The sequence below is a fragment of the Pyrgilauda ruficollis genome, unplaced genomic scaffold (assembly GCF_017590135.1).
Source record: "Pyrgilauda ruficollis isolate IOZ18807 unplaced genomic scaffold, ASM1759013v1 scaffold6, whole genome shotgun sequence".
NCBI lineage: Eukaryota > Metazoa > Chordata > Aves > Passeriformes > Passeridae > Pyrgilauda > Pyrgilauda ruficollis.
This window is the reverse complement of record NW_024527710.1, coordinates 7,518,012-7,590,100: the sequence shown is the minus strand read 5'-3', so window position 1 is coordinate 7,590,100 and position 72,089 is coordinate 7,518,012. Positions and strand designations below refer to the sequence as shown.

The following is a 72,089-nucleotide window of genomic DNA, read 5'->3' as shown; positions in this document are numbered from 1 at the left end:
GAGAAAGTTTATCCTCTGTGAGCATAGGAAAAAAAATATTCCCAGAATTATTTTATGTACCTGAAGGTATTGTCAGCTACACTCTAATTCTTAGAACCATGGAATGGTTTGGGTTGGAAGGGACCTTAAAGGTCACCTAGCTCCAGCTTCCCTGCCTTAGAAAGGGACACCTTCTGCTAGACCAGGTTGCTGAAAGCCCCATCCAACCTGTCCTTGACACTTCCAGGGATAGGGCATCCAGAGCTTCTCTGGGCAAACAATTCCAGTGCCTCATCACCCTCACAGTAATGAATTTCTTTCTAATCTCTAAACCTACTCTTTCAGTTTAAAGCCATCCCTCTTTGTTCCATCACTACAGGCCCTTGTGAAAAGTCCCTTTCCAGCTCTCTTATGTTCCCTTTATGAACTGGAAGCTGATGTTAAGGTCTCTTCAGTGCCTTCTTTTCTCCAGGCTGAACAACCCCAACTCTCTCAGCCTGTCTTCCTAGGGGAGGTGTTCCAGCCCTCTGAGCATCTCTGTGACTCCTCAGGACTCCCTCCAGCAGGTCCCTGTCCTTGTGCTGGGGTCCCAGAGCCGGTGCAGCGCTCCAGGTGGGGTCTCACGAGGGCAGGGCAGAGAGGTGGAATCTGCTCCCTCAGCCTGCTGCCCACGCTGCCTTTGATGCTGCCCCAGACACAGATGGCTTTTCAGGCTGCAGATGCACATTGGATCTGCACATTGGATGTGGAGCTTCTCAACAACCCCAAGTCCTTTTCCCAAGGGCTGCACCTCACCCACTGTCTGCCCCACCTGTGTTTGGGCTTGGCATTGCCCTGACCCAGATGCAGCGCCTTGCACTTGGCCTTGCTGAACTTCCTGAAGGTTGCACAGGCCCACCTCTCCAGCTTGTCAAGGTCCCTCTGGATGGCATCCCTTCCCTCCAGAGTGTCAGAATTAGAAATTGGTTCTGATATGCTGTAACGAATGGAGCTGCTCTGCTGCTGGTCATTAATCAGATCATTAATCCTCAAGAGACACACAGTAGGATTAGCTGTGATCCCATGCCAATAAACAAAATAAGGTGTCCTGTGGGTTGGGAAGGCTGTTGTAGATTAATAACTAGAGTCAGAGTTTTCCCCTGATGACTTTCTTATGCCTATTTGCTTTGGAAATTTCTTTCATCCTCTATGTTGTAAAAAAGTTTTATGAAATCCATGGATTGAATACCATCACAGTGCTAGAGTTAAGAATGCTATTATTTATTGTCAAATAACAGTTCAAAATGAGAATCAACATTCTTTTCATGGTTATCATACAATGAACCTGCTCTGTGTGAGGCTGAGTTCTCAGCTGAACCCCTCTTAGTTCTGTATCCTTGTGTTCTTGGTGACAGACTAAAAATGCTGAATTTAAAGGACTGTCCATTCAAATTAAATGTATTGTCCAACATAGACATGGAAAATTGAATAAGATCTTCTCTGTATTACCTGATCTATTCAGAATTACTCAATTTCCTTTTTTTTGTGTGCTTCCCAGTGAATTCAGATGCCTCCCAAAGAACCCAGGAACTTTTCTTTACTGCTTTCCTAATGGGAGCTGTCTGCCAATGGTGCTGGGCAGGCACAGCTTTGCTTAGTTTATGGGACCATGATCCATGGTCTATTAACCAGGCTTTTTTGGTTCTAGAAGAGGTGTGTTTACAAAAAACCAGCCCTACCATCTGGTACCATTGGCTGTAGGTCTGCTGTAGATCACTCACAGCGAACAAATATTTTTCTCATTTGTCAGTCAGCCTTTGTCCACACACAACTGACTTTTCTAATAACATTGTGTCCCTTATTGTACTGTTTTACTACTACTTATGGATTATTTAATTCTTTTAATGGCTCTGCAATGGTTCATTTGCTTTCTAAAATTATTCTTTAAAGTACTTGTGCAGATGGGGATAGACAAAGTTGATTCCTCCTGCAAGGAGCTGTTGATAGATTCAGAGATGCTGGCTGCTGAGCACTGCTGTAAATATTCACTATCTCAGCTCTGCAGGCTTAGCCTCTTTGTAGGGTGTTTGGGAATATCTGACAGTACAGACTATAAAAGCAGAGCAGTGGAGAGCTGCCTTCAGCTTCCAAATGAAAATGACTGATTATAAAACCCGTATTTTAATGGCATTGTCTCTCCCAGGAACATTTGAAAGCTAAGCCAGCAAAATCCCAAACAGATTTTATGGACCAGGCACGTCCGTGGGCTGTGCAGGCACGTGTCTCGCTGGTGGAGCGAGTACCAGTTCCCAGAGTCACAGTTCCACCTGCTCTGCCATGCCCTGAGCAGGGCTCCCACTGCCCCCAGCCCAGCAGAGACCTCACCTGCCAGGAGCTTTCCCCGGCAGCAGCTCTTCAGGAAAGGCGCAGTTGGCCTTGTTGTGAGCGTGGTGTGATAGCACAGCCTGGCTCCACAGCCACCACCTTTCCAGCAGCTCTGGTGCCCTCACAGTGCCCTCTGCTGCGGGCTGCGGGCTGGAATCACAGCAGAGCCCTCGGACTGCTCTGCATCAGCTGGGAAAGAAGGTACAGCTCAGCAAGCCAGACCCCAAAATGTGTCCATGTACAAAGAAATCCCTGGCACAGTAGAGGGGTTATGTGGAATTTAAATGTATTTAAGAATGTTTATTTTTTTTAAAAAGCAGAAAGATTTCTTGCATCTACTTGTCAGTATAGAATACTTACTAGATATATTGTGATTTTTTTTGTAATGCTGAATAGCTGAGGGTCTCAGAGATGGAGAACAGAGCCATGTAGGAAGTGCACTGGATATATGTATGTAATTTGTGTACACAGCACACTTTCTTACGCTCTTGAATGGTCTGGTAAGGAATAATAAAAAAAAGGGACCCTTAAGAAATTCAGATTAGAATTGGTTCAAATAAATTAGATTTTTCTTCAGCTGAAAGCACAAATATTGAGATAGATATGCATATATGAAAAGTTGATTGATTTCTTTCTTGACTCCTGTAACAATCAAGATCCTTCAATTGCAAAACACCTGGATCCAAACTTGCTTGGGACTCTGTCAGCACAGGCATATATGAGGACTTGAGGGGACATTTTGACACATTTCTTCAGCTTTTGGAGGCGTAAAGGTACTTGACTCCGAGGTCAATTTGCACAACTTGGCTTCAGGACTTTTTTCTATCTAGTTTGTTTCCCCGAGAAGATGGAGAACCTGATTTCCATTTTGTGAGAGGATCTGTGCACAGGAATCAATGACCCTGCTTAGGGCAGCAGCCACGTCTGACACACCTTGGGTATGGGGGGAGCTTGTTGTGAATGGATTTTGCTGCTGGGTTTTGTGTCTTGGCCAGGAGAGAGTCAAGGCAAGAGTTTGAGCCCCATTTCTGACCATATCAACAGGATTATTAAATCCCTTCTGCTTTTTCATTGCACTGGAAGGGTGGCAGAATGTAATACTTCTCCCACTTGTTCTTTTCCATTTCTGAGAGCATTTGTAGTAAGTGTTGAGCACACAAAATTATAGCTCTGTAGTGGGTGAGAAAGCTGCTTGCTGCAATCAAAGTGAAACAGACTCTTGACAGCAGACCTTGGTGCTTGCACAGAAGAGCAGAATAAATGAGAAATGTCAGGAATTATTCTGATGACATGCCCAAAGCTTTGGGTGAATCTTGCCAGACTTCAGACCAGATGTTTAACCCCCCCATCTTCTTATGACATTGTCACTTGTTGAGAAAGTGTCCCCACGTAAAGAAAATGCAGGGTTTTTCCATCTGGGACTGTGCTGAGACATTTCAGAGTGTTTGGTCTGTTCTTTGGAGGCATTATACTTGCATTTCCTTCCTCCTTGTAGGGAATAATTGCCCCTTTGCAAAAACATATGGCTGAACATCTCTGTACTACTACATGCTACACCCTCTAATGAAAGCCTCAGAATATTTTCATATCAATAGTAAGGAACAATGAGCATGGACATGTTCCTTAGTATTGAAATGTTAGCAAAGTTAGAAAAAATTAACACAGTCCAACCCATTAATGAGGCCTCATCAAATTAATTGCTGAAATCTGGTTAACACTTATTGATATTTTTGATTGTGCCACAGCTGGTTCATATTTTACACAAGGATATTGTTTAGCCATGGTTAGTGCAACTGATTAATGATCAATAGTTACTTTTGCAAAAGCAGACCATAATGTTATTTATTACGAATAACATACAGGCGAGCAAATCAGTATTGGCAGTGTATATCTGTACCTAGTGTTTTATATTGATTTACTTTTGGCTCTCTGGAACTCAAGAGTATTCATGTGTAAAATATGCTCTTGATATTTTAATTAATTAGTTTATCTAAACCAGTAATAGAAAGTGGACCCCATGGCTTTGGTGCTGTCTGGTTTATTATTATCCTGCTACCTTTTTGGCAAACAATGCACACATTTCATGCTGTAATAACTCCCCTTGGATTAACTAAAGGAGCAGAAGGAAGGGAAACGAGAAAGGATATAGAATGAGTGCTACGTTTGCAACTTGTGTTCACTTTTTTGTCCTCTGTGACAGTATAGGTTTGATGTAATATTTAAATACAAGCAAAGCAAAGTCATTGATACAATTTCTTTCTTGTGCCGTGATCTATTTAGGCTGAATTCTGTTGACAGCTGAGTAACACTGTTACCTGCCAGTATGATTACAGTAGTGTCCGCCTTCATTTTCAAATCCAATTTGCATTTAATAAAATGAAAGATGAAAGCAACCTGGCTGAAAGTGCATCATCAGCACCAGCTTGCTGAATAATGGATTTGAAAGACTGGAAAGAAGTCACCAAACTAGTTACAACGCTGGAGCAAATCTAGGTCAGAGAAACTTCAGCATGACTTATTGCAAGCCCACGACATAAATCATCCAGGAGAGGCCAGAGAAGACCAGCTTCTGAGCTTATTTATTGTAGGAAAGATTGGCATTAATGAGCTGGAGGAGCAGAACGCATCCATCTGGGCTCAAAACACCAGCACGTCCTTCAAGGGAGCGGTGACTCTCCAGAAAACACTACAGCCAGCGTGTCCAGAAAGACCCTGAGCTCCAAACCAGGGGGGAGTCTCCTGCTGGCTGCAGTGTCACCCCAAGGTACCCTCTGTCCCTCCTGTGCAGCCCTGGGAGCACACACCCAGCTGGAGGGGGCTGAGCCGCGCTGGGGCCGGGTGCTGCCGCTGCTGCTGCCTTCAGCTTGGCTTCTCTGGCTTCAGCTGGCTTCACCTACTCTGTCCTGGCTCTGATGGTGTTTCTGTGGTGCCTGTGAGGGTGGTGGGGCTACAGCTCACCGCCTGTGGCAGTGCTACAGATTGTGGTGAACCAAAAATCAGCCCTTTGCGAAAGTCAGCCCTTCCTCATAGTGTGGTTCTTCTTTCTGGGCACTGGTAGAAAAAAATGTTTCAGCTTTCGTTCATATGGGTTGAATTATTGCTGTTTGCTGCCTTTGAGCAGAGAGGAATGAAAGTTTGTGGGCTTGGGACTAGCCTTGATTAAGGCCTTTTTTCTCCTCTGGGGTATAAATATTTAGTGCTCAGCTGGACAGGGACATTTTCCAGTGCAGTTCTGTTTTCAGCATGATTTCCATTTTAGCTTCCATTTCTAAATCACAAAATTTTGCACTAATGATTCTGGATGCAAAACAATGGAACTAGTAGGATTGTGAGAGATTGGATATCATGACAACGTACATATGTTATTTTCTTTCCTTTATCTGCTTTACTTGTAAGGCCTGTTATCTAACTGTCATTTTCCTGGCTGGGTTTCCTGTTTTATGTTCTTGTCCCAGAGTATTTATTTCTCTTTTGTCTGCACCTAGTACTTGAAAGTGTCTTAATTTTGTTTTTTTCTTGACATGCTCCTGTGATGCTTTATTTCATAAAAAAGTACACCTGGCAGGGAAGCCTTGTTTAGCCCATCAGTTCTCAAGAATGTTTATAGAATAAAAAAACTTCCTGATGTTTCTGAAGGCGTAAATGTGTTCAGCCACACCTAACATTCACAATTGCAAGTTATTTTAGTGGGTTTTTTTTCAGGAAATGATAATTATACAACAGTAATTTCTTTCAAGTTATACTATCACATGTATTGCGAGGCATGGAGGAAACTCTTGCTTTCAAAAATTTATGCATCTTAAAAGGGCTATGACTTTGTTTGGTTATTATTGCTGGCACAGTCTCTATAGTGCTTGTCATTTTAATAAGATTTTAAAAGTTAAGCTGTATAAAACATGCTTCTGAAGCAAGGAAAGAGGACTTGAATATACCTAACCAGCGAAGATGGGCAGAAAACCTGCATAAATCTTACTGGGGGAGCTGATGAAACTGGAACCAGGATGTCAAAACTTTCAAGGGCCTGACAACTATCAGCAGGACCTGAAGTGAGGGGAAACTTTTGTTCAGTAGAGCTGATGAACAGCTCACTGATGTTAATAGGACACTTTTCAAGTAGTTTGAATTTTTGGACTTTGAATCAGGTCTAACATTCTCATTGAAAGTGTGATATTGCAATCCTTCTGTTGTCATAAGAATGACACCTTCTTCAGAGGAGATTATTTTCTTTTGGAAAGAGAGGGAACCATGAAGGAAATAATTGATAGTCTTAAATGCTGTACTTTGAAAATTCAGGTTCTCTTTATAATCCTCATAGAATGAGAAAAATTACTAGCAACTGCACAATACTTACAGCAGACCTGATAATGGAGTAATTATTTTACAGAAGAGCACATTCTTTATTGCAAAGATGAGCATTTAATTCTATCTATACACAGCTTTGCAATAAAGGTAATAATTTCCACCAGAACATGTATGATTAAATGAGCAACTCAGTATAGGGTTGTCAGTCTTGAATGTTCTGGTAGCAAGGAAAGAACAAGGACACCTTGTCTGTGATTATTGTTATTGGGGTGGGGGTGGACAGAAAGATCTTACAAACAGTGTCTCAACTCACCTTAGGTGTATCCTTTAGATCCACAAAAGGGAATGGGGGATGAGGGGAATAAAGAAGCTAAAATGACTGCCTGCTTGCTGCTGAACAAACCAGTCCCCAGGAAAAATGAAGTAGAAGCATAAGATGGGAGAAATGCATGATCTGTGCCTGAGGAGAATAATATGGAAGTACAGAGAAAAAAATTAGTAAAACTTAAAGTTTAGGAGAATAGCATTATCTAAAATTACAGTGCCTTGAAGGCAATAAAGATATTTTAATATCTTTATTCCCCCCATTTTTAATCTGTTGGATTTTTTTTTAATTTGTAAGAATTGGAAAAGTGATGTTCTAATTAATTTTTTTAAAATATGCAGGAAATTATATTGTTCTTTCAAATGACACATATGTGTGGATTAGTAACTTAAAAATGATTTTATTTTTTGCTTAAACTGATAATTGCATTAGTGGTTCATAATCTATTAATGAGAATGTAACTTTCATGTACTTTGGTTAAAAGACATGCTCCAAAGCAGAAAGAAAGCATTAGAGATGTGCAGTACAATCCTCAGTGTGCTTGCAAAATACATAAATGGAACCCTGTGGAAGTGAAAGCAAGTTTTTAGGAAGAAGCATTTGAAGTTCACAATTTACATCAATGATGTGTCTCTGGAGAGCTGTGGGTCACAGCAGCAGGAACTGCTGTGCCTACTCAAACTACAGACCTGGGAACATTTGGAAGGTGACCACTGCAGTGCTTCAGGGTAAGCAGCATTTTTGTGCCCAGCACTGCACCCATCATCACACTAGAGAAGGGAAAGGAAGCTCATTTTCTCATCCCTTAGATTTTACATTGTGTGGCACGAATTCTGATGAGCTTTTGCCTGTTTGTTGTGTAAGCAGTGGAACTATCTGCAAGGTTTTAGTTTTTGATGTCCTGTGGCACTGAATTCCTTGAATTCCACAGATTGCATTTGCATGAACTTTTGGCTTCTAACTTTCCTGTTATTTCTCACTCTGAAGTTTGGGAAGACAAAGGAGTGTGATCTCTGTTTTCTGAGCCCTGTTGCAGCAAGAGTTGTTCTATGGCAACAAAGCACCTGCAGAGGGCAAGAACAAGAATGTGTTTGTTGGTGAGCACACAGCTGTAGCAAAACACCACGAGCACTTTGAGTTTGCCCGTTTGTTGATCTGTTCTTGTCCGTGTGCTGTCCTCTTTGCTGGCAGAGATGGGGCCTGAATGGATGGGGCTCTCCATCCTCCTGAGGGTCTCTTGACTTTTGAGGTGTTTGCTGCTTATGCTTACCCAGCTACTTACTTGTGAGGTGCCAATGAACATGTGAAGGGACTCTGTTCTGTATATATTAAGAAGATGTTTCTTAGTATCAGGTGTTTTTATGTAAGGTTTTTTTGTACAACCTGAGAACATTTGTTGTGGTGCATTTTTTATTATAAAATGACTGTACAGATAATATTGATCTCTATTTAAAAGAACCCAAGCTATGCAATAGCACTGGGCTGGACTGGACTGTATGTAAATTCGTTATCTCCCAGCTATCAAACTGGTGAACCCGGGTAATGAATGCCTTTGTTCTTTCTTTGGAAGTGGTAACAGTGAAAGCCACCTCATTTTGGCATCCTGCTATTCATTCTGTTATTTTCTGCCCCTTAAAGCTGCTGGTGTTTTCATTTCTGTGTTGAAACTTGCAGACCACAGGGAAGTCCGGGATAGAGCCCAGCCCTCTCTGACTCACTCCTGCTCATAGAAATGTATAGATAAATGCTATAGAGCTGTGGATTTGAGGTTTAAGGAAATCTAAGGCTCCACAGTGGAAAAAGTACCCTGTAACAAAAATATTTACCCCAAATTTCTTCAGAGTCCAAAGCTGCAGGCCAGTTTGAGAGTGTTCACCCTTACATGTGTAAATTTTTTTTCAACACAGAGATGAAAGAAAGCAAGTGGCATCCAGTAGAACTTCACAATCCTCTTTTTAATGGGGACTGCAGGGTTTGTATGAGAGGAAATGCAAGGGAGTCTCAGCAAACCTGATACCTTTAAAAACAAAATGGGTGAGCTAAGTCTATACAGATGTTATATAGATGTGGAAAGGGTTGCATTTAAATTTCATACTGGTTAAATGCTGCTATAAATACACAAGAATGGGCTATGAACCCTTGAATTTTGTTAGTTCAGAATCTACTTACACGTTTTAGTGTGTATAAGTGCAAATTGGTGATTGGGTCCTTAACATTACTGCTAGACATTTTCAGCCATCTCAGCTTTTCTGCATCACATCCTCTGATCAGCTAAAATAGTAGTGAAAATCCCATCCTTTCTCCAGTGATAGTTTTAAGAAGTGATGGGACATAATGAAACTGACATCTCCCAGTTTGTGCAGAGTGGATGAAGACACTTCTTTTTTAGAAGCAAATATTGCATGAAGAAATACAATTTTCCAAAGAAATAGCCCTTATAAGGAACCTTTTTGAGAAACACACGACGAGGTCTATCACTGAATAGCTGGACCCGTTTATGAAATCATAGTTTGTTTGTGAGAGCCACAGTGATGAGTTTCAGACAGAGAGCAGGCACAAAACTCCGTGGGGAGCACTAGTGAGTGTGTAACCCCGGCCCTTTCTCTCCATCTGTAGGCTAGGGGACATACTTTCAAGTGACAGTAACACAAGAAATTAAAACATTCCCTTGACATCAGAGACAATAATTCAGTCTTTGTTTCCAGATGAAAGCACAGACGCTTGCTTGCCATTGCAACAGAAGTAATTTCAAAACAAGTGTTAGGGAGCGCTCCGTGGGCTATGATGAACTACAGGTTTATTGCCTTTTATATATTTTGTATCATTTTTATTCTGTCTGGATTTAGGGTACTCAGGGAACCCTGGAAAGATTCTTTTAAACTATCTGGGACTGAGAGGAGATAATGTTGAATGTATTTGGTACAAAGTATAAGCATCCTGCCACATGAAGACTTATTTTTTAGCATACAGGTAGATGTATTCAGAGAGACCTTTTGATAATACAGAATAAGAGATGTAAAAGCAGCCTGACCCACTAGTCAGGACTTAGCAATCTGGGTTATGCATACCTGGCCAAAAAAGAACAGTAACCTTGCCTGTGGGATGTTTTCTCATATGGCTGAACAGCAAAGATTTATTCTGGCAAGCTGTCAGTACGGAAAAGAGCAAAGGGCAAAACCAGGGTGTGATAGAAAAATAATTCAAACAAGAAAACCAACAACTGGTTTGAGTTGGGTCAACCCACATTCTAGTTTTTGACACCCATGCACAAAGAGGAAAAGGCAAGTTGGCTAGAAAAATGCACAGATAAAATTGATGTGCTCCCCAAGGGATGAGGTTTGCTAAAATTCCACAATTCAAGAGGTTTTTGTAAAACCTCTGACCATAAAAATGTCAGTACAACAGTCTGCTGTATGATCAGTCTTTACAGGAACTATTATTTAAAACATATCTATAAAATTTTATAAATAATGCAAAATATTAGTGAGGATATAGATATGATTTTACTCATTCAGGGCTGACTAGTCTAGCAGTTTCTGATGCTTTTTTAATGCTTAATAGATACAGAAAAAGTAATTGCAAAGATGAAAAAATCCTTGAGACTAGTTAAAGATTTGTCATGTGTTTCTTTTCCTTTATCATAAAAATGGAGATAAAACCAGTTTCTTTTACTCATTTGTCTTGTTTGTTCCAACTCTGGGCCTTGAATTTCAAGGAGCATGATTTCTTTTCAGGCATCTCTCTGACCTCAGTAGCCCTGACCTCAGGCTGGTGTTTCTAAGCACTGCAGCTAAAATGATAACAATATTAATGTTACCAGTAACAGGCATGGCATCTGATGTAAGAATAAACCTGTAAATATTTTTTTTTCACTTTCTTGTTCAAGAGAAAATAAGTATTTCTGAATTACTGGAATGTAATTTTATCTTTTCTTAATAAGAACAGTGTCCATGGTTACCTCACCGCTGCCGGTCAAGTCAAGTGTTCTTATCAAGGTCTTACTGTTAGCAGTCATACATAATAAAAGTGATGGTGTTTATAGATGTTTTATTAGTCAAAATTATATTCCAGCTGAAAGGTTTGTTAAAGATGAAATGGAATTTCATTTTACATTAAACAGGAAAGAGTGCAAAGCAAAAAAAATATCCTATTAGAGACAATGCACCGTATGCAAGTTTATAAATTTGACCCTCATTTTGGAAACAAGTCTCTAATCTTGCTGTGCAAGCAACACATGCTGCACAATAATAGCACAGCCATAACATCAAGTTTTAAAGCCTGCACATTCAGTGTGACAGACTTCCTTGGAAATGATCTAAATCTTGTGGAATGTGAGTCAAAGGCAGGTTAATGTTAAAAACCTCTGGTGACCCACTTTGAACGTTGCACTGGTCTATCTCCTGACATTTGTGTCTGACATGGACACAAATTGCATGGCAGAGAATCCTTGCAGCAGCTACTCTTGACTGTGGTTGGGAAAGTGGCTTCTCTTGGGAACTAACTGGAGTAGATCCATGTTCTCTTAGGAGGTCATGTAGTTGTCTTTGGTTCTTGAATTTTAGGTTCTTCCCCATTCCTGAGAAGTTTCAAGTGCCTCAAAGGCCAAATGCTTCTATGCCCAAACTGCTTCAGTTAGATGTGATATTCCAGCAGTTAGATGGGATATTGCACAGGGTGAGACTGGGGGCTAATTCTCTAAAGACACAAACAATGTGCTTCCAGTCAAGGCATGTAACACTTGGTTGTCCTGATACCCCAGAGGATCAGTAGGGCTCAAGGCTGGGACTCTTGGAAGAAAGTGCGCTCAGAGCTGCTTCAGAAGGCCAGGGGGAAATGTCCTTTTTCCCAGACAGGCATTTTGGGTGGGAGGCAGAAAGATTTGCACACCACAAGCTGCAGCCAGAGAGGAAGAATGAAGCAGTGGCTCTTGCATGGCTCTTCCCCGATCTTGTGGTGCTGACCTGGAAATGCAACTGTCCAGAAAATCTCATCCCTGTTGTAGAGGGGGTAAGATGTGTTAGAAAATACAAGGACAGATGAATTATAACATACTATTCCTTTTCTAATAATATTTACTCTAAAATCCTCGAGGATATTGGTTATTGAATAACCCTTTTGGTTATTTATTCCTGGATAGGAGATTCTCATTTTTGCTTTCTTTTTACTACAACTTAATTAACTATTTCTTGAAACAGCGGGTATGATGCCCCGATTAAATGGATGACTGCTGTAATCATAGAACACTTTTGAAATTGAAAAGAAAGGTTTCCTGTTCCAGGTGCAGGCAGCACCATGGATACCAAGGATGTGTACAGTCCCAAGGACTAATGCACGAGGGCAGTGAAGCTGCAGTGGTTACATTAGTGCTATTATGGCACACAAGTTCTCTCTGACCCAGGGAATGCAATCACTTGTACTTCAGTGAAAGAGAAGGAAGCATGTCTGCACTGTGCCATGGAGGGGCGATGCAGAGACATTCAAGCTGCTGCAGAACTGAAAATATAATTGCACTAGCACGTTGCAAATGAGGTCTGCCAAGAGGACTGGCATCATTATCTAACCTAGTGATTATGGAGCCTGGCCAAGAGTGATGTATTCCTGGTCCCAGTCTCAATGTCCTTGATTATTTCTGGCTTGTATTTGTTTTTTAATCCAGATGCCATCTGACATTGGATATTTGAACATCCCAGGGAGCAGAAGCTGAGTCCCAGGTCTCTTCTTCTCAAATCCAGGTTTGTTCTCCTTTGCAGGCTCTGCATTTTCCCCCAGGAAGTAGAAGCCATATTTTCAGCCCTCCTCAGCAGGGAAAAGCCTGGAATGCAGGTCTACCACTTCCTGAGCAAATACTTTATTCGGGTATTATGTAAAAGGCCATGTCTGTGAATAAAAACTTGGCATACATTAAGATTGCTCAAAGCATACCAAATAAATCAGGCTCTTCAGGAGGGACAGCTACTTTGTAAATCCCAAGCAGTCTTTATTGACAGAGAAGTGCTTAGATTGTCAGCTCAGCTTGGATTTTTCAGAAATCTAGTGCAAAATCCCTTTGTGTCTTCAGTTTTCATTACCCCCTGAGCTGTGAGGAGAAGTATTCGTGTTTGGCATTCAGGATGAGGTGCTTTGCCTGTCCTGTGCACCTACCTATAGCAGCTGCACCCAGAGCCCCTTTCCTGCAAAAGGATTTGTGGCCAAAGAGCAGCAATGCAGTGAGAGCGGGAGCAGTGCTGTTTGAGGGGACAGCACCCAGTAAATCAAAATTCAGAACAGGAGACTGGTGAATGTATGAAGAGGGAAAGCACAAACAGATCCCCAGTCAGCTTACGTGCTCAAAAGCTGCTTAAAAAAAAAAAAAAAGGAGGAAAAAAAGTTATAGATAGAACAAAGAGGTTAATTTAAAAAGAATTGTATAAGCTCAAATTTTAATTCAGTTTTGAAAGGAAACAGCTTTTTACTACACACTTGAGCAGTTAAAGTCTCACCCTTGTTAGTTCCCCAAAAAGTGGTGTTGATTGCTTACAAACTGAGCACTCAGAGCAACTGCCCAGAGGCAGTGGCCCGTACCTAAGCAGCCAGATAGCTCAATAACAAGTGACAGCAAGTTCTTCTGTGCACCTATGCTGCACTTGGCTAACTGCTCAGGATGCCCTGGAAGATGAGGTCTAATGTCAACAACATTTGTGTCTTGGTTCTTCTTCAGACTTGTGAAATTAGAAAGCCTGAAATGTCTGTTCTGGATGCTCAGAAACTTTTTACTACTCTGGCATCTTTTCCCAGACAGTATTAATTCTCCAGCGGAGTTGCACAATGATTTATACATACTAAATGTATTTATGTGTTCATAGTATAAGGATTGCCAGGGCTTATTTGCATTTGTGGTTTATAAAACCTGAACATGATTTCCTGAATTCGTGACAGTGCCCTATATTGTCTCCTGATATGCTCTGAAAACTAACTTTTAGCCTATTCCTAAGGCTGCTTACATTATTGTAAAGTTGAGTTACCTCTAACAGAGCCAGCAGCTCACTACTGATATTTCATTCCCTTGTGAGATGGTAAAGCAACTCTTTTTCTCAGCTGCATTAGTTGTCTCACTGCGGATAACTCGGCCCAGATTTGCATAGGTGTTGGATGTCACAGCTGCATGTCCCAGTGGCAGCCAAAGGTACCCAGGAGTGCTTAGTTCTTGCTGAAAAATGACACTGTTCAGATTTCAAATTTACCACTGCAAATTAGAGGAGTGGAAAGTATGAGGCAATGAAGGATGGGATTTATTGCATTCTCCTGATTCCTGTATGCTGGTGCGACTACTAAATATATTTTGAGATCCCCTGAGTCTTAGTGAGAATGTAATATATTTATTTTGGTCTTAACAAGGAAAGGAAGAAAATGATGGATGAAATTGGATGTCACAAATTTTATTTAAACATGCTGTCAGTGATTTGCATTTTATTTCTTGGTCCAACTGGAGTAGGAAAATCCTGCTTTTTCAGCTCTGCAGGTTCTCCAGGAGTACCCCCTAAAGAGCCGATAAAACAAGTGTGACAACTCAAGATAAAGAATTGCTGCTGGCTAATTGTTTCCAAACTACAGATGCAGTCACATAGTCAAAAATCATCGTGGCCAGTTCGTGGAACAGCTGTTTCATATAGAAATGCTGTGATTCATTTTGTATTCCTGTCCATTATGTGCTCTTGGTGAATTTAGTGCAATTATGTGTAGAAAAAGGTTATTACTTTTTTTGAGGCAGGCACTTGTAAGCTGCCATTTTCCAGAGCTGTGTTTCTGTGCTGTATTATTCCTCTCTATGAGAAGCAGCCAGAAGGTGTGTCAGAAAGACATTATCTTCAAAAACACATGAAAGGTGTCAGTCTGATTTTAACACAGTTTTGTGCAATTTATTTTGTTTTCTGTCACATTAACTGTTAACTGTCCTGTTTGGTAAAGAAGCATGCTGATAGGAAAAAATCCAAATGAGAAATGGCAGGATTTTCTAAAGAAAATGGCTTGTGAGAAATTTTGCTGGGCTGTTCCTTCTATTGCAACAAATAAACAAACTGCCATTCCAACAGAAGGGACTCTGCCCAAATTTGGCTCTCTGCTCATGGGAATGGATGTGGAACTGAAGGCACAGTGATCCTGACTGCTAATTTTCCTGGGTGTTTGCTCTGTTATCTCACTTTCCTTCCTATAAAATGGGATATTAATCCTTCTTTCATTCAGAGAATTAGTTGGGTTTTGTGCAGTCCTTTGGTACTATTAATGAAGGATTTCCTCTGCAATTTAAGTCATCTCTCCCTCTTTGCACAGACAATCCTCACTACACCAGGAACCTTTCTTTGCAGAGTCTGATTTGCTGTTTTTCATTAGGAGCTGATGAATGTAAAGCTGAGATTTTCCCTGAGAATCTGGAAGTGAAGCTGAAATCACTTCAGTGAAAAGTGAGCCAGCATGGTGAGTTTTATATTCCTAAATTAGCACTGAAGAGAAGGGGAAAACTTAAGAAGTAATTTCACAGAAAAGCCTCAGTGTGCTGGTGAGTAGGAAAATAAAGTATTCTTCACCCATGAATCACGCTCACTCCCGGGGAGGAGAGATAGATACTTATTGCTCTTGCCATTTACCCTCTAGCCAGCTCTCTGAAGAAGAGTCATGCACCTATAGCCACACGTTGAAAACATCTTCTCTGCTCTCTCGAGTTGTTATAATGGTTAGAACAGAGAAGAATTGTGAAGGACTTCATTATTCTTCCCATTTAATTTTGCAGGATGCCCTTTGGTGATTCTTTTCTGCGGTACAGCAGAGTCATTCTGATTGATCTATGCATCTGGTGGACACCAAAATAAGGCTACCATTACTAAGAAATACTGACTTTGCAGTCACGATTTACAAAAAGAAGAAAGAAAGGAGTAAGAACATTTTGAAAATATGAAGTAGCAATGCTTACTAATTTAGCAGAGATAGCACAGAAGGAGAACACCAAAAAGCAAATAACGCCCCCTTAAAGTATGGGACTCCAGTGCTGGCAAGCACCAGTTCAGTCTTATCTCCCATGGATACAGTTGGATGCAGCAGCAGGAGTGTTATTTTCTCCCTGCATGATACGAGTCACTTCCACAGGAGACAATATGCAATCCTAAGAGCTAAGCACTAGGTGTTTCATATTTGCTGAATCTCTTGCTTTGAGTCATTGATTTCTTCACATCGAATCTCATCTCTGGCCCAGTTAGTGAGCCATTAAGTGAGGACTCTACTGTGTTGATGAAATAATAATTCTGTTTACAGAGCGCCTTCTCACCAAGGCACTGTAGGTGCAGCACACTGTCTGCTTAATTCACACTCTTTTAATTATTAAAGCTTTTCTACCTAAAGCCTTTGTGAAAAACTGAATTCTTGTGTGAGCTTCAACCAGAAGCAATTGCAGGGCGACTTCCTGGGGAGCAGTTCCTAGAAGGTTGCCCATTTGTTTGGTGCCAGAGCTAACTTTCCTCTAGAATGAGGAAAACATTTCCTTCTTTTGAGGAAGGTGGTCAGGCTTCGTTCTCAAGCACCTCAGCTGGGGAGAATGCAGCTGTTCTCCATTTCTGCCATGCTTTTGTCCCATTAGGGATCACCATACTCTGACTGCATAAGTCGTGTGACAACTCAGTCTTCTTTCATCTTCTAAAAAGTTAAAATATGCTGAAATGATATAAATGTTCTTTAAAGAATAAATTGTCTTTTGTTAGCAGAGAAAAAGACAAACATAGGAAAAGTAAGGGCTAGCATGACTTGCTGCATCCAGCCCAATCCAGAACAGCAGGAGTTTACCCACCCGGCTGAGAAGAAGGAAAACAATCTTGTTCATATATTTTTGGACAATCACCTTCTACAAAACTCCTCTATTTTATTTTTCTTTAATTCTCATGCATAACTTGGGAAAGAAGGAGACAGGAGTGAGGTATGCTGGCTGTTAGATGATGTGCTGTCTCATTCCCTAATGCCTGCACACTGCTGACTTAAAGGTGAGCAGTCCCTCATGTTCCACTTAAGATTCCATGGGGGCACTTGCAAAACCTGTCCAGAGCTTTTCTTTCCTGGGCCACAAAAGCACATCTTTGTATGCTTGGTGAATCTAATCCAGGAGGGAATAAGGCTCAGTTACAAAGGCAAAAATTTAGCTTTAACCTTAAAGGTTTGTGTCTCCTTTTTTTCCCCTTCTGTGGACATGCATGAAGTTTTTGTAAAAAGAGACATTAGGGCTCTGTACGTACCTTGTGTGGGTGTAAAAATGACACACAAAAAGATGGATTGCAGGTCATAATCCTAAAGTGGCATTATTTGTGATTTGCATCTGTGGACCTGCTCTTAGGCTAATACTGAGTGATTAATTAGATGTAGTGGCTGGGTATAGCTCTGAAGTGACCATCTACAGGGGGACAGCTGAGAAACCAGCTGTGAAACATGGTGACTCTCACACCCGACTGATATGACTTCCCTTAACCTGTGGGAAGGGCTCCCAGAAGCTGAAGCTCTTGTAGCAAAATTTGGACTTAGGTCACATTACTGCTTGTTTTTGAAGTATGCTTTGAACAGGAAGAAAACCTAGCAGGGAACAGATGATAGCCCACGTTGGCAGGAATGAATTCATTTGTTTCTTACACTTGTGTGAGCATTGGCTTCAGGAAGCAGTGTCTGTTCCCACTGCCATGGCATGTCCTTGGTGGCCCTGTCAGGGGACCGCTGACACACTCAATAGGTTAAGCTCATCAAGCTGAAACATCTTGAAAGTGCCCAGCTTTTATTTTTTTCTTTTAGTGTTCTTGCATTTCTGTTCTCTCTCCCTATATTTGGAGGGTCTCTGGATGGTGCAGAGAGTAATTTCAATTCCCACTGTGTTGTCCCAAACACTTTCTCTGGAGGCAATAAGCTGCAGTGGTGGATGAATAGTTCTGGTGGCATTATCCCACCTGTGAACTGTTTCCTTTAAGCTACTGGGTGTCCTGGTGTCTGGCTGCTGACAGAGAGATGGAGCTCATGTGGGAAGGGTCACCAGACCCCCAGGAAAGGTGTTGGGTGAAAGCAAATGTCATTGGCCAAACCATGTGGCCCCATTGCTGGTGTGAAGGCAGGGGAGCTGCTAACACTTACAGTCTCCTCAAAAAATGCCTTTGAAAATATTTTCCTAAGATTTTTACTTCGCTTTTGTCATAAAAACCAAGGCTAGAAGATAGTTTGAGAGCTCTTTGAGATAAATCCTTTTGTGCCTTTCCTACAGATGCAGGTAATTGCAGAGAGATTTGGGATCTGTCTAAGTCAGATCCTGCCCATTAAAAAATAGATCTCAGTGCTGGATTTGACATGCAGTGTTGACATCCTTCTTTCTACAGTAAGTCAGATGATATGTTTAGCAGACAGCTACTTTGACAACTTTCCTTCTGAGAAGCTAAAGGAGGAAAATGCTGAAAATTTCCTGATTTCCTGTAGCTTTTGACATTTTATGTGCTTGCTAGGCTAATCTTTGTAAAATCTTGATGTTGGGAGGTCACTTACTGATACCAAAGGCAAATGCAACTCCAGAGACTTCATTTCATTGCAGTTAGGGAGCTGGACCTTCTGTTAACAAAAAATATTGCCTTGCTTACATTAAAAGGAAAACAGACCCCAGCTTCTAAACTTTTATATCAATTCTGCAGGATCTTTCTAAACGTTCCATTTCTTTCCATTACAAAAATCACCTGCACAAATTTTTCAAGAAATTATCAAATGAGTACTATTTCCTCTTCATAGTTTAAATTACATCTTGAATGATTCCCTACACAGTTTTATTTACTTTCTCCTTTCACTTTGCTGCACTAGGAACTACCTTCTCTATCTTGAATAGCTGAATAGCTAAACACCCATATTATGTGATAATGACTAACTCCACATACAGACCCTGAAGCCAAAATGGAGAGTTGTTGAACAAGGCTTGAGCTGCCTATGTGCTCATCGAGAATGAGATGAAAGCAGACAAGAGCCTTGTAGAGGAGTCAGTCTGGATGTCTCATTGTATCACCTCCTGCATTAACAGGAAACACCTAGAGTGTTTCTGGAAGCCTTTTCACTGGTTAGTGTGAATATATTTTTTCAAAATAATTCTTTTCCATGGGGTGTAAAAGATCTAGTTTGTTTTCATTTGTATTGGTTTGAAGAACAACAATCCACATACCATATTTTTATTTGAATATCTGAGGAGAGAGTTTTGCTTGCCTGCAGTTATAAAATTTTTAGGGACATGTGTAATAAAGTGTCTGTGTGTTTTGGGAGAGTTCCAACCATGAATATTTTTAGTGTGTCTGACATCCATGTCTCTGGTAGAAGTTACCATCACAGTATCCTTTCTGAAGGTACAAGCAGGCAAAGAGGCTTCTTGTCACAAAATCAGCCATAATGAACAATGATTATATATTAATGTACAGGGATTTATTTTGTTAAATGCCTTGGTCATGTTTGCCCTCTAGTGGCAGTGATTTTGCAGCTGATGGACCCCTGGAAGTGGCCAAGAGGAGCAGAGAACCTCACTAACGAATTTTATTTAACTCTGTTCTTTGTTTTGTGGTTCTATTTATCAGCTTCTACTGGGAGCATGTAACTGTACAGGGAAGGCTTCCTCTCACCTAGAGGTCAGGGTGAAGTGTGAGTAAACCTATTTCCTGCTGCTCCATTCTCTCAAGGGTAAAACCATTGAGAAGATCACCAAGTCTCTTATCTAGAAGGTAAATGCAGCAGCAGGTGGTAGGAGCAGAGGGAGCTGCAGTTTGGTTTCCTGAGGGTTTGCTGTAGGAATCTGTTCAGCTTGTTGAGACACACTTGGTTATGTAGTGCTTTCCTGACAACCCTGCTTACTGACTAACAAGGGAAAAATAAGCCCTACAAATAGCATAGTGCAGAATTCAGGCAAAGAGAAGAACTTAAAGTAGGAAAGGTCTTTTCATGGGAAGGGAATCTTCTGGGGAGGGAAGAGGGTAATGAAACCCAGTAGCTGTGAAATTGCTGTGTGATCACCAAGCAAGAAAAGTGCTTGGTTTGTCATTCAGAAAAATTATTGCAGTTTTCAGTCTTGAGACATTAGAATAGTAAGGCAAATTCTGCCACACATTTTATTTCTCGTATACTGTTTTAAAAGATCTATCAATATTTTTGCAGCAGAAGGAACTTTTTTTCCTTTCTTCCTTTCGTGCATATTGATGTGGACGAAAATAGCAAGGCTCATGTTTTCAGTGTTAGTGCAACTGTAGAGGAAATGGTTGACATTTAAGGATGATGTAATGAGGAAATTACCAGGTATTTTCCTGAGGGGCTGATTCTGGGTGATCCCACTCCATCTGTATTCCTTATACCTATGACTCAGGGACATTGGTTTTTAAAAAGCACTATTTATTACATCTTGATTGCCTTAGGATGAAGTGCTTGTAGAACAGTGGAAGTGTAATGAGAGCCTTATTGGATGAGAGACTTCCCAAGCTAAAATATGAGTTTTGGCAGCTTGGCTAAACAAATACATTTCCAGCTAGCAGTTGTGAAAATCTCACACTGTCTCCAGCCCAGAGGTTATGCAAATGTAAGCTGTTGTGGCACTGCTTGTCTCTTCTGCTCCATATGGAGCTGCAGTTAAAAGGGGACTTGATGACTGGAACAATGGTGAAGGGATGGACACAATTACAGGAAATATTTCTGTTGCTGTTATGGGGCCATTCAGGCAGAGAGTCCTGATCACTGATTTCAGAACAAATCAGATGCATATATAAATAATTAAAAATCCTCCTTTAAAGTGACACTTTTAAGGAGAAACAAGCTCAGGAAGAGCAAAAACTTACACATTTCAACTACTCTTTGGTGCCATGCTGAAAACATGGTGACCTGGTGGCAGCAGGTGAGTGAAAGTGACATTCAAACGTTTTTAATATAAAGGAGTTACCCCTAGAATTGATAATAGAAGCTGTGTAAGAAATGAGAAATCCTTCTTAATTTTTTTATATTTTTATTGACATGATACCGAACCATACTATACTCTGAGCTATGATTCTGCTTGGCCAGGGCAGGGTTTACTCTGTAGGCGTTCTTTCATGTAAAGCTGCAGATTTGGTAGAACGCAGAGCACAGAGCTTTGCCTGTGCCTATAACCCTAAACCATGACCTTCAATTCAGCCAGTCTGTGCCTACTTATTAGGAGAAAGCTGAAACGGGGTACCAAAGGATGTGCAAAAATTTTCGTGCTTTGAGCCTCAGATCCTTTGAGAAATATAAATGAAATAAATTCATCACAGAACTTCTGAACAGCTCCTTTGTCCCCTGCCTGGGTGAAGCAGGCGAGGCAGAGAGCAGCCCGCAGGTGCTGCAGGAGGAAGCCGCTTCCCAGGGCAGTTTGGGGCTGTCGCGCCGCGCCTCGCTCTGCACGCGAGGGGCACCTCAGCATCCCAGGATTGCTCGTGAGTGGAGCAATCCATTTTGTCGATCTACCAGCTGGCCAAGAGGTGCGGGCAGTGCCAGGTTCCCTGTCTGCCTGGTGCTAACCAGCTGGCCCTGGGCACGCTCAGGAGCCTGCGGAGCCAAGCTGAAGGCAGGAGGCAGCGCAGGGGAGCTGGCTGCTGGCTGGACGCGGAGCTGGCAGCCTTTCCCGGCCCGGGAAGCAGTGTAATCCGTATGGCTGCAGCTGGGGATCTGAGCACTTGGCAAAGGGGACAGCCTGCCTGCCGGATTTATTTTGGTCTGTCAGGCAAGGTCACCAATTAATTCCTCTGGAGCATTTCAGTTTGGTTGCATTAGGATTTTCCAGTGTGAAGCTGTAGTGTTGTAGAGACTGATGCCCAGCTTCACAGAGGAAAGAAAAAGACTTAGATACAATGTAAGTGCTTATACTCAAGACTGAAATCGGTAATACTCCCTTCTATACCTTTAAGCTTTAAGTAGTGAAGTCTTTCACTGACTAATTTTCACAAACTGTAGAGCTTGCCAGCATCCTAAAAACCAGCCTTGCTCAGAAATGGTAGAAAATACACAGGGTTCAGCCCCTTCTCACATGGATGATATGAAAAGTGTCACACAACTTGCTCTTCCCTCTGTACTGTACCTGTGTTTATGCTTATGCCTATTTTCATTCACTGATTTAACAGGTTGAGCAACCATCTGAGATGTGACCCTCCTTCCCTGGCCCACCCTCCCCGGCTGTGTTTCAGAATGGGCAATCCATGTGCCAAAACCTAGAAGGTGATTTCAGGTATGGAAACTGTTCCCAGGGAGCCCAGGCCCTGTGAAATGGGATGTGTATGATGACATCTTCAGCATTTCCTATTGAAGACTTGGTAGGGATTGGGCTGGAGGGAAAGATGCCTTAGATCTGACTCTCCTTAAAAAGAGAAGCGAGTACATTGCTCTGGGATGATGACTGTGCTCTGGCTCCAGACACAGGAAAGTCAGGCCTTGTAATGCAGAGAGCACCAGAGGAAACGGGGGCACCGTGACTCACGGTGTAGATCAAAAGGAAGTGGTGTTATTTCTCAAAGGTGAAGCATTCAGAGATGTATCTGCATTGAGTCTGCAGTACTGTAGGCAGGTTAATGCCTCTGTAAGACAAGCACTTCTCTGCCAGTTCTAGCCCCAGCCTGAGCCTGTGTTAATCTCTTATGCCCATAGTGAATCTAATCTGTATATCATCCCCCAAATCATGATCAGAGCTTGAATAGTACTAGTTTTGTTTTGACCACAGAGGAAGGAGTCTGAGTAGAATTCTAGCATGTCAGCTTATTCAGCCCAAATTTTGGGGCTCTGGGTGTTTTTTTTTTTTTTTTTTTTCTTTTTTTCTTCTGTAATTATCTTTTTATCAGCTGGCAAAAAACAAAGCATCAAAGCAGCTCTAATTAGAGTAAATTCTCAACCACATAAGAGACAGATATGACCACAGTTACACTTAGGCATTTAAATATTGTTTCATGTAATGTCTATAAGGAATGCTGGGTTACTTTTTCTTGTGAATGTTAAGAAGATACATGAAGGTTAGGTGCCTGCATGTGTCCTGACCACACCAGTGGATGCATAAATAGGGTAAGGAAACTGGACAGGCTACAGATAATGAAGGGAAAGCTCTGTGATCAGATCTGTCAATATAGATAATTCCTGCTTATCAAACCCCATCTGAAAGGCAACTTAAGAATATTAGGCCATAGAAGTGTTTGCTGTGAATTACAGCTAAGTGAACTGCATGTGAAAAAAGAGGGATAACCAGATTTTTTCTGTACATTAAGCATTTCCAGGTACCAAAATAACAGCCTTCTCACACTGATTAAGAATGAACTGTGAGTACTATTTTTGAACAGCTTTGGATTTTTTAGTAAACTGTTCTTCCAGTACTGCTTACAGTATAATTATTGCTTATCCAGCAATACCAGAAATAAGAATGTTTTATGCAATGCCTTTTTCCTCTGGGGACAATGTGAAATATTGTATTCAGAATAGTACCAAACTGTAATGTACTCACAGGAAAAAAAATCGCATAGTAATCAAGTGTGGAGATAAGAGGGAAAAACACCCCACCTCAAACCTTAAATGGAATTTATGTAAAACTACCTGGAATAAATCAGACCTATAAAAAAACCTCAAGGAAAAACATTTAAACCATTGTAACTAAATAAAAAAAAAGCCAGTAGATGGCATGAGAGACCTTGAGATTCGACAAAAAACTCAGATGGCCACTAATAGCTACTCCTGCAACCTTCTGAGCTGTCTCTGGTTTTAGCCCTAACTACTGTATTTGCTGGATTCCTGAGGTTTCTTATTCATCAGCTGCACTTAGATCCGCACAGTACATTTATTTTTAGGGACAACTAAAGTTCATTTAATAACTCATTCAAACATGCTGAGTAAAAGCCTGGCTCTGTTGAGTTTAACCATTGGCTTCTGTGGAGTTAGAATTGAAGATGCTTTTTCTTTTTAATGCTCACACTGCGGAACTGGCATTTCATTTCCAGGAAAGGTCTGGTATTAGTGGTTTTGTCCTTTCCTATCACACTGCAGCTTCTTTCTCTGGAGCAGAATGATCCTGCTTTCCTGAGAGTCACTGTGTCATTTAAAATTAGTGAATCAAAAGAGCCAGAGCTGATGGACAAAAGGTTTGTTGTCTTTGTCTAGGCTACAAAAGGCTGTGTCTCCAATAGCCTTTTTGCCTATCTGTCTGTAATAGCACCATCCAATTCTAGGCTTTTAGGAATAATCCACTAAGGTTTAACCAAAGCTGACCATGAACAAATTAAGTACATTGTTTTGATTTTTTCCAAATGTATAGTTATTTTACAGTTGGATGAATCTGAAAATGAAAACCTTCAACTTAGCAGTAAAATATACTCATGTGGTTAGGAGATCTAGTGAAAAAATTTACTTTTCATTTCTAGAATCACTGAAGAACTTGCAAAAGACATATGGGACTATAAATTCATAAGCATTTCTGACTCCATCAAGTAGGTAAGCAGTCATATCTTTCTGATGCAGAAAATGAGACACAGAAGTCCCCAGGCTCATGCAAAACCACATTACAGAGCTGCAAGGGCAGGATTAAGATGCAAGCCTGGCTTGTGCTTAGGTCTGCATCTTTTTTGTGACACTTAAAAAAAAAAAAACAAAACAATACTAGAGTACCATAATTGCAAGATTATATTACTTGGTTACTGCAGTAAAGTCCAGGATTCATTAATACATACAGTTGAGAAGCACTAGGAATGAAAAGTGGAATGCATAAAAGCTCAGTCTGTGTAGTACACATTTTAATACTCAGTTGGGTACATAGCTTTGCCTTGCTTTATAAGACAGGACAGGCATGATTTCCAAATGAGGTTTAAATCTGGACTGCAGATATTCTCCCAGATGGGTTGGAAATGTCTGTGTGGTGCATTAGAAATTCCAGAAGGGCTTTTTCACACTTGTACTGCTAATGTTCTTAGTTCCTTTGGCAAAATGAGCTGGTTCTAAGTCTTTTGCTTTGTTGTGCACACTACCAACCTCAGGTTTTTCTAACGTTCATTGCATTGTGATTTTACAGCTGCAGAGAAGCCTTTCAGGCAGCCAAAGGCATTCAGCTGTCTCAGCAAGAGGGCACTAATAAACAGGAGTTGGCCAGGAAGGAAAGCTGCCCCTTGGAAGTGGAAATGGGAGTTGTGTCCTGCCCATGCCCTGTGCAGAGCAGCAAGGTCTGTGCCCGGGCTTTACCAGCGACTGCTTTCCCCCGGGTGGAGCCTGCACCCCAGCCCAGGCTGCAGTACTGGTGGGGTGGTGGTGAGTGAATTCCCTGCTCCAGGAGCAGAATTTCTTCTCTTACTGATGGCTCTTTGCTGTTACTAACCCCCTGTTTTAGTAGTTGAGCATGAAACTTCATTTTTCTTCTCCTCCTACTACCTTTGTCTTATCTGAAGTGGTTGACTGGCAAAAGTTTCTCTTTTGTAAACAAGGGGATTAAAGAGAGAGGTGTTGGATTAAAGATGACAGTCTGATGCTATGAAAGTCAATGTCAAATCTCCCATAAGCCACAGTGAAAACAATACCAGCAAGAAAGAACTCTCCAGGTGTAAGACTAGTGTGATTTTAAGGGAAAGTGGAACACAATTTTCTTCATCTCCCCTCTTGTTTGAGGCTGTTTTGTAATCTAGCACTTCTGATGAGTTAGGAAAACACAGCTTTTGTAGACTTTGTGAATGCTTTATTACAAATAAAAACACAGGGCAAGAATTCATGTTGCTGATCTTAGTTTGAAGATATATGCATGAAAAAAGCTGTTGAATAGAGCACTGGCTATTTGCATATATTCTCAAATACAATACATAGAAGAGTTAAGGCTGGGGAGGAGAAAGAGGCAGGTAACTGCCTTTTGCCTTTGTAGGTTAGCCCCAGGAGATAGGCTTGGGGCAGAGGCAAATACCCTTGTCCCAGAGTATGCATCAGGCATCTGGTTTGAACAAACTTATAATGGCTTACTTCTGGAAATAATGATGCTATGGCTGTACATGGAGAAAAACTGGGCCTTTTCTGAAAGCTGGTGGCAAGCTGCAACTAGCGAGAGAGTAAAAGGAGTACCTCCTTACATTACTCATGCTTCTGCTCTTGAAAGAAAAGCACTGTGAAGTGTTATGTTGTAATTGTTCAACTATTTAGTCTTCAATCATTCTGATAGATCAGTTTTTAGTTAGAAAGAAAAGTATTTTCTTTAATGGCAGTTTCCTGCCAGGGTTTGGGCTCAGCTGTACCTTGCCCACGCTAAGGCTTCCCTTGGAAAAGTGTGCTGGCTGCTATTGACTGCTATGGAAAACATACCATGGTTCAGTGCACGGCTGATTTGTGACACAGGGTGAAGAGATATTGTGCCATTGCTTGGGGGTTTGAAGGTGCCTCCTATTCCTGGTCCCCTGGGGTGGGAGGGAATTAGCTTTCTGCACAGTGAAAGCTAGCAGATTGACTCTTCACTGGTTAAACACAATCTGACTGTCCTGCTTGTATTTTATTTTAGCTTTATGATGCTATTGATCTTACATATCTTTCTATATATTGCTTTTCGGAGTATTTGGAATGCTACTTGATGTATTATTGTTCCCTGAAGTTTTTGAAGCCATCATTTTCATAAATATACAATAGGAGATGGTAAAGCAAAAAAAAGTTCCTATTCACACTTTTAGTTAGTTCACGAAGCAACAGCACATCCATTGAAATTTAAATGAAAATGGGGACTGTGTCACACACTATAGCTCTCTGGAAAGCTACAGTGGGAGTCTAGCAGTCCAATTCATTCCTTTGTAGAATGTACTAAGGCTAATGGTCTTGCTGGGAGTAAAATATATTTTTTTTGCAGAACGGTTCCAGGAACAGACGTTGCTCTTTACCAGAAAACATAAAAGAAAACAAATGCTTACTGTGTCTTTAGTATGCTAAATATGAAATGCTTTGCACAATGGAATGTTAGCAGTAGCCATAATCATGTTTTCCTTTCATCACCTAGTGAATGTAATTTTAAGAGCGGACTGCTGTAATTATATCACAGATAAAAGGAGCAGAATTTCTGTATAATATTATAGTTGGCCTGATTGTTTTGTTGATAGGGAAAAATAAAGAGAGACCGCATGAATACTTATTTAATGAACATATTTATTAAGCAGTGCAGACTGTACATAATGCATTTGACTTTGCAGTAGACTTACTTTCTTCAAGCACCTTTCTTAATATTTTACTACAGCTATTATGTTCCCTTCTTATCTGTCCAGCTATTCAGTTATTTGTGTAGTATGTCTATAGCACAATGCCAAAACGTTTAGCTTAACTACAGCTGCCAGTGCAGGTACAATCAATGTCAGCATCCACAGACTCCACAACATCTTCAGATGCAGATTTCTTATCGCTGCTTTTCTGCCATTCAACCAGGCTTACAGCAGTTTCTGTCAGAAGAGTGAAGCCATTGTTAACTAACATCAAGCAAATTAACACATTTCAAAGAAATACTGTTTTGATGTCTGTCAACTCCCTAATCAAGTAAAGAATGAAATCCTGCCCTCACGACTGACATCTGACTCATTGACTTGGAACAGGATTTTCATCCATGATATAATTACTGTAATACTTCCCTAAAACCAAAATGAATTACATTTCATGAAGTACGAAGACAAAAGGACGCTGTGAATGTGCTGGAGGTAGCCCCTGTCAGTGTAAGACCACCACGTACCAATCCACATCAGCAATCACTTCTGCTAGTGCTGCATATCACTGGATATTTCTGCTGACTATTTGTCGAAGTTCATTTCTGAAGGGTAAGCCCTTTGGAGAATTTTCAGAGGTTCATAAACTTCTAATTAAAGTTTCCCATATATTGTGAAATCTGGCAGAGCATTGTCAGTTGCAGTATTAACCTTACCACACTGCTTTATCAACAGCAGCTTGAATAAGCCATATTCCTTAATGCTGAAATAATCTAAATGGAATAATGATATTCATACTCCCAATAAATATTCCCAGCTAGCTGGAGGTTTATCATTGCATTAGAAGAATATTAGGATATCCATTTAGATTAAGTTTGTATAATGAGAATGCATAAAGCTTTCATAATTTTACTTCCATTTGTTTTATTCCTCAGTTGGACAGTACATTTATAACATGCCATCCCTCATCACAGGGAAATATGGACACTGCTGTATGATTCAGGTTGCATCAGTCACTTATCTTCTGAAAGGTTAACACTCTCCGTGGCTAAATTACTGTCCAACATTAAGCGCAGGTTTTGCATAATAAACTGGACAAAAAATATTTCCAAGAAAGATGCTGGAGATGCTTTTAAAAATGTATATTATATTATCATGCTGTGAAATGAGAAATGCTATAAAATGTCTGAATTCTGTTTTTTATATACATTGTGTCTCTTACTCTTGGCACACTGTGGGTCTGAGCACATTCATACCCATGTAGGAAATGGTTTCCTGCAAACTGGATAATGGCTGTGTAACTGATCCCCATGTCACTGATACCCTTGTGGCATGTTTGAAATATAAACCAATATGTGGACTTGAACTTGGAGTGATGCCTGTCTCAGCCAAGTTCTTAAGGCTACAGTCTTGCTGATTTGAGGACAACAGGAGAAATTATGCATTCTTGTACTTCATTTTACCCTTGTTCCACTGGTGACAGTGATGGGATCCTTCAATTTTGAAACAGCAAACTATCATGTCTGAATTCTCATATAAAGAGTTGAGAAAAGTACTTTGTCCTGTGCATGCATGTTCGTAGATTGAGAAAGGAAAAGATTTCTACTACTTCTACTGCTTCAAGTCATTAGACAAAGAAAAAAAAGAGTAGTTTTTAAGTTCTGGCCCTGTATTCATATTGATTTTTAGCCTAAGAAAAAGCAATCAATTTAGCAAGCTAAAGAATGATAAATGGAATCTTTTTCTTCCTCCTCCCTCTCCTCCTCTTTTTCTGCTCCCTCTTCAGGACAAATAAATAAATAAACAAACATACAAATTAAATAAATAAGGTCTTGATTAGAAGTATTGCAAGCAGACTTCCCATTCCCTGTTTCAGTAAATGAGCAAGAGAAGCCTGCAGTTGCTCTGAAAACAGCACTGGCTGCAACAACTAACATCTTTTTTTTTTCTGATTTTCTTCTTTTCTCAAACTGTTTTGTGAGAGAATGAGACAGCTTTATTATAGCCTAATATTCTAAGGCAGTGAGTGGTCTGGGGTTATGACACTTCAGAGATACAGACTTGGATACCTAATAGAAATCTGTGAAACATGGATATAACAAGATTTTGGAATGATTTTTTGTAGAGGGTGGGTTTTTCTATTTATGAAAGAATGCATCCATTCTCATCTCAAGGAGCCACCAGAAAACTATTAACACTCTCTCTGTGCTACTTGTTGAATAGGCTGTTGCAGATATTTGACTATTGTTGAGAGATCCTCTCCGCTTTTCTGGGCTGATTCAGCACATTGCAGATATTAATAACACAAGCAAAGTGCAAAGTTCTACACACACATTTAAATTCATACAGAAAATACCCTGTCCTTTCCAGTACTACTCAACACAGAGGTACATTGGCTCCAGTGAAACTACACTGGATTATCTCAGCTAACAATGGATTTGGCCAACAATGGTTAAGAGAGAACAAACCACTTCAATAGATACTTCCTAACATTAGGTTTCCCTGTAAGCCATTAATTAATTAGGTAATTAATTAAAATACTTAGGAAAGAATGCACCAGAAAAATCTGTACGTTCCAGTTGGATTCTCCTTTCATGATTACATAACTTCAGTGTGAAACTGTATTAGACTGTGCCTCATATCCTGGTATAAATAAAGTGAGAAAAAGGCTTGTGGTTTTTTTTTTTTTTTTTTTTTTTTTTTTTAGTCTGGGGCATGAGTATGTGTGTATAAAATACCTTAAAAACCAAACCATTTTCTGGAACAATCTAGAGAAACTTCCAGCAATGTGGTTTTGCTGATGCATTGCACAGTGGCATAGCATGGCAGTCTAATCACAGCACTCATGTCACACTACCTGACTGACTTTCAATTGCCTTGCCTGCCCTGGTCCACACAAAATTGCAGGCTGTAATGTACATAAAAGGACTCAGTGTTACTTATCTCAACTTCATGGAGATCCTGAAGACATGACAAATTTTATTTTGTGATTTTATTGATCACTGCTGCCCCTTTTACCTCCTCAAATGTTTTTCTCAGATGATGCTACCTGCCATCACCTAACCTAGCTTTTAGCTGGCCAGCACTGTCAGCAGTTATAGCAAATACTAATGGGATTAAAAACAGCAGCTCAGAGAGGAGCTGGAGCAATGCAGGTCTGCGCACGGCTGTGCTGTGTTTTGTTCTTTCGAGTGCTCTGACAGCTCCTGCAGTACGTGACACACAGAGGGAGAAAAATACTGTACCTTTTGGGAAGCAGTGGAAGCCAACCTTTACTGAAGCTTTTTCGATTGGAGTACAGTCTTTCATACATTTCAGTACTGGGTCAACAGAGTAGCATGTAGATTCCTCACCATCAATAGTAGGATTTCGATTCAGCCTCACATAACTGCGCTGCAGCTTGCACCCTAAGAGGAAAAGGAAAGGTAGTTAAAATTGTAGAAATAAATTCCAATCGATCCTTGCAATAATAAAGGTCCATATTTTCTCTTCAGCTTTTATTAAAACACAGGTATCTGACAAACCATTTTCACAGTAGCGAGGTTATCAAGATAGAACAATAATAAGTTGAGGAAAGAGTCTGAAAGGGGAGCTATTTTTAAAATCTAATTGCACAATAGAACCCAAATGGAATAATGTATACTCAGTTTTTTAGAACTACATAATACACAGAAAATAACCTCTCATGTCTGAAAGCTATTAAGAATAGATACTGCAAGCACAATGCCTACTTCATTGCATTAGGAAAAATGTCAACCATAGTGAATGGATAAAAAAAGGGCAGTATTTATTTAGTAACAACAAGGATAATTTTTGTATTGGATGATTTTTATAGTGCTGCAATTATCTCACTAGAAAGGTATAATGTAACTTAACAGGATCCCAGTTACTAGTCTGTTTCCTGACAAACAGATAAGTATAATTCTGCTGCCACTGAAGTCAAGGAGAAACCAACCATTAACTTCAATAAAATTATTTCAGGTCCAAGGTAAATGGAGACCTACCAAACAAAACTGTATGGATATTATGGGAGTCTAACACTGTTTTTCCAGCTATGTGTGAGATGAAGCTCTTTACTGTAGGAGTAGTTCTAAATATTTTCCTGAGATTGCACCCTCACATGGTGCAGAACAAAAATGAATTTTTTTGCACTTTGAAAATTTACATGAGTGTAGGATCTGACACTGTATTCATAGTCTGCACCTTGTGTGGTGAAATTAAGTCTGCAGACAACAGCTGAAACTATTTTGATACAATGGTGAAAATCACACTTGTTTTTTCACTGGGAGCAAGATTAGGGCTGATTTTGCCTCTCAAGAAAAAAGCTACTCAGTGTAAGAAATAAAAATCAATTATTTGACATTGAATTTCACATGAGACAAAGACTTTTACTGGAGTATATATTCTCCATATTCACAAGCAGTGTTTTAAACAGTCAGTGGTTAATAAACTCAAAATGGATACATATGGCTATTGAAATTTCTAAGTAAAAAGTATCTTCTGCTTTAAAAAAATATTTTCTAGCTCTTGGCAGAGGAAAAGTGAAATAATAATTTATCCAAGCACAGAGTTTTTCCAGATCCACTCACCACCAGAGCAGGTTTCTTCCAGCAATACCCATGAATGAACAAACGCAGAACAGCTGTGTGCCAGCCTATGGTTTGGCAGGAGGAGCTCATTTTCCTTTTCTCTGTCATTATTACCACAAACTCCACAGGTCTTTCCTCTCATCCATGAAGCAACCGTAACCTGCAATGTAGCACATCTTTGTAGTGAATGCTGAAGTGTTGGTCTGTCACACTGGCAAGGCACCAGGCAGAAAGAAAGCAGTAACCTTGAAAGCAAGTGCAGTACCTTAAGATTTACACCATCAAAAGTCACCTTCTTCAGTCCGAGTGCTGGAACTTCCACAGCAATTGTTTTTCCATTTTTATAAATTTTAACATTGCCTATAAAAGATGGTGAATCATACAGTGATCATCTTAAATTAATGGAGAAACTGTATAACACAAAACCCACCACAATGTGTTTTCCTTCACAATGGTAATTTTGCTGCTGCAGTTAAATATGTATATTTAAGTGGAGAGGAAATACAAAAATAGAAAAAATAATATATTTTCAAAATATTCTACTGCTGTTACCTATAGTTGGAACTGACTTCTGTATCCAGTGTGCTAAATTTAGAAATGATGACAGTGGTGGTGCTCCAGCTAAAATGTCTGAACTAAAGCATCTCTCTGTGACTATAACACGAACTTTTTTTCTGAACAAGCACCAAGCTGGGTATATGATAAGAAAGGTCTTTATTCACCTGTCAGTTATGCTGGAGGAAAGTAAGAGTGTATGTACTGTAGGAAACATGAACATAAGTCACTACAAAACTTAAAAAAGTAGTCTTTAGTTTTCTCTTTGAATTAATTCCACTTGTGTTTTCTTTACACTGAGATTTTTCTGTGAAATTTATAAAATTTTGATATTTAGTTCCCAGGTCAGTCCTGGAAAACTGGGTATCACAGCTTACCCTTTTCATACTCAGAAACTCCACTGTGTGATATAACTCGTTCTTCATTGCATGCCACAAGGAGAGACGAATTTGAGGCAGGACAGATTGTGATGTTCCTTCAGAAAAAGCAAAAATAAAAGAGAATAAATTAGTGGTTAATTTAAAATGTGAGAAGTATAGATATTTGTGACTATCTGAATTTGAATGAATGAACAAGCAGTTTTCTTTCCAAAGTGCAAAATTCATTGGGACTGTGGGCTTTAATATTCAGCCTTTAAAGAAAAGACAGCATGGGGACTTAGTGAGCAAGTTATGAGATATTGGTGGCTGTGGAACTCAAGAGAAGAGCAAGTATACCATAGAGCCTCAGACGAGGATTCCTTCTGGAAATTCTGTGTTTCCCCATATGTCTCATTGAAAACCAGTTTCAGCTAGAAGCTGGATATCTCCCAAACCCAGAGTGATTCCCTGAGAAACTTTGTACCTAATTTCTAAGCCTCAGTATAAACCACACTTACGCTGATGTTGTATTTATGTGAACCTCTCTTGAGAAAGATTGAGGATCGACCTTTCTTGTAGCAATGATGAATTTTGGGTGTTCAGTACAGTCTTGAACCACCACCAGGTTGCAGCTTTTATTGAAAGAATATGAATAGCTCACACCATCAAATGTTTTGAAATCTTTCTCCCTGACTTCACACGTGGCTGCAAAACAAAACCATAAAGAAATGGCAGATGTGACCATGCTATGTGGTGCTGTGAAGTACTGAAAGACATCTCTTTGAGATTGAACTACCCAGCAAACAGGAAGAAAACTTCACCTCCTTGGCAGAAGCCAGAGTCTGTAAGGACATGAGAGCACTACAAAATAACTACCTGCTGTAGATTATACTGGTATTGATTTTGATTACATGCCAAACCCAAAACTCAAGCTAACAGGGACTAAAGCATACAAAATTCTTGAGAAACTGGGTGCCGTGACAAACTGTGATAAAAAGTCCCCATTTCCCACAGGAGTGCTAGACACCAGCCAGGAGAGACTCATGTGGCTCCTTTCTGAATAAAATAAACTGGACAGAAAATATACGGGCTCTCTTGTGCCCATCACCTGATGCCTCTCAATGCAGTGCTGGCACCTTCTCAGGAGGGGCAAAAGATAACCTCTAGTCCTTGAAGACAGGAGTGATTCCCAAACTCTGAATATTTACAGCAGTTTGAAGCCTCTTCATTCACCTGCCAAAAACCTGCTCCTCTGAGAGGGAAAGACCTGCTGGAAGCAGGGCTTGAGGTGCATGCTATGCTTCCCTATAAGACCATTAGAAGGAAAGGCAAGGCCCAGCCATGGCAGAGTATGGATCTACACACATCGCTTATTCATGAGACAAACATATAAGTAACATTTACATTGATCTTCTTGTGCTATTTGTGAAGCTATTTCAGGAAATAAATTCCAGGCAGTGATATCTCGAGTCTCGTAAGCTGGAGATGGGCCTGAGGGCAGAGTGAATGGCAATCGGAGTCCCTGACAATAAAGTGTTACCTGAAAAAGCAGAAATGAAAATACATTAAGATAAATTGAACCATATGCTCAAGATATGACTGCAAAAAAACCCCTCTGTTATCTTGGAAAAAAAACCCCAACCCTTGAAGATGCATTTCTACAATTGCAGTTGTGTTAGTCTTGGCAGAATGTACCCTAACCTTCAGCTTTTGTGAGAAATCATTATCATCTCTTCTAGTCATACTTGACTTTTTGAGAAATTGTTAAGAACATTGAAAAGTAACTGATAGAGATGAGTTTAAGTGATATCTGAGTGACTTCTTAAAAAATAAGGTAACAAGTTGAGTAACTGAGATGATGGATGTGTTTGGAAAAATGAATCTCATTTATTAAGGGCTGAAAATCGGTGTGTTCAGCATTGGGGTAAGATCCTTCACTGTAGCTAAAAATTATATTTGCCAAGAGAATCAAATGAATACCTAATGCACCTACTTCCTCATGATCACAATTAAAGATCCTGCAGAACTGAAGCACTGTGGTGGGTTAAAGACACACAAGTTTCTCTGTATGAATAGCTAGCTGTTATTAATTTGCCAGAGATCCGTAGGGGAATTTTCTCAAAGAGGTGCCTAGGAATTTGGTGGACAAGGACCAATTAATTAGTGGGACTGCAGACCCTGCCTGTGCAGGCTCCTGTGAGAGGGTGACTAACTGCTCCACTTTGGTTAGAGCAGAGTTGCTTTTGTGGCTTGCTCAGACCAGTCACATCAAGCATGGTTGCTGCAGGTGTGGGACTGGAGTGCCAACACACGCAGATGCTGTTTGCGGCTGCAGCAGAGTGCAAAGTGTTCTCAAGGCCCCCTCTACCTGCTCTGAGACCCTCGTTCAAAAACTAGTCACACTGGGTAAAAGTGCATAAAGGAGTGAGTGCAGAGCAGTCATACTTGAGACAATTTGGCCTCACTGATGTTCTCAGAATGCAAATAAAGTGCAAATAAAGTATTGGACTACGGAGTCTGATTTTCAACTTACTACTGCAATGGGCCAAAGCAGCACAAAATCAAGGGAACTGTTGTATGTATTTGAACACCCATCTAATATAGTCAGGTATATAGCAGCTTCTCTAAAAGGGAATGTTTTGCTTTTTGTATCTTTATATTACGTGTCAAAACATTCTAAGCTGAAAATCATTCAATGTAAGGAAAACGAAAATAAAAATTTAACGTACCTCAGGAGCTTTAATTACTGTATCAATTGTTCGTGGAGATGTTGCAGCTGCTCTTACTATAAATTCATGAGATGGATTTCTCTGATGTACTTCTGAGAAGCCCAACACGAGTGCTGCACCAGGAATGTATTGCATGAATCTAGAGATAAACAAGATGTGACAAACTCAGGTGCATGAACAAAAGCACACATAGGATGGTGAGGACTACAGTCAGATCCAAAAACTCAGGAAAAAATGGAAGATCTGAAAAGCAGAGGAAATATTACTTTGGGTCAAATTAAGTGGTTGATTTTATTGAGAAGAAAAAGGTTTTATTTTTTTCTGTTTCAAATGGTTATTTTTTGAGACTGAATAGAAGAACGCTTTAAAACAAAAAGACATTTTGAACAGAAATAGAAAAGAATTTAATATAGAAAATGAAATCAAGCATACATTTTAAATATTTGGAGGCTATCATTTAATATGAAACGTGGAAAAATTACAACACATTCATAAAATACTCGTGTACCACTGAACTTGTGGTTATCACCCAAGCACTGCCCAGACAAGTATGTTTGGGTTGAAAAATTTCATCCAATTCTTTCAGTGTTTTTTCAAAGGTCAAGTAGGGTAAAAAAGTCAAATAAAAATTTAGGAAATAATGAATTACATACGCTGTGCTTGTCTTTTTTATCCAGGATGGAAGCTTTCCCCATTGCACCTTCAGCTGTGCAGCTGGCTTCCTTGCCAGTTGTCCTGTGGTAGCCACTGCTTCTATCTTGTAATCCTGGCACTCCTTGCCCCATCTCAGTCTGGCCTTTGTAAACAGGGAAACAGCCACCCAAAGTTCAGAAAAAAATCTCAGAATGAACCTTGACCATTTCAAAATGCAATAATTTCTTTCACCAGTTTGTGCATTGATCCTTCATATTTCCAATCTTTTACTCTAAACAGGCTCACTGAGAAATTTTGACTTGTTCATGCAAAATCTGAGGCATAGTAGGAAAAAAGTTTTCTGGTCTGTGCAGAACTACCTATACATGTTTCTGTCTCAAAGCAGCCACTGAAACATGTTGAGATTTCCTTAGACGTGGTAACTTCTTAATCAATATGTATTTTCTCCTAGAAAAGGACTGCATTATAACTGCTCTTTGCCTTCCCCAAGACCTCCTGATTTGAACCCACCCCACTTTCTTCAATACTGAATATCATGCTGAATTTGTTAATTTCAGCTGCAAAAAGCAAAGGTTTATAAATGTTGCACAAACAATTGCTCCAAAAAGCTCATGGGAAGCACAGCACAGGGATATGCAAAAAAAGTAAGGACCTGTTCCTTCATTTATGATGCTCTCTTTAGCATCAATCAACACCATGCTCTAACCATCTGAGCTAAACTTGGGGTCATTAAATTACATACAGAAAACCAGGCAGATTCCCAGACAAGAAAACTTATAGTAGAACAGATAATAAATAGTGATGAAGTCAATTTTTCAAAATTTTTTTATGCTTCTACTGGTTATATTTTGATTTATCTTGAAAATCAATATTTTTTGCCAGAGTTTGAAGTGTATGAGTATTTTCTTACTTTGTTATTTTCTATTTTAATGGTGAAATATTTTCTGAAACTTCCCCAACTTTATGAAAAACTTATTTTCTATTTTAATGGTGAAATATTTTCTGAAACTTACTTCCCCAACTTTATGAAAAATTTCAAAATAAGTATGCCTTTCCTGTTTAATACTCTTAATCAGCAGATTCTCTGTGCCTCCTCTGGGCTTTGTAGATGTCCCTCTGTGCAAAGCTGCCTGGGCACTTACCTGTGCTTTCAGAGGCAGTATCACAGCATCAGCACACGCTTTCCAATTGGTTTCTGCCAGCTGAACCACAACTAGTTGCACATCAACTTTGGCAGCATCAGAACGAACATATGCTGTAGCTTGGTAACCTTGATTTCTGTTGTCACTCCTTACTGCCTGGGCCACAATCGTAATGCCAGGTGGAATTACGTCTCCCAGGAAGTTGCGCTGAAAAAGAGCCCCCGACCATCTGTGTTTAAGGATTTCTTTGCATTCACTGGAGAGCCTGCAGTCCAGTTAATGTGCACTGATAGCAGGCAGCAGCCCTCGTCCTCCATCAGTTTAGTTTGCAGTACATATTTCTATATCCACAATAGTTAAGGATGAATTTGGTTGGAAACTTAATTATTCAAAGACGTGATTGTTTTGATGAGGGATCCAAGACGCTTCCAGGCTATCTTTATGCATATAGCAAGATTTTGTTCATTATGGTAATGTTTCAAATAGTTGCCTACAATGTGTACTAGAGACATTCAGAGTAGTATACACATTCACAACTTATTTTACTACACTACAATTTCTTCAAGCCAATCAAATATTTTGAAATCCTGCTTAGTAGCAGAATTCCCCATGACATTGCCTGCATTTGCAGAGCTATTTGTTCTATTATTATGCAGATACCTTTATGCAGTACAATTATAGAATACTATGTGCATAATAAAGGTAAAGGCAATCTGTGCTTAATGGGCCTTCACATTTACCAATCAGTAATGTCCATGGAAAGTCTGATTTTAGTTATACTCTGCATGCACTCATAACCTCCAGTCTACATTTAAAAATAATTAGGCAGACTTATTTATTTCTTCCTCATTTTTACCTAAAACAACTGATTTTGTATTCTGGGCTTTCACAGGAAAAAGAAAATTATTTCCTCTTTGACTCACAGCTACATTCCCTTCAACATGTACGATTTCCAAATCCAGGCTTTCACATACTGCAAATACCTTCAGAAATGAAGGAAAGGAAACAGACAAACCTAACACAAGGGGATTTGAAAAAAGAAAGTTGAGGTTTTTGTGGGGGGAAATATCTCAGTTAACTTTGACTTTCAATTTACAGACTTTTAGTGTCCCTCCTAAGTCTAACCCTTGTTAGTGCCACCACATCTTAGCTCCTGCTCAGCAGCCAGCTAAGCCTGGCTGCTCTGGGTACCACACAGAATTGTACCTCACGTGTCAGGCTGGAGCCATGGCTGTGGTGGTGGATGCTGACTTTTTTGCTCCTCCTGGAGTTGTGGGCAGAACTTTTTCCATGGTGGTGGTGGCTGCTACTGCTGCTGCTGCTGTTTCTGTGGCTGCTTCCCAGCTCAGAGGAAGATGATGATGAGCTGCTTGATCTTTTATGATCTGGATGCTATGAAATAAAAATAGGTTAAAAATCTATGCAATAGCCTCTAGTTTTACATTATAAAAATCAGAGCTATCAGCCTCCCTTTATAGGTAATGGACTTGGACATATTTAGAGTGTTATTTTTATTTCCCTATATAGACATGAATTATGTTGGGTTGGAATGTGCCTTGGATCCATCTCGAGATCTCTGCTGAAAGAAAGACTGCATAGACACTGATTAAAAATAGCAACATCACACTGTTTGGGTCTAATGCTAGGGAAATGAAAAGTGGCATTTCATAAGTGGTCAAATATATCCATATCCAGGAAAAAAAAGATAATACAATTTTATGAATAACACTATAAATCATCTTCCTCTTTCACACGTAGGATATATAATAGCTGTACAGGTAACACCTACAACAGCCACTCACAGCCATTATCACCCTTCTAATACATGCTAAAAATAGCTTTGTGCCACAATGGGTATTGAACCTGGTTTCTGAAAAAATCTGTGTAATGATTTTGCCATGGTTGCCTCAGAACTGTGGACATAACTATTCCCATTGGAAAGTCCCACAGTTTTATCATTCCCCCATGGTCTTTGTTAACCTAGCTTTGGCTGCATTTGTGTGTTCTGACCCAAATTTGAGAATTGCAAGTGCTGCAACACCAAAAGGATATAGTGTATATTAATAATAAATCTGCTTCTTTTTGTTCATCATCAATATTGTTATTGGGTGTAAAGGAATGGTCAAGGGAAATGGCCCAAATAAAGCCCCCCAGTAACAGGTTTGATCACATCAGCTGCAGCTACCATGGCAATGTGCACTTGAATTAGGCACCTACCCAATGGGTGTGAGCAGACCTGAAGCGGAGACTGTATACTTTTGGAAGGTGATATTCCTGCAAAATTCCAAAAGAAGTTATTACCTACAGCTCAGTCAAGATCACCTCCTAGCAGAGGTCAAAGTATTAGACATTTTACCCATTCTGTGGAGATGTGACTACTGCCACTGTGAACTTGGGACTTGAAGTGGTTCGTCTCAGCTCCTTGGTCAGATTTGCTGCGCCAACGGGAAGCACCAGTGCTTTCGCTGCTGCTGCTACTCTGTGTTTTAGGCTTCTGGTCACCGACACTCCTCTCTCCTTCAGCAGCACTGGCAAGTGGAAATGATGTGGTCTTGGACTGCTTCTTAGCCTTATGCTTTATACCAGATGCTTTGCTACTGCTGCTGCTACCTGCGCTGCCTCTGGTACTGCCTTTGCTGCTGCTACCACTGCTTCTGCTGCTCTGGCTGCTGCTGCTGTCCTTGCCGCTGCTACTCTTACTACTACTGCTTTTGCTACTGCTACTATTGCTCTTGCTACTACTACTGCTGCTCGCTGCTACTGCTCTTACTGCTACTACTGCTGTTCTTACTGCTACTGCTGCTGCTGCTCTCACTACTGCTACTACTGCTGCTCTTGTCGCTACCACTGCTGCTCTTGCTGCTGCTACTGCTACTACTACCACTGCTACTGCTATCACTACTACTGCCACTGCTGCTACTACTACTGCTTTTGCTGCTGCTGCCACTACTGCTGCTACTGCCACTGCCCCCAAATGGGTAGAACTTCTTTCCTTTGGCTTTGGACTGCCCTGTTTTCAGATTTATCTGGGCGCCTCCCTGTGATGCTCTGTCATCAGAGTTGCTGCTGGAGGGGCTGCTCGTTGTACTCTCGGCACTTCCACTGGAGCTGCTGGCACTGGATGATGAATTCCTGTGTTTTCTTGTCCCCTAGTCAAGGGTAACATTGGAAAAAAATTATTTTTCTGTGTTTCTGCAGAATGGCATAAGTAAAATCAGATGCAGACAGGTCTGAATCTCTGCTGCCTTAGAAGACAAGGTGTATGCTTGATAACATCTTTGCAACACATCAAAATAATTCAAAGGCAATTTCATAATAATGTGTTAAATCCACACATAAGCAGAACAACACCACAAACACTTTAGTGATAAGGAGCATGTGCAGCAGTTGTTGACCACAGAAAAACATGTAACTGGTATCAGTAATGACAGTGCTGTAGCTATCACTGTCTCAGGGCAGGTTGTGTAGTTGGTGTCAGAGCATTTTGCTGCAGTTGCAGTAGCTGTAAATAACAGACTACTTTTTGGCCACACAACAGCTATTTTATCTCTTACAAGAGATTTTCAGAAAAGCGTGCAAAACCAACCTGCTCCTTCTAATGTCTTTCACTTGCAGAAAGGATGAGTGCAAACAAAAGACCTGCTGAAAGACTTGTGAATCCAAAAGTCTGTCTTTATTTTCCACTTTGGCATAATATCTAAACAAAGGAAGCTACTTAGTAGAAGGAATAAAAATAAGCTTTGTGTAATGTCTCCCACAAATCCAGAAGTGGAATTTTGCAGCAGTACCTGATCATCAGTGGCAGCAAGGATTTTCTTTACTTTTTTAATTGCTTCTTTTCTGGAAGATGCTTGTGCCTCTGGATCTTCAAATGTTACTAGACGTACCATTTTTGTAGGAGCTTGGTCTCCTGCTTGAACGGTGACTTTTATTTTTTCAATAGGTGCCTCAGTGGAAACTGAAATTGTATGACAATTAGTATTACTGTTACTATTAGCAACTGAATGAGAGAATAATCCAATTTTACCATAATTTATTTAGCCATTTTTTTCCTCAAATATAAATGTTCAGTGATTATTATTGGTATTGAGCAACTTTGTTAAAAATTTTCTTTAATAGCTAAAGCACCAAATGGAAACCAAAATTTAAAATATTACCATGATACTGGTTTCTTTTCAAGTCAATAAACTGAATGAACAGCAGATTTAAATCAAGTGAATTGGATTGTTTAAAGTGATAAACTGTGGTTTAGAGAATTAAACATCAGACAGGAAATGAGACTCAACCCTTGAATGCTAAAGAATGGTCCAATGGTTAGGCCATTAGTTTGATACTTAGGAGACCTAGATTCAGTGGCCTGCTGTGCTTTTATTTCTTATGATCATGGATTAAGACATTAAGGACTAGATCCTGGCAGGGTTAATCCATAATTCCCTTTTAGAGTCTGGGTTTTAGAATGTAGCTACAGGACACTGCATCAGATCTGTTGCCCATGTCCAATTGCTTCGTGCTTGCATCCCAAATCCAATGATTCAGGATGCATCAGACACACTCTGCAGGCGCAGATCAGCTCTGCTTGACGCTGGCCACGCTGAGTGACATTGCTGGGAGAGCTGGGAAAGTGTTGCTCAGGCGACTGGGGGAGAAATGGATTCCTGCTGTGAGCATAGTCTGTTGCCAATACTGGCTGGCCTGGTACTTCTAATTGTAGATTTAGTGCTACTTAAGATGCAAAAAATATATATGTACATACATACATCTGTATCTATCTATATGTATGCGTGTGTGCACATACACACCTCCACCCACTATTTTCTCTTTTGTGCCCATTTGTCTTTACCTGGCTTGAAGCTCAATCTCAGGGCATGCTCTCCAACCAGGTAATAAAGAGGCAGGTTTTTGATAAATGCTGCGTGCACACTTTTCTTCTCAATGCACACTTGAACTCCAAACGTACTGGCATTGAAGCACACAGACTGAACAAATGGCTCTTTTTGGGAAGAAGAGCGTCCAGAAGAAAAGGGATTTCCAGATGAAACATCTTCTGCAGACTGTCTACCCTATAGATAGCATGCATGTCAAGTTAACTCAGACAAAAATGAGTGTAATTACCTGCATGTTATGCATCATATTTTGGTAACAGTACCTGTACTCTGCAGAGGGGATTAATCAGTTTATTTGAGATACAAGGCAGTGACATAGAACAACTTGGTTTTAAAGTGGACACAATTATCATCTGAATGGGTTGATTAGACTATAAAAAGAGCTTCAGGTTGTAAGAACAGGAAATTATATCACAAATTAATTATAAATATTTTATTTTGTTTTCCTGGAATATTAGACAGTGTTAACAGGTTCTTGATAAAACTGAGTGTGCTTTAGACTGACTGGCGTTTTTTCCTTTGATTTTTGATGTGTCAGACAACAGAACTTTCAACTACATTCTCAGAAATTCTGACTCAGATGAGGTCTAACATGAATGTGACACTATATCAATTAAATGGTCAAAACATGTTATGTATTAGAAATTTCCACAAAAAACTATGTAATTTACATGTGATAAGCAATACTTAGAGAAGAACAAATTAAAATTAATTAAAATTGGAATCAAATCCATGAAATGAAAACTATGATTTCCTGAAGCAATGAAGCAAATAGCTAAAGACACAACAATCACAGGATTTTGTTTCACATATAATTCATGTTTGCAATTAGTTTTTTTATGCAGTTTATCATGTCTCACAAGATTCCAGGAACACTACCAAAAAACCTGGAATTTCTAGTGATACTGAGAAATGCTCCACTCAGTGCCATTTTTCAGTTGCTGTTCATTTAAGAATAACTGTGGAGTGCTGAGTTTTCAGGAAGGGCAGCACAGGGGCACAAAGCAGAAGAGAGCTTGTTCCAGGATATTGGAAACTGCTCTCATTGATAGCACGTTTGTCTATTGACTTCTCCATAGGAAAGTGCTGTTCTTGTCCTCTGTTCATCTCTTATTTTATCTGAAAACCCTTCAGAGCTGCAGGATAACAATGGAACCAGAACAGGACAGCATATTCCTGCCTCTGTCGGTCTGAATGAATTGTCACAGCGATGCCTTTACAACGCTGCCCATCTTGAAAGAAAGCCTATCCTGGCTTCTACAGAAACCTGGCTCAAAAAGTCATGACACAAACTGCACTCCATCCTCGAATCAGGATGCTTATAAGCATTAAATTTGGCTCTACAAGTTGAGCAGTGGAGCATCTTGTGGAACTTTTGTGACTGCCCCAGGAATGCGATGCTTCCATAATGGTTGCAAAATATTTTAAAGATCATGGGCCTGTAGATGGCAGTGCAAAATTAATTACCAAAGAAATGCTTTTGCTTTAGACAAAGTGTTGCAAGTTTGATGTATTACACTCCAGATTTTAAAATAATGTTACTATAAGGCTGTTTGTGTTATTAGATTGAATCTGACTTATTTGGGTGAAGCAGCATTGGTCAGAGATGAATTGTACCCTTTCCTATAGAGAAAAGAAATGGTTCCCTACTGTTTAAAAGCCCAAAAGAGAATAGTCAGACACTACACCATTTACCCTGATGTTATCAGTCTCGCCTGATGCAGAATCTGAATTGAAAGACGTCTTCATTATGTCAGGCACTGCTTCAGGTAAAAGAACTGGAGTCACCTTACTAGCAGCCAAATCCCCAATATTTCGTGTAACAGCAAATGTCTTAGACCTGCAGAATAAACATTAGAGGAAACCTGTATTGATAAAGCACTGCTGAGGAGCAGACCTGAATAATGCCTTGTAGCCTGCACTCAGCAACAAGTATCATACCTTGCAAATTGCTTTACAGATATTTACAGCATCCTTCCTGTTAGTTGTGTTTTCAAGGACTGCTAAGAGTCAATAAAGACACACACCAATCTCAGGGGCAGACAGCCCAGTTAGAATTTTAGAATCATGTGTACAGGTTAAAAACCTTACAGTTGGTTGGATCTTCATACCCTAATACCATGAAAAACAGCATGCTTAGAAGCCTGGCTGTGGATTACATTCTTAAATTTTTGAGTCTCCTATTTTGAGCTCCTGGACTTTTAAATTTTTAAATTAATCTTCTGTGTATTCACTGCAGTAGCCTTAGTTCCAACTTCTTTTGACATTCTATTTGGAAAAAAATACTGCCATAACTTCAAAAACAGCCTGGGGACTGGTGGCTACTGAATGCTGTTTCCTGTGCAATTTTTATTAGAGAAGAATTGAAGAAAGGAGAGTGAAATCATGAAACAAAGTGTCTCCAGCTTGATTTAAATTCACTAATACTCATGGCTTGGCCATGTCTTGGCAAGAGGTCAAAAGAGCTGAGCAAGAAGGTTAAGAGCCTATTTATGTAAATCTGTTTAGTACATTGTGTCCAGTGTTGTGAATTCTAAATATGTTAGTCAGGATCCAAGATAAGGGATAGAAGGTGCAGCATCAGACTAAGGCTGTCATGGCAAAATATCCTGAACCCCTGGCTTCATACCCCACATTCTTCGTGGAACTTTTCACAGTGCTGTGAACTATGAGTTTTGTTTTGGGTCAGAGAAACATCTCGAAAGCTGAAACGCTTTTGAGAGAAAAAAACCCATTTCCCTCAGCTAATAACACCGTGCTAGCTCTACCTTATTCGCCGTTTACCAGCTAATATCAGTCTCAAAATTCCCCATGTGCTCTTTCTCAAGGATGAAGCTGATCTCTTTGCCCTGGGGCTTTTGTGGTCTGCCAATGGAGCTGGCCGCTGTGACTGTGAATGGAAAGATGGTCTCAAAATGGTCTCTATTTTAATATGGTCCACACTGTACTAGCCTGAGCAATTCCCATCTAACCTATTTGAAAGATGAATTTGTATTCATTTGATAGCCCTCTCTTCCTCTTGAAGGCTCCTACCGTGCTGTGTGCAATGTAAAGCACACAATTGCTCTTCATGTGGAACACCTCAATAAAACGTGTGTCACCTGTGGGCTTTGTTTTCTTTTCCATCTCTCTCTTTTTTTAGATAAGGACATGACAGCAACGCTCCACGCTGGGTGATAGGAGAACCTTGAAGAATGGAATCTGAAATAAAATATTCTCCCTAACAAGCTGAGGGGATAAAAGAAAATACAAATCAACTTGCATTTCAGATAGCTCATCTGGGTAAAGAGACAAAAAGGGAAATGGTTTTATTTTAATCCCATTCAATAATTCAAATGACCACTGAACTGCAGGCTGGATCTCCAAGCAGAAAGCCCTGGGGTTTCTTTTCCATTTTTTTTTAGTATTTTTATGCCAATAGTCTACTCCTGCCACCTAATGAAAGCGAAGGATCGATTCCTCCCTGTTGAGCACAGAGAGCCGACAAATGTAGCTGCATCACAGGTGACACATGTCAATGTCTGCAGAATCACACGGCACAGTAAAAATAGGCTACAAGAGCCAGCTCTGGTGCTTTAACAAGAAAAAACAGTCACAAAGAAGGCCTAAAGCTATGGTATGAAAGAATCTGTTCTCTCTGATCCCACACAAGGGAGAAAAAAATAAAAAGGAGATTTTCCAATATGTATTAGTGCATTTTTTAGGATGAGAGAAGAAGCTGTGCTATAATAGAAGCCAAACTCACTGCATGGGTAAGGGACAAGCAACTCAGCTATGCTGGACACTGATGTTTCAGAGATGTGGCCTTACATACATCCCTAACATGGGGACAGAAGAACACAAATGTCCATTTAAAATAAAAAACAATCAACAAGGAATTATTTTCCCAGGTTTTGAAACACTGTGACATCACATGTAAATAAATGAGAAACAAGATACAATTAGCCAGCCAGATCTTTAGCTCTCTTTCTGATGTGGTGAAACAAAGTCATCTGCCTTTCCTACGCATTTTCCTTCCAACTTTGGTGAAAAGGTGCTATAAAAACAGACTTGGAGCCCCACCTGTTTCCCTTTTCTTCCTCCCCAAACACACCTCGCTGCCTCAACAAGATCACAGCATATGCTGCCTCTTCTGCATTTTCTGCTATACATGGTGCAGTCATGTTGGACAAAGATATTTCTAATTACCTGACTCATCTTACAAATAAGATGCCTCTGTGAAGCAATTTCTGCTTATCCTACAGCTAAAATAAGCAAAAGCCTTATGATACAAGCTCTATTCATGATTATGCATATACTTCAGTAGGCTGTCATTATGAATATGTGGTATATTAGCAAAGTGCATTCTCTGGCAGCTCTCCATATTTATACTTTAATCACAGAGCTCTAATTTCCCCTGAAATTTATTTGATTTTTACTTCTTGTAAATTTTGTTTAAAAGTATGTTGAAGTAGCCATCTGTAGTATACTAAATAATTATGTTAAAAGAGCCTTAAAAATAACCATTATTTTAATTAAATTTTGATAGGATTGAATTGAAACACATGCTATATATTCTCTCTATAGTACGATTAATTACTGTGCTCTGATTTCTGCTATAGAGAGAGTTGAGCCCATAATGTGCTGATTTGTCTTGGGAATGCAACCTCTCTATCACCAAAGTTTTCTTTTTTTTTTCCTTCTTCTTCATCTGAGCCTGTGATTACTAACCTGAATTTCTCTTTGGCTCTTGAAAAATTATATAAATCCCACTGCTGTGACAGGTTATAACCTTCATGGTATAACCTTCATGGTATAAATGAACTTGATGCTATTGAAAACTGTTTGCTTCCTATACCTGAATGTGAGAGATGATGGGGAAAATAATACCACATCCTGTCTAGCTTTAATGCCATGGGACTGTAGAAGGTAACCTGCTGGCCACCTAGACAGTGCCCAGTATGAAAATATTTTGAACAGAGCTTACAAACACATGAAAGATCAATAGCTTTCTAGAACTACTACTTTAAATGGGGAATTTAAAGCTAACAAGGGAAGGTGTCACAATATCTCTAAAACATTGACATCAATTGGATCTTTATTATTTGGTAGATCTATGTAAAAGGAAGAAAAAGACTATGTTGAATTAATTTTTTTACTTCAGTCTATATAGTTATATATAGATATATCTATATATAACTATATATCTATATATTTACCTCCTTTCTCTCTACCATGCCTGCTTGTTTCTCTTCATGCCTCTGAGATTTTACATTGCTTGGTCTTTGACCTCCTCAGTGATGCAGTTCAGTGTTACATTCCCTAGTTATTGCTTTGCCTTCACTTGCACTCATTGCTGTTTCATTGCTCTGTGTGGTTTCCACTGGCCATTTGTTTTGTAACAGTGAATGGGAATGCTTTTTGGAGAGAAATTGATGGTGCTAGAAGTCATCTAGTGAGTATTAGCTTTCTCATATGCTTGGCATTATGGAGCTATTTCCAAGTGACTACTTCACTTTATAAATGGTAATGCTGCAGGGTCTAGAGCAGGGCTTGTGCTGGAACTCATGGGCTTCTCTGCTGTAATACCTTGTTTCTGATACTGACTTGCTTTCTGCTTTATGGCAATGCATTTAACCATTTTTGCATCTCATTTGATCTCCCCTTAAGTGTAAGGACGAGAATATTTTTTACCTATTTGCAGGGAGGATCCTTCTGCTAATATTTTTCTCTGCTTGAGGCTCTAAACTCCCTATCAGTATTCAATATTCTCATTTCAGTTCAGTGTGCTTATTGAGTTCATTAATATCTGCCTCACTCTCTCTAACAGTGGGAATTAGTGAGAGTTGTTGCCTGCTGTCCCTGATGACCTTAGGAGCAGACTGTCCTGGCCTCCATAAGAAACTGAACCAAAACAAAGATGCAGCTAACTTTTCATCTCTGAAATGCTGAGACCCTCTCTACCCCTGCATGGAGAGAACCTTATTACAACCACACTTGATGGAGTGCAGGAATTGTCTTAGGGAGGAGGATGAGATGTCAAATGCGTGTCAAATGGTCTGTGACTATTGAAGGACAAGGGAAAATAATGATTAGCCTAACTGGTGGCTAAATTGAGGAGACCTGCAGAGCATCTCTGGGCCAGCAGCCACGAATGCTAATTGCAGCTGGATCAAGAAACTGATCTCTTTTGTTACGGCAGTATTCCTAGAGCAGAAACTTGTTAACATTTCAGTGGTTTGTATAATCGTTGATTTCTGTTGTCAGTGAAGCCTTTTCCTTTGTGAAGAATTTTCAGCTTCTCTTCCTCAGTTTTTTTTCATGTGTGTGCGTGAGAAGGTTTTCTAAGTTTGGTCTACTGCTTTGATTCCTTGGACATATTCTTTCTGTTTCCTCCTGCTCTTTGCATTTGTATTTCCATCTGTTTTCATTTGTTTGGCATCTGGCTACAACAGTTTTCCGGAGTGTATTGTAATTGCTTGCACTGATAATAAATCAAGAAGACCTAACAGGTAAGAAAACCAAATGGCAGCCACAGGGGAACAAGGTAAAAACATAAGAAACACCAAACCCTCTATGCTTCAAGGCATCTAATGCAAATATAGATAGGTTAACTGTTAGGATTCATCTGGCTTATATCTTACCTAGTGTTTCCAGTTCAAATATTTGTGTCAAGATAGAAATTTTATGTAATTTGTCTTTCAGATAGCTTATGGATCTCAACAACTGAAATATAGTCCTAAGGAGGATTTTCAGGTGAAGACCTCAGAAAGTAACACATATTTTCAAGCAAAGCTTTAGTGCATTTCACTTATTTTAAAATAAACATTAACTATCCAATCACCACCACTTATCCAAGCTGTAAGTCAGAGACAAGATTCCTAAATGTAATTGGGTGACTCTGCTTTGCTACATAGATAGATACTGAGTGCTATGTCTTACCTTATGGTAATTACATTAGTCTCATCTTTACATGGCGGAATTTCAATTTTGATACTTCTTTCCTTCATCTGGATAGCGGCAACAACATTCACAGGTACATGAGCATTCATTTTGGTGCGTGCTTCCAGCCCTGCCTGGACTATGTGTGTGTTGATTCCCATTACAAAGGTCATCTCCCTGGCCATGCTGAAAAGGTAGAAAGAGGGGATAATTATGGTCATGCAATAATCAGCTGTTGAATATTTGTGGTCTCTGTCACTTGAAAATATAATTATTTTATTTTATATTAAATACTTACCTTAGACTTGTTTTGGACCTCAGCTTAATGTTGGCATTTAGTAACTCAGTCAGTCTGAAATCAGACTTTGGAGAAGGTGTAATCTGTGCTTGAACTGTTAAAAAGAAAGCAAAGAAAGGGTTAAAAACGCCCTCCAGTCCTAGCAAGACTGTTGGTATTGCTAAAGCAATGAGATATGTTACCATTTCCTGCCACTTTTGTGATAGAAGTGTAATAGAAGCTGGTCTCTGTCGGGAAGCCAGTGCAGGTGGGCACAATGCGGCGGATCTCAGAGGACAGGAGAGCTTTGGTCCACTGCCTCCCTGCACCACTTTGAAGGCTACTGATTATTCTCCTTAGTGAAGGGATTTTTTCATCAGATCCATACCATGCCTGCAATTACAGAGTTCAACATGTCTAAATAAGCAGAACTTGAATATCATGATCTGTGTCATTAACTATGCCTCAGGGGAAATTCTGCCAGCAATCATTATAAATAATCCTGATCAAAGCTTGACCTTATTTGCCTTGATTAATACTAGAGACAAAAAAACCCAACCATGAATTTATAAAAGGGAGAGAATGTATGAAAATAACAGTATTTTAGAGCTTTTGATGCTTGGGTATTGGTGCTTTAAAAATGATACCTGCAGTGCATTTTGGATGGTGTTTTTATCAAGTCCACCAAAAAACAGCTCTTGGCCAAACATCTTCAAGTAGCCTGATGCAAAAGGTTTGTCACTGGAGAATGCCTTCCAGTCAGAGAGCTGTGTGAGAAGATGAAAAAAGCCTGATTCTTCATAACATCTGAGAAAGCAATTTCAGAGATTTTCTTTTGCCCCAGAATTTACCGTTTTCAGGATTTTCTTGAAGTCATAGTCAGTCTCCCAGTCCCTGTCAGGAGTGTAACCTTTGGCAAACAGCTCCTGCAGTCCTTCAGCTGTTATTCCTACCTGTGGGAAGAAGTAAAGCACAGATGCCAGTGGAGCATGGTTGTAAGAAGGGATTAGAGGGCAAACTGTGGGTAGACCCAATTACCTCCAAGGGATCAGCCACTCTTCCAAGGAAATGTGTCTGTAGCTGGGACATTGCTACAGTTGGAATTAAGCTACCTGCATCATTCAATAGCAAATATTTAGCTGCCAGCCCACTCATAAGGAACTCTGCAGAAAAATAGGCAGTAAGACACAGCACAGTTAATTTTCAGGTCAGAGTGTGCAGATTATATCAATTTACTAATTTAATAATCAATATTATATGAGCAAGGCCAGAAAACTTAGCTATAAAACTGGTGTTCTAAAACAGTTATAGACAGAATATTCTGAATTTTTAAACTAATAATGACAAAGTTACAAGCTCACTGGTCACTGCATGGTGTTTATGCCATTTTTCCAGTTGCTTTTGCTATATCATAAGAATGATAGTATGGTTTGGGTTGAAAGCAACCTCAAGGATCATCCAGTTCCAACCTTCTGCCATGGGCATACGCACCCTCCAGTAGACCAGTTTGCTCAAATCTGCATCCAACCTGCCCTTGAATACTTCCAGAATGGGGGCATCCACAACTTCTCTGGACAAGTTTGCCAGTGCCTCACTACCCTCACAGTAAAGAATTTCTTTGTAATATCTAATATAAACCGATTCCCTTTCAGTTTGAATACATTCCCCCTTATCCTGTCACTCCATGCCTGTGTATAAAGCTGCTCTCCAGGTCTCTTGCACACTCCCTTCAGGTGCTGGCAAGACACAATTAGGTCACCCCACTCTTTTCCAGACTGATTGGGCTTTCCAGTCCCAATTCTCTTAGCCATTCCTCATAAGAGAGGTGTTCAACCCATCTGGTCATCTTTCTGCTCCTCCTTAAGACTTGCTCCAACAGCTCCATGTCTTTCCTGTGCTGAGAGCCTCAGTGCTGGATGCAGCACTGCAGGTGGGGCTCACAAGAACAGAGGAGAGGTGCAGATTTTTCCCCTTGTCCTGCTGGTCTGGCTTCTTTTGCTGCAGCCCAGGACACAACTGGATTTCTGGGCTGCAAGTGCACATGGCTGGCTCGTGTCCAGGCTCTCCTTTTCCAGCACCCTGAGTCCTTCTTGGCAGGGCTTCTTTTGATCTGTTCATTCCCCAGCCTGGATTGATATGGAGGGTTGCCCTGACCCACGTGCAGCATCTGGCACTTGGTCTTGTTAAACCTCCTGAAATTCCTATGGGCCCACCTCATGAACTTCTCCAAGTATGGAAAATATGCCTGTCCATATCATTTACATCCAGTCACACTCTGTAAAATCAGCTTATGAAATGCTTTTACGAGACATCATTTAGGGCACCTTGACTAAGGAGATGAGAAATGAAAACAGATTTGCCATCCTTTGCTAATAGTCAAGGGAAAGTGATACAGATGTCCTGTAAGGACAGATGGTGAGCTATAGATTTGTCTCTCAAATGACTCAAAAACTATTTAATAAATCTAGTCCCAAATGCTGTAACCCTTACATGAAATGCACCAGTTGTTAAATTATTGATAACTAGTGGGTGAACTTTCAGCAAACAATTTGTTTATATTTATTTGTCTACTTAGATATATCAGCCATAATGTTCTTAGGTACAGATAACAGTCAGGAATTTTTCTCACTTCTGGCACAGTTAGATCCTGTCCTGTTTTATGAGTTAAAGTAATCCCTCTGCTTTTCCAGGTTTCAAGAGGGACAAGGCTGACATGATATGTAGGCATCCTTGTTATTCTTCCTTCTAGCCCTCCTCTCCTGTTCCTACATCTTTTGGAGAATAGGGCGATATCTATGAACTGTAGTTTTGCCACATTGCTTTCATTGTTTTGCTGTATGAATCTACTCTGCTATCCAAAGTGCTGGGTGCTATCTACCTACAATGTATGAGACTCAGACACAACTCCTGGAATCAAGTCACAGGTATTCATGCCACCCCACTTTTGACAGAGGAATAAGTGGAGAACATTCAGTAGATAGTAAAGATGATCCTATTAAAAGCAAACAAACAAACAAACAACTAAGTGGTGCCACACCAGGACATTACTAGTGAGTTGACAAGAAACTTTGAAATGTAGTTTTTCTCTGTATGAGCTTAGCCAAACCAATGACAGGTGTTTTGTGGACAGGACACTAAAACTGAGGCACAGTACTTTAAGTGAATTTGTCAAAACAATTTTTTACGTTCTTACCACAAAACCCTTAGTTAAAAAATCCATGGTACTTCCTGATACTTAATAAGAAGTATAGCTTAGAAATGATTAAATGATATATATAGAATTCGTTGACTTGAAGAGAGCAGGAATATTTTCCATACCTCAGGAATTACATAGTGCTAATGCTCCAAGAATATATTTGCCATTTCACCATGAGAGTTTGATGACACTTGCATATATCTGATTAATGTCTTGCCCCAAAGATGGGGGAAAGAAAACTTAGTGAGCAAAGAAAGCAGCCTTTGGTATGTATAAACATCAGTACATATTAATCTGTGCATATTGAGAGTCAGATTCTGACAGTCCTCACACTGAGCAGAACCTGAATCACCCCTTTGATTTCAGTAGCAATGTGTAGAGCATGAAACGCTATTTGTGGTGGCCATGTGTGACAAATTCCAGAGTAGAGATAGATTCAGCTGACACTATTTCCCGTCATTAAAAATTCAGCATCTAGCACCACAAAGATCTGTGATGTTGGGGGCAGATTTTTGTTTTTATCAAGGAAATAGGTAGTGCATTACAGCTGTCACTATGGTAACTCGTCCAGAATGGACTCACAGAAACACATTTTACCTGTGGCTAGTTGAGACAAATCAAATTAGAAACCTGGAGGATGGATCCTCTTCCCATACTAGTGTAGTAGGAGATTGATTTAATTTAGCTGAGTTATGCAAGTCTAAGATTAGCATGTGTGAGAAAAAGATCTTGTTTTTTACTTTTCAGGATGAGTACCTACCAATCCATGGTAGCCAAATTACTGACAATGGTCTTTACCAGGAAGTAATAGCAATTCCCTGATGTACTGCATTTCCAGGCTACAGCCAAAATAAAGTATTCCATTTCACATGGCCTCCTGCCAGCATCCCTCATACATATTGCACCGTTCTTTCTCACTGTGTGAAAATTTAGGTGGCTTAATTTTAAAAGCAAAAATTAGAAGACAAAATGAGTGCCTAAACCAAGAAACACATATCTTCATATTAACAGAAAATGTATCTATCCCTGAATGTGTTTTAAGTAGTACAAAAGTTCACATGGTGTATATTAGTGACTGTGTTTCTTTGGGCACTTGCTGTCTCCATCATTGAGGGAGCAAGCACATGTATATTACTGTGATTCTTACAGTATGTATTATATTAATTTCTATTATAGCATGCATTAAATGGTCACGTAAACCCCACAAAACTGGAGCAAGATAACAATAAAATTTACAAAACTCTTTCAAACCACACCCTTATCTCCAAAGAGGAGGCAGCAGTACTTGTATGCTCAGTACTTGTATGTACTTGTATGTGGATTTCAGATGTTTCAGAGTCTCTTAACATTGATTACTTTGAAAAGAATCTTAACATATACTAGTGAATAACAAAAGTTCTAAAAACATCCAACTCCTGATAGATAAACAGCATGTGCAAGGAGACTGTGTTTGGAGCTATAATCTCCCAAGTTTACCAGCTACATATGTCAAATCACTGAGGCTGTCATGGTAATTTACATAGAGGAGTTGCTTAAAAAAATCTACGGAGAAAAATAACATACATGGAAAACAGCAAAAACTACAATGTGGCCCAGCAAAACCTGTCTTCTAATCTGGTCCTTCCCTGTTTTATCTACATTTTTGTGTGCAACTCTCATGTAACTGGCCAGTCTCCAGATACCACACATGGATCTGCTCATTCTAGGACAGAATCTTGGTAGGAAGACGCAAGAAAAATTTTTAGACAATAAACCTGATGTAGCTGCTCATAGGTGCAGTGAATTGTCACATCTGAAAGTTTTCAGAGTTTTCTGTTTCACTGGCCACAGTTGTTGGGGTGAGGAGTATTTAGCATCACATTTGGATGCAGCAGGAGTTGTAGGTGTTCAACACTGGTAGAAATTAATCCACTTCAGCAGTAATTTAGGTCCCTTCTGTTTGTTTGGTGCTGAACAATGGTATGAAATTGTTAAGCACCACTGAGAATGCAGCATTTGATACAGGAGCATGTGCCTCCCTGACTAATGAAAACGGAGGGTTAGAGCCCCACAAGCCCTCTGGTAATTTCATTCTGGCAGTGTACAATGCAAAACACACAGCGACATAAACACTCTTCAAATGGAGAGTATGAGATTCTCATATTTTTTTCACTGAAGAGAGGAAAATATGGAGGAACAACATGAAGCCTAACAGCTGGAGAATTGGGCTCTCATACCGTATAGTTTTTTCCCCCACATATTCACTAGTGTATATTTTCTACAAAATCTTCTGGACCTCACCTTTAAAGATGCTGAACCGGAAAACCTTGCTGAACTGGTATCCAGACTTGTCAAACTTGGGACTTAGTGCTCTGACAGCCATTCTGCAGGCAGAAGCTCTGAAAAAATTCCGTGAGCACATTAATATTTCAATTGGCTTGCGACAAGGGTTTCTTCTAGGAAGGGATTTTTCCTTACATCACTTGAAGATCTGGAGCTGTGCTTCTACCCAGGGCCCTCAAGTGAGAGTAGATGAAACTTGCCACTTGCATGCTAGGCTCCTTCAGCACAGCATCAGCTAATGTCATCACAATTGGAAGACCTGGCTTGGTTTCAAGTAAAACCGCTGCAGCCAACATTCGGATTCGAGGATGAATTTTTTGGTTCAGGAAAATCTCAAGGGTAATAGCCTGGACCTGAAAATAATAGATATATCCAGTTTTACTGTATGTTTGAGCATTTTGCTAATAACCACCAGTGAATGAGCTGTTTCATCAATAGCACAATAAAAATTTGGATTATTTAATTATTATGGCAACACTGTTTGTGGTTTCATAGTCCAAGGGCTCGAAGGGGCAATATGGTAATGTAGTCTGATTTCCTACACAATCAAAGCCAAGGAACTTCACTAGGTAACTTCTACATCAAGTCTTTTATCCTTTTTGAGCTATCCCACTGTAGGTAAAAGAGATTTCATTAATCCATTACATAACTGAGAAGTGATTTCAATAATCACTTATCCCTATGCATAAAGGTGCAACTTATTTCTAATAATGTGATCTTCTGGCGTACTTTCTGTTAAATAACAGAATAAAAATGAAACAAATAAAACCTAATTTATTACCAGAAATCTCTATGCCATATAGGTAGCTTAAACCAAAATTTAATGCAATAAATGTAATTTCCTTAGTAGTACTTGTGGTTGACATGTTTGCCCTCAGCAATATTCACTACCAAGACAAATTTAGTGCTGGAACCTTTGCAGTTTCCAGGGGGGCACAGAAGCCTTTGGCCCTAACTTTAAAATGGATATGGATGATGGGCCACTGTTCTGGCAAACCTTCTGCACAGCCCTGTCCTGCCTGGGAGAGTGCACATCCATGAGCTGTAATGAAGAATGACTCAGGAAAATTCAGCAAACTTTGGAAAAAGCCCCTGACTGGTTTTATGAATTTGAATATGTTGATTATCAAATGTCAATATAGATGAGGTGACAAAGATGCAGTAGGCTGAAATGAGGCTTTTCAAATTAAATAATAAAAAAGGTCATGAATTAAGTACGCTTAATACAAATATGGGTGTGTACCCAGCTGCAAACCAGGCATTGAACTGTTTTTTGAACAATAAAAAAAGTGTTCACAATCATTAACTTGTTCCAGATCAATTTTCTCCAAAGAAAATGCATAGGAAATGAAACTGAGTGGTCTGGGGCACCTGTGGAAAGCCAGGCCAAAGAGCAATCAGAGATGCACTGTTGGTCTCAAACACCAAATTGGCTTTTTTTCTTCCCCAGAAAATACTTTAACTTCTACCCTTGCAATTCTTTCCCTTCCCTCCCCTGCATTTCCCCATCCAGCTCCTGCACTCTAAGCTAAATTGTTTCTTTATTCTTTTGGTTAAAAGCATACCCTGGCTCACTATTGTCTGTGGATCAATATGTGCACTCAAACTGGGAGGCACATGCAAAAAATTACTATAATGGAAACACTGATACTGATTAGTAGGTGAATAGTTAATGAAAGCTTTTATTTTACTTTTATATTAAGAATTTACTTATATAAAACAAGAAATTTCAACATCAGGAAAAAGATCTTGAAAAGATTGAAAAGATTTCTATTTAAAAGCAAATTGCTTCAAAGTGAAAACCATTGTAAAGTGATGTCTGTGGTACATGAGAGTATGCTGGTATAGGCATTGTATGTGAGATCCAATAATTATCTCAGTCAGGGACAAAAGCCACATTTAGTAAATGTTCTGTTTATGACTTAAGCCCATACAATGTCTGTAAATTTGTAATTAGGATGCAAACCCCTGGTACCTATTTACAATAAAATCTGGTCTTGAATTATGATTAGATGTGACACTCAGCATTAAACGTCAATTCTCTGAAAACCTTGTTTTGTGGTTCTCTCACATACCAAAGGTGAAGTAGTACTAAACATATTTGGGTCAATAATTTAGTTTTCTGTCTAATGTCCTTGGAAATGAAATGTTTGCAATGGAAATACTGATTTGTCTTCAACAACAATGAATGTACCCTTTTAATGGGATTTTTTTGTTGCAGTCTGAACTACTGGAGGTTAACGTCAAAAGAAATAAGACATGCCTACCAAGGAATGGCTAAGTATATATTTTTTTAAATAATGTTATCTTTAAAAAAATTGATCTGTTTTTCCCTCATCACCCATTATCTATTAGCAGCCTTGTCAGTGGAAGTCAGAAGGGCAAAGGAGGCAGTTTTGTTTTCTTACCATTTTGGGGTCTTTTAGGCCTATGTTTTTCAGGGCCATCACAGCAGTCACATGGACCCTGAGTGGCAAATCCGAGGCACCAGCTGCATATCCTGGCAAAAACTTCTTGATGTGCTTGATGCTGGCTGGATGTCCTACATTCCCAAGGGCTTTCAAAGCCAGGGAAATTTCTTCTGTGCTAGACTTGCTCAATGCCTCTCCTGCAAAGCCATGAAGAAGCTGAAAAATGCAAACAAATCTGTTGAGTTCAATTCCAGCTCTTATCTATATTCCATCCACCAGCCTGTTCTGGGGTTTGACTTCCATAATTTCAGTTTGTTCAATTCATTTATTTTAAATATTTTCAAATTCTTATTTTTCCTCATGAATAGAACATTTTATTCATAGAACAAGTGTAGCTGCAATGAACAGCTTCTTCTCACTATACCTTAAAGTTATCAAGTAAGATTTTTAAAGGAAAAAATAACAGTTTGGACCTAGTGCCCACTGCCTTTCAAGGTAAGTTGGGAACTCTGAAATAACGCTACTTCAGCATCTCTCTCATGGTTGAAGAAAGAGGGATATAAATACAGATACAGTTAAACCTTCAGACCCTTAAATAAGATTCCTGAAGATATGGCTAGTGGTCGAGCTCTTAACCAACTATGACAGCCTCTTTTTAGTGTGGATTAATAGATGGAAAATGAGACCACAGCCAACAATTAGGTAATTTTACAGCCTTCATTGTAAGCAACTGGATCACACTTCCATTAGTATGGGAAGATTAGAAGTAATTGTCTGAAGGCTGAATAAAAGCAAAGAACTAAAGCCTAATAGATAACAGTTTTAAATGATAACAAATGGCTCTAAAAAAGCAGCCGAGATGTTAGAGAATAATTTCAATACAGATTCTGTATTTTAAAATAACATATTTAAGACTCCTTGATGGTGTGGAAACAGTCTACTTGATATTACTGATCAAATGAAGGGACACTGGAAACGCACTGAATAAGCCTAAACAATCATTTGCTTTGGGAAAGAATTTTCATTCTCTGACACAGGGCTTCTCAGATTTAATTAGCTCAAGAGCATTGGTGGCAATTGTAACACAGGAGACTAATGTAGGAATGTTGGCCATGACTATGTACTGCAGGAAAAACATCATGTCAGGCACGCAGTGTAATTGGAACACCCTGCTCTCACTGGGGATGGTGGATTGATGGGTGCCAAAGACTAAACACATATTTCTCTTTCCCTCCCTGTTACTGGCTGAGTGGTTGGCTCCATAAAACATGACATCCATTTTTAGAACTGGGAAATGCTATTTAATGACTACTCAAATTGTTTTGAGGCCATACTGATTAAAAGCAGTGTAGAACAGAGAGGGTGTTATTGGTGTTACAATAACCTTATAGCCTATATTGATGACTGGGCTCTGCTTCTGGCTAGGATACGTTAATTCTGACAAAAACCTGGGCTTTTGTATCACTTAGTTAATTTATAAATATACATAACACCTATATTTAAAGTATTTTCGAGCAATGTCACAGGACTTCATTAATAATTGGCAACAAAGCGCTCAGAGACGCTCAGATAGAAATGTTATGAATTGTGTGCTTCTTCCTCTCACTCTCTTTCGTGCACTAATCTAAAGATAAAAATGCTGTATTTAACCAACTGGGGTTCCTTTCCCCAAAGGAAGCACAGTAGTGAAGCGAAATACAGCTTTCTGAATAATGAAGAAAGAACTCAAGGCTTAATTTTTCTTTTAAATGATAAACAACCCCATGGTTACCTGGAGACACTCGGAGCAGGAGTCTGACGAGGAGCACTGCTTGTGGCACAGGGACGCGTAGCTGAGGTGGCAAACCTTCCCAAGCACGGAGCTTGAGCGTGGGCAATGCTTCTTTACTATGAGCTGGGGAGAAGGCAGTTGGTTGTTACTACCATTAATGAAGAGAAATATTATTGAAAAATATGCTCCTGCCCAATGAAACCAGGCTTTTGATTTTTTTTTTTTTTTTTGGTTGATGGATTTTCAGTTAATCTGTGGACAGTACTGTGTTTGACAGTGTAATTATAAAGTAATACCAAGTAAGCTCTGGAAGGCAGATCTGTGTCTTTTACAGTGTTTCACATTTAAATTTGGCATAGCCTATAATCCAAATGGAAGAAATCACCCAGTCATGGAATGGAAAAATGCACATTATTGAAGAAACATTCATCATGTTTCGTGATTGCCTCAGCTATAGGCACAATGAATTTGAGATTTGTTGTGAATGGACCTCACTACTTGGGCAGACAGGAACATCTTTTATAAATGTAGGAGCTGAAGGGAGGCACGACCCCACTGGTTTCTTGTGTGGGAAGAGAGCACCAGCACACAGTAACAGTTGGGCTATCAGGGCTTTCACTGGGGGAAAAACTCAAGTCTGAGGTTCATTGTCTCTACCTAGGGTAGGCAGAGATAAATTCTTGCATCTGAGACTGGGATTAAAGCCTGCGTATACAGAAAAAAATTGCAAAAATAATTAGACTTCCTCCTACATGGCCTTCACATTGATATAATTCCCTTGGTTTTGACAGATCTTCTCAAATTCATACCCATCCTTCTAGGACAATTAGGAAAAATACATGGATATAACAAATATGTATTTCTTGCTCCCTTGTCTTTGTAGACAGTCAGAGATCTAATCTGATGTAACTATAAAGTACATTTGGAAAAAGAGAGACTAGAAGCCACTGTTTGCAGCAATAACCTCTGTCCCCGGGAGGTATTTTGGTCTTTATTTCCTGTTTCATTCCAGACTAATTTTTGCCCTTTTGATTTGCATTCTTCTCCCCTTAAGACACTCAGGAAACAAAGCCCTTTCAACCTCACTAGAGGATATAAATCTTTCATCTTTTCAAAGCCTTTGCTATCTTGTCAAAGGAATAAATACAACAGATGCTAGAATCAGCAGAGTGGTTTGAGAGTGTTTTGAGAATCCTACCGTTGCTTCCTCCATCACATCCCAAGTTGGAGTGCTGGAGTGCAGAGCTACAAGCACAGTTTGAGTCACTTCCCAGTTGGTGAGCTCCTGCTTTTCCATTTTGTGCCGCAGGAACCTGAGTGAACGGTGACTGGCCACTGCAGGAATTATATCCAAAATGTGGCGCCTGCAATGGGAAAGGCAAGCAGCATTTTCCAAGTCTGCCTCTCAACACAGGCATCCCAGAGGGTCTCCAGCAGGAGCAGCACCACCTTTATTGCCTGTACCTGTAGGCTGGCCGACTGGAGTATCGCTTCCACACCGATTCGTAATTCTCCCCGTTTGCTGCACGGAAGAGCTGCAGAAGCTTGAGAGCTTTTGCTGGTGCATCACTGGGAAGCTGGTCAGAGGTGGCCTCTACTAATTCTTGCAGGCTTTCCTCTATCTGCAGAAAGATGAAAATTCAGGAAGCTCACATACATAATTTCCCACATGCAGGGATTTAAATTTCCAACAAAGAATCTGTCCTGTGGCTAGGCTTTACCTGGCTTTCCACATCTTTTATTTTGAATATGTGGACAGGAAGCTGAAGCAATTCACTGCCAAACTGATACTGAAGAGATCCACGATTCTGGTACTCTTTTGGTGGGACCTCTGCCCTCTGCTTCTGCACATCAGTCAAAGCAAGTTTCTGCCTGGAATGGAGAACCCCAGGAAGAAAACATCAGAAGATGCAGGGTACAAACTAAAAAGAACAAAACAACCCAGTAATTCTGCTTCCCCATATTGCAACGCAAATACAAAAGGTTTTGGTATTGAGGGTATTTACAGCCAGATGCATTTGGGCATGCTGCTCAGAACCATACTCTGAGGAGGTGTGCATTTGCACAACAGGGCTCAGAGCAGAGCCATGCTTTGCCTTCCTTTGGGAAAAACTGGGCTTGAGAATTCATGGAAGAAGGGGGAGGTGAGAGGCTGTGGTCTGAAGAATATCATGGGAAGTACTTTCTGTGTCTTAAGGAGTAAACTATGGGCTCTAGAAAAACACAGATGGGAAACTTGCTCAGAAATTATAATTTAATTTAAACATTTTAAGTTCATAAAAGCTGTTATGTGTCTGTGTCTCTCCTGGAAGCTTCAAATGGAATTGAAAGTTTTTAGATACAATAAGAAATGCTACAATCTTTTTACTTGAACACTTACGATTCCCTCCCCATTTTGTTTGGTAAGCTGAATATCCTGGGGAGTACCAAAGAAGGTTCTCATGAAGCTTTAAATTGGATTTTAAAAGAAAAGGGCCACATAAATTCAGGATTAGTCTTTGGAAAAGTGCTCAACCTTTTGAAAATTTTTAAGAAGCAACAAACCATCATTTGTTATTAAGAATAATTCCAATGAGAGACTGTCTCTGTAAATATTTGCTCTCTTTTTACATTTTCAGCTAAAGAGATGCAGCCTATCCTACCAGTTATGTTTAAAATGGGTCATTTAGGACACTATAATAAAGTTAGGTATTTGTACTGAACAACTGAAAACATTCCAAAAGCAATATTGCTGTACTACAGAGTCTCTCAAAATCTCTGTAGAAAATTGGTGTGTTTATTTTGGAATCTCTATGATCTTCTGTATCATTTCTATTCACTCCTTCCATATGGATTGTAGAGAACTGCTGCAGAAAAATAGCATATAACTGCTTTACAGACAAGCCACTGGAATTTGAATAGAAACTGCTAGAGAATCAGTAGAGATTTTTTCTCTCTTGAAATTTTATACAATATTATTGAAAGGGCATTTGGGTCACAAAGTATAACATCAGGTACACTCGGGCAGATTTAACTCCCCCTTTCAAATCATGATGAATCTATTATATCTTCATTTTCATTGTTTTGGGAAGAGATATATCTGCCTAGAATAGATGGGAAAATGTATGTATTCTGAAGAGAAAAGCAAATGAATGCTAAAGATGGGCTTAAAATGGTGAAGCAGTAATGAAACCTCTCTTGGCTTTGACAGGAGCTGCAAGAGTCTTATGCTGAACAGATCTGAAAACTCAGCTCCAAGTGCCTTGATAAATTACCTTTTTTTAACAGAGAATGCATTGTGGAAATAACTTCTGAAGACTTGAGTGAGATAGTCACATCTTCCCAACTATCTTATATTTGTCCCCTTCAGCTGGGTAATGATAAAAATGCAGCAAAATGGGAAAAGTAAAGGTACTACCCTTCTGAGAGCTGAGAAGACCTTACTGAAGACAATCTCTACAGGCTGCACAAGGAGAGTGTAAAGCATCATAAATCCATTGTCTCCAGACTAATGCTGACTCACAAAAACCTATAATTTCATAAAAACACTGCAGTTGTGTCTATCTACACCTTGATTGAGTAGGACAGTAAAGCCACTTTCACTTTTTTTTGTTTAGTTTTTTTTGGTTAGCCAGATTGAACAGGTTCATTATGTATATGAAGTTAATCAGTCAGTTACTGACACAAACTTTCTGATGTTGCTGTTTCCAATAGATCCTTGCAGAAGCTAATGGAGCAATGAAGATTACAGCAGCTGTAGAGTGGGATTGAAGAACACCTTCTGCACTGTGAAATTTATGCAAAAAGCCTCTCCCTTCAGTAGGGTACTCCTATTTACAGAGTCCATAATTAAATAAGTAACTGAATTTTTTTTTAATAAATGAATTTGATAGATGAAAACATTTAAAATACGGAAAGTCTGAGCTACGGGCACAATTTCATAGACAACCATATTCGTGTTTTGCCTCAAATTTCTTTAAGAAATATGCAAAATTTGCTGTGACAAAGCAAATGCATTTAACATGTCTTGTGCCCAATTGTTTTATAATAAAACCCAATTTCCTATCAAGAAACAGTTTTGATGGGAGATTTGCAAGCTGCCCATGGTATTTAGGAATCCAGAGTCCTATCTAGGTTTCTTGTGAACTAGTCTCCAAGGATCTCTTACTGCATTATTATTTTCCAGGGAACTCTTTTTCCTGAGTAACTGTCTTTCAAAGTATTTTACTTCAAATATATTAGTTCACAATTTCTCAGATGGAATTACATTTGTTTTGGCTTTTATGGCATAAATCAAATATCCCTGAGAAATAAAAAGTCAAGTCCTGCCAAGTTTAGCTAACAAAATTTGGATAGTGATGTGCATGTTTCAGATTTACAGCTAACAGTGGAGGTTGTTTTTATGAGCTGTTTGGGATTTTATGTAATTAAATACTGGCAAACAATAGGCTATGGAAGTAAAGGATTTATTTCACTTACAGACCTTCACTCAGATTACTGGGTTGCTCATTTAAAGGAATGTGTATGGTACCTTGCTTCTACAATAGCATTTCCTCCTGTTATCTCGTTGAAGGGTGCAAACTGGTGGATTTCTTCGACATCAGCTTGTGTAATTACAGCTTCACTACGTGTGTATTTAATTTTGTAATTGTAAGTAGCAGTTGCACGAGAATTCTTGTTCCTCTTTATAATATAAAAAAAAATGAAACAAAGAAAATAAAAAGTCATTGAACTTTGAAATTCTGTGACTAGAGGCTATTACATCACCCACTTCAACTCATTTGTTTTCCAGGGCCATTTTGTTCATTGGCCATAAGAGCAATCAATGTGAATTCTGTGCACTCACTTCCATGGGAGAGGTCAGGCATGCTGCCTGCCTCCATTACTTTTACTGCTAAGAATTGTTAGCTGCTTTTTCCTTTTCCCAAATCTAAGTAATTGGTCATTCCCTCGAGAAGCAGACACATTTGTCTGAGGAGAGCAGCTGCATGAACCACACAATTTTTTATTTCAAAGACAGGATTATAATAAAATTCAGCTGTACCTGTCTTGAATAGCAGAAAATGGACATCGTGACTAATTTTTTTTACTAAACAGAGTAGGTGAATTAACTCATGCTGATAATTAATGGTTTCCAAGCCAGCTAGCTTGAGCTAGCTCAAATGTGCTTGCAGTATATTACAGTGGGCAGCTCAGACTTCTGCTTCTCTGTGGGATCATTTTCATACAGAAATAAAATATTGACAACTGGATACAGCAGATCTGATTTTCCCCTCATTTTTAGTATTTCAAATTAAGAGATCGTGTGGATATGAAATGGTGCATAAGAATTTAAAATACTTGCACATAATACCACTCTGATTTACCTGCTGGCAGGTCTTGCATGGATGAGTGTATGCTGAACCTGTGACAATTTGAACTTTCTCTTCACAGCTGTCCAGGTCCTTGGATTTGGTCACATAGACTAGGTTTGCTCTCTTGTTTTCCTGGATTGCATATGTTGTGTTACAAATACCTCCAATCCCAGCCTGGCAAAAATGAGAACAGGATCAGAGAAGGTCAATATTATGCAAAGCTTCACTTCACCACATGAAATTTCTGGTTTAATTCTGCATTTTCAAAATCACTAAAGGAAATGAATGCTCTATTTTTCCTTATAGTCTTCAGAAGCAAAATTGTGATGTTCATTACTTTCTTTTTTTGCAAGTACAGTTTTCAGTAAACCAAATCAGAGTTACACAGAGAGATCTAGATCTCCCCAAAGTTTCACTTGGAGTCTCAGGAAAGGGGAGTAATAATTTTCAGTTAGAGGTGTTGATTATGATATATGTTTTAAGAAAATATTAATAAAAAAGTGTCAAAATAATTTGATCATTCAGAATGAAATCTTAACAGCAAAGTATTTCAAGGTTGGAGATGACATTCTGCCCTCAAAACTTGCTTTTACAGAGACCTTATAAATGCCTATGGAACAGGCCTTGCAATATCAGGTGATCTGTCACAATATGACCAGCAATAATTAAAAAAAAAAAATTCAGGATAACAGCGTTTTGATTGTGGGTCTTCTTGAGTTCACAGTTTTAGCTGAGGTCTTCAATAATATTTTGAGTATATACATTTATAAGAGCTTTTAAGTCCCCACAGTCAGTAAGATTTTTGTAGAGGAAAAATGCTTGATTGCATTTTAGGAGGAAGAGTTATTTTCCTGATTTTTTTATTATTGTTATTTATAGCATAGCTGGTGCAGAGATCAGCTCTGGGCTATGTGAGAGCAGAGAAATGCTCACGTGGTGTTTGGGAAGCAAGATGCACCCACTTCATCTTCAGCTTAACAGAATTCCCTGAGACACTGAGTCTTTAGTAAAGGCTAGAAAGAGGAATTGCCCAAGCTTTCTGGAAGTCTTGCACTCTGCAAATACAGGTGTGGGTCTCTGCACACCGCAGGGTATGGTAGAGACCTCCAGACTGTAAACAGGAACAGCCGGCCCAGAGAGTTCCGTGGGATGGAGCAGACTCCTGCCCAGCTGAACTTCACGGCTGAAGTGCGCAGTTCATGGCTAGCTCAGACACCCTGAACCCACAGGATGGGATGGACACTTTCCCAGGTGAGTCCTTTAAACTTCTCTGCAGCTCAGATTTTGGGACTAATAATGTTTATCTTCCTTTGCAGAGTGACTCAAGGTTGTCAAGCATGGGTGCCAAAGCTCATTAATCAGTTGCTGTCTCAGAAAAGCAAAGAAAACTTGGAAATTATTCCAGAAGGTGAAGTCACGTCTATTGCCTAACGGTGAGAGTAGAACGTATTGCTAACTGAATTAGAAAGAATTAAGATGTGAAACTAGATATGAGAAAATAGTGTTGCAGAATATCCAACACCATCACATGGATTTTTATGTGCAGCAAACAGTGTGCAAAAAATTAAATCATCTAGCTCCTTTCCCAGAAACAACTCTACTTATGTAAAAATAAATGTAAAAAAATTTAGAGTTACTCTGGTCCATAGCTCCAATAAAAATGACATGAAAGTACAATAATTTCAAGGTTTTTGCCGATCTCTGAATTGAATGTAGTCTAATCAATGTAAATATGGTTTCACAAAAACTAAACATATTGCAATTTCTGTGGTGAATAGTAATATCAGATGATTGACCTTGACTAATATATTAAAACTCGAAAAACAGTGGAAATTTCAACTGAACATCAACTGCAACTGTCAAAGTAATGTTATGACATATATACTATTTTCTTCCTAAAAGAGGAGCTAGAAGAAATTAAAGTATATATGATTGGTAGAAAAAGTCAAATTACTTTTATTATGACTTTAATATTAAACTGTATTTTGAAGCATGTTTAAACAGTGTTCCCATTGTATGTAGGCTTCATCTTTCACAGTTTACTTTCTTTGGAATCACAAGCCAGATTTTCTAAGGGTTTAATTCTGCAAATGTATTTTCTGAAATACTTTCTTCAACCAGTTTAAAAATATGCTCTTCTGTTGTCCTGTTTAAGTGCATCTCCACCGAATGTTGTCCCATATGAAACTTAACCATGATTTCCCAAGATTAGGTCTTTCTTATAAGTGAAGTTTATGTCAAGGATGAATTCAGAAAATGCAGTAGAAGACTCTGAAGTGAAAGTTTATTTCTTTACAAAGGCACCACAATGGCCAAACCCAAAACTCACCTCCTGTAGACTGTATGAATTCTGCGTCTTCTTTATACTCAGCTCCAGCACGTTCATAATCCCTCTGTAGATGTTCAGACCATCATCCGAGACAGAATCAGGAGCTATAATGTTCCCAACGTGGCCATTGCTGTACTCAAACTTGATGGGGTTACTGAGCAGCCCAGTGAGGGCCTGGGTCAGTTTCAGTGACCGCGAGAAGGAGCTCGTGGGCCAGGCACCGTTGTACTCTGCAGCTTCGATCGAGTGAATCTAGAACAAAGGGGGAATAAAACTCCTCTTTCTGGTTTTTTTCCCCCCAGTTAACTTTTTTTTCAATACACATAAGCATCTAGAGCTTTAATCACATCAAAAATAAGCTTTTAAATAACGCAAAGCTTCTTCAAAGGGGAAACTTAGAAGGTGTCATTTAGCATAGCTAAATGTGTCGATACACATATTTCTGTGTATAAAAGGAAAGAGAGCACTGCAAATGGCTGATATTTCCATAGCCACTGCACTCTGTTCTGTTTCGCAGACAATCCATATTGCCAAAGGTTGACTTGTGCAAAGAAATGAGCCAGAGAAGAGCCACATGCAGCAGGTTGCTACCCAAAAGTAGTATGGAAGATCTGCAGGAAATTGCAGGAGAAAGTTAATGTTGCATAAAGCATCATTAACTCCTGTTGTGAACTCTGTCATTTCCCTCACTGGGGTCACAGAGCGCAGGCACCAATCTGAAACTAATAAACCCATGGCCTCTAGGCCAGCCAGACATGCAGAATTAGTTTGAGCAGTGGACAGCAGGTTACAGAAATTGTCCTTCCCTACAGGTTTTGCTGTGGAACCAAAGGCTGAGGCACTGCCTCCAACACCCCCCTGCACTTCACACACCAGCCTCAACATGGGGCACATCCAAACAAGAACAAAGCTGTGCTAAACTGTGCATAACTTGAAAAATTCCTACCCCATGGGAACAGGCATGTTTAGCTTAGTTTCTCAGAGAACCCTTCCCTTCTATATATTTTGACAATTTAAAGAGACTTTTCTCTGACACCTCAGGCTGGCGATGTGGTGCAAGACACAGATTAATGTCTCAAAAAGCCACACAAACTAAATCCTCATACAGCAAATCGCTGGAGACTGCACTTTCATATTTATTTTTGTTATTGTTGGTGGAGATCACTGCCAACCCCAGTAAGTGAAGCTTACAGGGAAGGCTGTTAGAGAGTAAATCCCTCATGCTGCCTCTTGGACATGCTTCTGGCATATTGCATACAGGCAGGTTGGGGACTGCTCTGCAGGGTCAGGCCGAGGTAGTTTTCCCCAGCCCTTGGGGCCCAGGCAGGACTTAGGCTGTCTGCTTGGTTTTGAACACAGCTGGCAATTCTTACTTGTTGGTTTGTGATGAAAAAATTGTCAGCTGGAAACGGCCCAGGGAACACAGCTTTTTTGTTTGGGCTGAATGTGAACTAGTAGGCTGCAGATGAAAGTTTAATTCCCTGAACCATCCCTCCAAACTGTCTAATTTAAATATAACAGCAGCAAAATAAACTTTTCCCAGAGAAGAAGGGAATAAATGTACTATTACATTTAGCTTAGAACTTGCACAAAAAGTTAGGGTTTTTTTTCCTTTTCTCCTTTCCTTGCCTGAAATTATTTCTGAAATGGAAACTTTTCACAAATGCAGTAACACCAGTAAAATTATTTAAGAAAGTTTTAGAGAACAGGAGTCAATTTTTGGTGAGGACTCACCCTGGCACACCAAGAGCCATTTAGGCAGGAATGAAGAAGGATCTGGGATGAGGACAAGACTGCTTCTGCCTCTTTTCTGGCAGGGATGCTTTCTACTCACCACTCCAGATGTGTGACTCTTATTTCCTTGGCTTTTTTTTTTTTTTTTTTTTTTCCTGAAATGCATCCCCTTACAAATGTAATGGAAAAGCAATATTTTCCATCTAGATCTATTATAATTTGAACTTACAAAAATACCTCATAACAACAGGCTAATTCAGGGTGGAAGGCTACAACATTTACGAGCATTTATTAGACAGCCACCAGTCTTTTTAACCTAAATTTTTCAATATGCCAGATTAAAGCTTTTAAAAATAACATTTTTCTTCCCTGCATACACAAGACTAAATGGCGTTTGTGTAAAGCAATTGAGGTGTGCATTTCTATACAATCATTATAAGCACATATAGGCTCTTGTTAAAGACAAAAGTGTATTTCACATCATGAAAACCCTCAGTAATAACTCAGCAAGCAGTAAAAACATACAATTGAGGATGACAAAGAATGTCACTCAGGACCCTTCAGAAAAAAGAAGGATGACATTAATTATGCTAAATATTGAATCACATGCAACTACTGTTGCATGTTTTATTGCCTTTTGTCTGCTGGTTATGAAATCAGTTGATTAAATAATCTTAGGTTGTACAGCTTGAAACAATTGAATTGATCTAGTAATAAATAATTGTGCATTTCAAATTACATTCCATTGCCTCCCTGACCACAAAGCAGAAGAAATCCTTCAAGCCCAAGGTTGGCTTGAGCTGAGAATTACCTTGCAAAGTGCAAATAGAATTTAGGGCACTGTATAAAATATAACAGTGTTAGTTACATTATCCCTGAGTAAGCACGACACATGATGAAACCTAATAACTTCACATAAGCTTAAAAAAGAAACTAAGTATGATGAGAATTTTACCTTTCAAATTGAATACATTTTCTTACCCTAATAAGACAAAGTTTTGGCCCAATGCCACTAATTTCCACTTTACTTTTTATTCTTATTCCAGCTCTTGCAAGTCCTTTCTCTGGAAGTCCACTGAGAAGCGTGGTTTCATAATCAAATGTATAAACCTTGTTTTCACTGAAATCGGGTTCTGCAAAGAAATGGTTCCCATGAAGTATTATACACAATGTACAGAACGTATTAAAGTAGCTGCATTAGAATATATGGAACAAAAAAAGACAAATTTGTTCATTTTTGCATTGCACCTGAACTAAATTAGCTGTTGTAAAGCTATATTAAACATTGATGCACTTTTCAGATTCTATTTTTAATTTCACTCATTATAATTATATTAGTTGATAGGAAAATTACTTACGGTAATTAAGATGCTGGCTCCCTGAAAGAGAAGAAAAAATAGAGGAATAAAATGATAAAGAAAAAAAAAACAACACCAAAATGTTAATGTACTGTTGTATGAAAGGCTATATCTCATCTTGCACATAAAGCATAAACCTTTCTAATTAACTTTACTTCTATTTCAGCGCCAGCCAAATGCCTTTTTTTCTTTAAACATCAAAAGAAGTAATGAAACATTTTTTCTACAACATGTTAAAGTTCACATCTGCCAGTGAACTACATATAGGTTCTGAAACCTTTTCCTGAATATACAATTTTAAATTCCTCAAAGCAGATAAGTTACATACTTACCCACCAGGGTTAAAACCAGGGCTAATATCAAGCCCCTCATGATGGGGATAAAGTAAAGGTGAACGTGATGGGTTTGTCTTTTATAAAGGCATGTGATATCACATGTTTCTTTTGGCATGTTAGTTTGACAAATAAGTGTATTCCAGAATGCATATTGATCAATCAAAAAATAAACATTTCTGAGGTCATGAATGCTGACAACTTCAAATCCCCTCATGATTTCAGCTACCTTACTTTCTATATAGTTCCCTGTGTTTGTGAGACCTTTGAAATTCAGCAGGACACTTTGGCAGGTATATACTGGAAAAGAGATTTAATTTTAAAAATGTCCTGCATTCTATTTTCCTCTATTTCTCTACATTTTATTTATACAGTAAAAAAAACCACTAAAATTTAAATTATACAAATATAGTTCCTCCATCATAACTGAAATAATTTAGCTTTCTTCCAGCCATGTCTACAATCTCCTGATATTTTACTCTTCATGAGGGTCACTGCTTAGGAGACAAACCTTGCTCACATTGAAACTATACTATATAATAGAGGAGAATTTGTGGTTGATTTTATATATTTAGGCTTGAGACACCTTACATCTCATAGGCATGCAATAAGAAGCTGCCTTTCTCTGGTACCCACCATATCTTGTTTCCCTCACCTGGAAAGACAAAACTTGTCAGTATGACCATCACATTAGCCTGTGGTTAACAGTGAAAATTTATACTAAGAAAACAGGAGGGAAATGAATTTCTTTGTTCATAAGAAGAATCCAATAAGAAGTGAGTTAAATTTCCAGCAGGACCTCAGTGAGTTGGGACCATTGGGAACTTCCCAGTAGGTTCTCATGGGGCTTTTTCTGCTGTCACTCCTGGGGAAATATATCCACAATTTCCCACTTTTAGCAATAACATTTAGATCAATCCTTAGCAAAACCATGTCAGGAGGGAGTTTGCTCTCTAACTTCAATTATATGTATTTTTTTTTGCAAGTGTTTAACATTTACTTTGAATTTAAACTTGTCTTTTGTTCAAATGATAAATTAAATATCATTTAAAAAACCACCTGCATGCAAAGGTTACTGAGGGGGCAGGAAGGAGAGCTCAGGAATGTATACCTGGTATTTCCATGAGGCTGTGGAAGGTGCAACACAGCAAACACTGCACTAAGGCAGCCAGGCTTTATCCTCCAGGAGGGGAACAAGGATTTCTCTGCTGGTGCTGTCCATCAGGGAGGAGAAGGGAGAAGGGTGAAACCAAAACCCAAGTCCTGAGGTCTTCACCTTCTGGCCTGAAGACACATTTACTGCAGGCCCCATCAAACAGTCCTTTACATTATTTACTTGGAGTGATGCCACCTGACTGAGGAGTAATGAAGTTCATTATTGTGGTACCAGGGCACCTGGGCTGGAGTCAGGCATGCAGTTGCATGGTCCCTTTACTCCATCATTGCTCCACCAGGAGTCAAATGAGGGCTCCTTCACTACCAAGACCTCCTGAAATCTTGAGGGTTTTAGTATCACAGCTTTCCTTCATGAAGGGAGTGATACAGAATTGTATGGGTAGTCAGACCTTCCCGGAAATGAAATCTGTCTAGTACAATATTTAAGTATATAGTAGACATAAGAACCATTAAAAGAGGATTAATAATTATGTTTTTGGTTCAGTGTGAGCTCAAGTGGTGAAAAATTAAGTGCACACAGATTTTCCTTGATGTTTTCTCCTAAGGTGCTAAGTCCTGTGAGCTATGACAAGATACACGATGTTAGTGAGCCCTGTGAAATTCAGCAGCACACCTTGGTGCTGTGAGATTTAGTCAGAAACATCTTTACAAACAGCTACATTTTTTTGCAGCCAGAATGGAAGTAAATGCACAGCAGCAATGTAACACTGTAAGTGACAGCATGCAAAACTCCTGCTTCGCTCACCCTGCTCATCACTGCCACAGCTTGACCTCTGCAGTAATACTGTGCTATCATATTGAGCTCAACTAGCTCCATTCCACAGGGCAGAATGTATAAGATAAAGTACAGAACTGTATGAGAAAGAAT

General features: G+C 39.5%; 1 protein-coding gene across 1 annotated transcript; it reads right to left on the bottom strand.

Annotated features, from left to right (window-relative positions):
• Nucleotides 1-27,156: 27,156 nt before the first annotated feature.
• On the bottom strand, nucleotides 27,157-70,085 carry LOC121362056 (vitellogenin-1-like). The gene is made up of 36 exons (XM_041483259.1): nucleotides 70,046-70,085; nucleotides 69,714-69,734; nucleotides 69,337-69,488; nucleotides 66,622-66,873; nucleotides 64,305-64,466; nucleotides 63,470-63,621; nucleotides 60,681-60,831; nucleotides 60,424-60,581; nucleotides 60,158-60,323; nucleotides 58,960-59,082; nucleotides 57,186-57,404; nucleotides 54,913-55,130; nucleotides 54,736-54,833; nucleotides 50,298-50,422; nucleotides 50,111-50,212; nucleotides 49,907-50,026; nucleotides 49,463-49,652; nucleotides 49,281-49,374; nucleotides 48,983-49,168; nucleotides 43,757-43,901; nucleotides 42,019-42,238; nucleotides 40,967-41,136; nucleotides 39,930-40,327; nucleotides 39,535-39,853; nucleotides 39,396-39,452; nucleotides 38,385-38,570; nucleotides 37,179-37,385; nucleotides 36,036-36,178; nucleotides 35,383-35,521; nucleotides 34,058-34,193; nucleotides 33,172-33,358; nucleotides 32,672-32,769; nucleotides 32,005-32,099; nucleotides 31,740-31,899; nucleotides 30,396-30,557; nucleotides 27,157-27,393 (listed from the first exon to the last, which is right to left on the bottom strand). The coding sequence occupies exons 1-36, from the start codon at nucleotides 70,083-70,085 to the stop codon at nucleotides 27,275-27,277; spliced, it is 5,670 nt and encodes a 1,889-aa protein (XP_041339193.1). The 3' UTR covers nucleotides 27,157-27,274.
• Nucleotides 70,086-72,089: the final 2,004 nt, after the last annotated feature.

What these genes read in the sequence shown, in the direction of transcription:
- LOC121362056 (XM_041483259.1), bottom strand. Translation starts at nt 70,085, where the DNA reads ATGAGGGGCTTGATATTAGCCCTGGTTTTAACCCTGGTGG. An exon ending in GCTCCAGATCTTCAAGTGAT is followed by an intron (nt 54,834 to 54,912) that starts GTAAGGAAAAAT and finishes GAATTTTTTCAG; the next exon opens with AGCTTCTGCCTGCAGAATGG. An exon ending in GGTCTGCTCACACCCATTGG is followed by an intron (nt 38,571 to 39,395) that starts GTAGGTGCCTAA and finishes TTTATTTCATAG; the next exon opens with CATCCAGATCATAAAAGATC.